Below are 70629 nucleotides of genomic sequence, written 5' to 3'. Positions count from 1 at the left end.
CGTTACGTAACACGTTTTTACTAAACAAAAAAAAAGTTCGTCGAAGAATTTGTTTAGTAATAGGGGAGGGTGGAGAGAGAAATTTGTGATAATTTGTTACATGGGGGGAGTCTATTTTGGGCAATTTTTGCGTTACTTAATTTATGAATGGTACCAAAGGGCTGCTTTTTATTTCCGAGAGTCGGTGTGTTTGGTCGGGTTAATTAATCTTAAGAACAAGTCCTGAATAATTAGCTATCTCTTAAGTGCCAGTACTGCACTCCTTTTCTGAACTAGCCTCATACCTAAGCTGACCAATTCTTACGAAAAAATTCGTACAGCATTCTGCAACGAAGCGCGATCGTTCATCACGGTCAGGCCCACAGTCCACATGGTGTACGGATTTTTTTGATAGTTGGTCAGCTTACTAATACCCACAGAATCCACATGTCCCTCACCCAAGCGAATTGATCTATCAACTTGCAAGTAGGAGCACATATCAACAACCAGCCAAGAAGACTTCCGAACCAATGAGTATGGACCTTGCCAGTCGAAGGCCACAGGCCCAGTGCCATCTCGTACAGCTCCTGAAATTAGATGTTTGTTAGTGCTACTTACAGGTTTCATTTCAATGGTAGTAAGTATCTCATAACCTCTTGTAAAACTCGCTTACCACCGCACATCTCTTCCGGCATTTCGACTCCATCGGTTGACTGTATGATAGAAGAGATCTCTTTCATCGAATCCTTAATTTCCGTCGGAAAACGTATATGAGACGCTCAAGGAGTTCTACTGGCTCAAATATCAACTATCTGAAGCGAAAAAGACCACATTAAACATATTCCCTATTTTTATAATCAACAAAGGCTGTCTGCCGATTCTAATGCAGAAACGCTAATGACCATCAAGAATACGTCAGACAACCTTAATTGACCCCCTTCGATACTAGTTTGGTCTTACCAAGCCGTAACGCGGGTGGTGGAGTAAAAATTGCCGAATAGGTGTTGAGGACAGCTTGAAGCATCATCTGATGTTGCTCCAAACATATGTGATATCCAAAACTGACTTGGATAGTTCCATCGAGCCTAGTTTGCATACCTTACATAACCAGACTCACTATTCTCCATTCATCCACACTATGCAGAAGTTCTCTGAGTAGCCCAAAACTTCTCGGAAGTATGCAGAAATTCTCTTGAAACCCACAGAACTTCCACAAAATTTGGCCCATTTTTTTGAAATTTACAAGATCAAACGGAAAAAGATGTTAATGGTATAACTACTTATAGATGTTCGTACTATCGAGTTAAAACGAACGTACTGTGGAGGTGCAATCCATCGTGAAAAATGATTACCAAAGAAAACAAAATTCGTGCATTTAAGGGGTTTTAAAAATCGGATGAAAAATATGAGAAAATCCCATTCCACTACAACATTTTAAAACGGGAAAGATCGGCAATCCAACGATACAAACGGATAAGATTAGCTTACATCTAGATAAATGCCAGCGCAAGGGCCACTGAGTAATACTGTGCAGTATTCTAAGTTGGATTACATTAAATTTTGAGTTAACCCGGTTCTTACCACATTTTGTTGTCAATTTTCGGATATAACTGTTATTTTTCGTTTCGTAGTATACACATTCACCATACCCCAAAACACGAGTAGAACATTTTCTTTCATTAGTTGTCATCATTTATTTATTAAACCATTCGTGAACCATCAATTATCCATCAAAATTGAATATTACATATTATATGTTATGTGATATACGTACTGTAAAATAGTAGTAGAATAATATTTCTTTCTTAGAGATAAAATATGTCACCACCAACGGTCGAGTGCGCGCATTCAGGGGGACTTTCTTTAGGATCGAATAAGAAGCTGTAAGTTATAAAAAAATACTTCATCGTTTTTTTCATTTGTTGTCAAGTACCTTAATAACCGTTTCTAAAATTAACAGCAAATCGGTAAAAAATTAGGAAACATAATTTTCCTTCATTTGGGTACATTTTTTTCACTGTAGAAAATCGGGAACTTAAAAAATAATAACTGCAGTACTTACTAGAACGTAGCGTAACATTATTCGTCAGTGAGTTACGTTTGGGGTTTCTTTTGTGATAAAACTGTCAAATCTCGCGCACTCACCATATTCGTTCAGACAGATTTACAGGAAATACAATTTTTTTTCGAGTAGATTACTCGGCGCCTGGTGCAGAAACTGGGCCACTAAGAAGGATAATTTATGTGCATACTGGCATACCGCCGGTACACGAGTCGTGCCGGACCAGTTATAGTACAAGTGGCACTGCTTGTACGAAAGCATTTGAAGGTGATCAATCTTCAGACCGGATGTGTCGTAGATGACGTTGTATGCTGTCGGTGAAACGGTACCCTGTCGGACCGATTGTGAAACCAGGTAGAAATCGGTTCTGTTAGTGAGTAGAAGAAAAAAAAGTTAGAGAACCATACTGTTTCATAATGGAATAGTATTACCTTTCTGGAAGGGTAACAGTGTCATCGACCACGGTACCAGGTTTTGGATTCTGTCGGTGATCAAAGAAGCGTGTATTGATACGCTTGTTCACAATGAAGAACGTGAGTAAAACGTCCTGATCGACTCCGGCCGATTTATAGATCTGATTTAGCTTGTCGACAATGGATTTGACCTCGTGTTCGTAAATATAGTGAAGCTGTCCTTCACCGACACCATCTCGGTAGAAAATGATTCGTTTGGGTAGTTCCCCAAATTCCTTACGATATTCATTCAATGCTTTAACGGTATTGATGGGCAGGTAGTTTGAGATTTCTTCACCGTGCGTGTGCTGACTTACGGTGGAGAAGAATTTGGGCGTTCCTTTGTTGTCGTGATCCAACGTAGCAACCATCGCCCCAAAAGATTTCGACTTGTCCTTAGCATCGTGACACACGTCGAAACCAATCGTCATCAGACCATTTAACGGAATCTTTACCTTCCATGGTACTCCGCCCAATTTACAGTTCATTTGGATGACTACTTTAGTGGCAACGGACATCAATGTTCGTACGTTGCCTCCCTTAGGTGTGATTGTTTTCTGAACCATGACTTGTGTTGGAATAGCACGATCAACGCAACACTTCTTCTTGATAGCGGTATATCTGTCGGCTTTGTTGTTGGACACCACGCACATAATCATCTGTGGGTCTTTGTTAAGAATATTGTCCAACGTGCGCACGTAAGTACCGGGATTATCGTCTGGAATGGGTACCAGCTCGCAGTTGCTGATCTCGAATCGCATACCTCGAGCAGCCTGAATCATGCAACCAAGGAAATCGTTTGCCTCGCGAGTTGCTCGATTCGGGACAACCAAATACCAACGGAACAAACGGACGGTAGCAAACATAGGATTGTTACGGAAATGTGCAGTCCAATCGGCCTGTTCACCCGCTTGCACACCACTGTTGAAAAATTGTGTACCTTAGTCTACGATTGTTAGAAATATAAACATAAATAGAACATACTTAGCGGTGGTTGAGAAGAAAATCATCTCCTGTGGAAGTAATCGACCGGGAAGTTCGACCAAACGTCTGTCCAGTTCCATTTGCCAGGTTTTGAACACTTCCATGCTCTCTGGAGATGTTTGCAATCGACGGTTGAATGTTTCCAGTCGTTCGATGCGTCTGTCGGGGTTCAACCGAGTGTGATCGGCCATAGCGCGCATCATTCTGAGAAAGGAAAATGATTTACACAATAGATTTAAGAGATTATCCGAAATATTACCTGAAATCAGATCGCATTTGATCAGTCAACCCAGTCATTTGACAAAGCTCAGGAACCAGGGCCATCAGCTCATTACCTCCTGCTCGAAGGTCACGTTTTTTTGCACGGGACAACAGCATAGGCTGATGTGGATCACGAATGCGAATATTGTACTTGGTCTTATAGTATTCCAAAAATGAAGTTTTACCGTTCTTGGTGTCAAATGTGCTTTCCGGAGTCGTTTCGAATGTTACGTCATTGATTGTATAGGTTTTATTGTTGTAACCGGTAAGTACAACAACACCTAGAACGGCACGCTTGAACGAATCCTTGTAGTTGCGATCGTGCTTCTGACAGTCACGAAGAATATCGTAACAAGTTTGCATTCTCATGGTCTTGTGAGCAATTTCACAACACACTAAAATATCTGTCTCGTGTTGACGAATACTGGTAATGTACCCAGGCCAAAGCTCAATTTGATACTCGCGAATGGCAATTTTGGCAGCGGCATCAAACAAATTTCGTCCCACAAGCTGCAAATTTAACCCAGCCATCGCGCGCCGAAGGATCAAGTTCAGCACCTGTATACCAGTTTCGTTGGTCATGTCAACGGTACCCGTATGTACAATTCGTAGTTGGTAGATGTCACCAGTTCGTTCGTGACGTGATTGTAAGGTCAGCTGGTCACTCCTCAGTTTGTTTACCATAAACAATTGAGTACCATCAAATAGGAAGCCGCCGAATATCTTCTTATGCTCATTGACCAATCCCTGCATCAGACGAGAGCTTGCACATTGGGGGGAAAAATCAATGCGATACTGATACAAAGTCCATTCAATGTGTTTCAGTAGTTTGAAATAGTTACTGTGCAGCTGTAAAGCTGTTCCCGTACTACCGTGCTTTGATGGGGCATCAAAAGCACGGGTTCGCAAAGTGTCGCCAATGTTTCGCCGACCACGCATCGCTCCTCGACTGGTGCTTGTGCCTCCACTGTTACTGGTTCCTGTACCGTTTCCATTTCCGTCGCCTCGCGGTGGTTCGCCACGACCTGCACTCGAGTCTCGATGAACCATCGCACGCCCTTCACCAGCTCCCGGCTGGCCCCACGCTGGACGAGGCTAGTTATAAATACGTTCATTAGAATTTTCTAGACGTAACCAAAAAAAACACTTACTCCCTGTCCAGAAATGCCTACGCCACTACCACGAACTGGAGCCTGACCTCTTCCCTCGCGTACTTCGTGCGATACGTTCACGGCTGTATACCCCCGCGCTCGGGCGCGTCCTTGCGTCTGACGATCCGCCATATTTCTGGAACATATTAACAGGTACATCAAATTAAGTTTTTATAACGTTTATAGAACTAACATATTGGTAAATTAGCAAATTTAGGAAGACTACTTTTGTCGAAGGATTATTAGCAAGAAATTCTGCTTTTTTTCGTTTTTGACTGTGCACTACACCGGTGCTACAATCATTCAAACTTGTGTGTAATCAATTTCTTTTTTGCATTAAATCGGTTGAGCATCAGGAAAAACAAAAATGAAAGAAATGCACTAAAATGTGGTGAAACTCTAGCAAAAAATAAAACGTAATAGGTTACACTATTAGTTTTTTCCTTAACCTGACATAAGGTATACAAATATAACCAACAGGGTATCGTAAGCTAGTAAATTATAATTACATTAGTGACAGCTCTTATTTTTCACAGATGTAAAATCAGTTGCTTTGATTGGTTTAAAATGCTTTACATTTATTCAAAATAAACAAAACAAAGCCCCGTTATATTCCAGTATTTGCAATAAACTAAAAAATAAAAACAATCCCAATTGGTAATGTTCTCACTGCTCACTCCTCGCAAAACCGGCTCAGCTCTCACTATTTACGAGCTCTTCTTTTTTCCCATGACAGTGAAAAGACTGTGAAGAAGCAAACGTAAAGAAACCAGCAATGGAGGCAAGAGAACTCAACGCCGGGTCTAAAGCCAAAATAACGCGACTTTTTTCCGAGTGCAATTTTCCCACGAAAAAATGCGATTTCCGCTTTGAGAATGTTATAAAAATGTAGGCACCTACCTGGATTCACTTTTTCAAAAGTTTTTTAGCAAGTTAGCACGTTTTTGACGATTAAAAACCACTTTGCAATAATTTTCACACCGGGCGAAAATGTGCTTGCGTCGTGCACACGCAGTCCGAAGCGCGGAATACGTGATACTTGTTTGAACTGAAAAACGGTAATGAGACAAGGCGATGCTGCGAGCGAGACGCCGGGACTAACGGACACCAACACACTCGCAAGCGCTGCAGAGAGAGCTGCAGCTCAGTGTTTCTGAACGTACAGAATCAGTATGCCATCTCTTTCTAACTTGCGGACGAATGATAATTGTAGGCAAAGGACAGAAGCAATTGTATACCTGCAGCAAAATACAAGTTCTGCTCGTTCTGGCCGTACAGGCTGTACACGCTTGTTCAAAATACTAATATTCTGTTTAATGTACCCATCATTGGCAGGGTTACCAACCAGTATACGAAATTGCAATTTCACTGATGTGGTTTTCGTTTGAAGCGAAACTGATGGCGATTTCGCTTGAACCTGAAACTGAGTCAGGTTCTAACCCCAACTGCTGTCAGTTCATACATTTTGACAGCAGTTGGGGTTAGGAACTGACTCAGTTTCGCTTCAAACGAAAACCACATGAGTCAGTTCCTAACCCCAACTGCTGTCAAAATGTATGAACTGACAGCAGTTGGGGTTAGAACCTGACTCAGTTTCAGGTTCAAGCGAAATCGCCATGAGAAACAAATTTTTAATACACTGAAAATAATCGACACGATAAAACCATATGCAATTAAACATCACTTTCATGTGCGTTCTCATGTTAAAAAGTAAAAGAAATGATTTCCCTTTGAATTTCACATGAAAATCCATTAAAAAGCATTTCTCGACAAACATATGATTACGGCCTAAAAGCCAACTGTCAAAATCCACTTTGAATGGAAATTCCAGACAAACCGCTACACGCCAATCACAGATGTTGGTAATAAATGCACTGTACCAAAACCGTAGCGTTAAATCGAATGATATTCTTGTTGACCTGGCCCTTTAACAATTGGCAGTTGTGTTTTGGGTGACTGCCATTTGATTTTTGTTGCAATCAACTTTTCGTCTTTGTATGCAAACATCAAATGATAGGCATACAAAAGATAAAAGCAAAAGTTGTAAAATTCGAAATAGCAATTATTCTGTTTTGAAATGTGATCATTTATTTTTCAATAACTAAAACGTCACATTCGATCAGATAGTCTCATGTTTAATTTATATAGCCAATAAGAAAATCGAACTACTCCAAATATTTTTTCGCATGCATGTCATCAAAAAATTGAATGAAAGTTGCTCGAACAGCAAGTCGATAGTTTTTTGGTTTTAGGTAGACCATCAGTTCAAAGGAATTTGTTTTTATATACTTCGTGATGAAATTGATGCAAACGAATATTATTCTAATTGGTTTATTTAAGAACTATTGGCTATTACAATAAACTTTTTAAAACATCTCTAAATAGTATCTAATAGCTGCTTTTCGGTGAGTTTGTATTTAAACAATTCCCCTTCAGTAGGACTCACATATTATCGCAGCCTAGATTTTACAAATTCGTATCCATTAACACAAATCAAATGCTTAAAACTTGCTACCGTACTATAAAAAGATGGTTTTTGCATTCCAAATTTTGCTTAGTATAGTTGCCAATCATAATGAATCGAGTCGCGACACTGCACCTTGTAGCTTTAGCATAATTTATGTTACTGAATGAAGTCAGCTGCTGACTGGCCTTTAGCTATTCATTTGAATGCGATTCTATTAAATTTATTAAAGTTAAATCCCATGCTACACTTATTTGTTGTCGGTTATTAATCAAATGTAAGATATATCTAACGCAATCAAACGAAATAAAATAGTAACAATTTTTTAAATAAGATTATAATGAATTTGAAACAAATTCAAAACTCCTTTCATAATTTCCTCTATTTTTACGTTTGACAGATGGGTTCTTTTCAAATGTTTGGCTAGATATGGTATACAAATACAACATTTTAGTTCAAATATGTTTAAATAGTAAATAGTCTGAGGTGATACCCGGTTCCGTTGCTCCCTTCAGTATAGTTCGTTTGTTCTCCTCTTAGGATATTACGGAAAGAAGTTACGGAAGTTTGCGGCATCCGATTTGCTCTATTTTATTGAGATGCGTGGTATTAGAAGAATCCTGATGGACGGCTTTGAACAAAGAGAAACAATATTGATCACAATATATACGCGAACGGAGGTCTTAGTGGAATGTACGTAATGTTTCAAAGGTTTTCTTCCACATTGAGCTATGCGGAGGCATGGGAGCTATACTTCTTAAATCCCTCTCCTCGCGACAGTGATTCGGAATATATTGGGTTAAATATATATGGCATATGGCACTTTCCGTATGTAGCGGCGGCAACAGTCCAGCCGGCGCGGTCATCGGGATAGAACCAAATCCGATCGCATATCGGTTCCTCATGTGGCATGTGGCATATCCTGCAACTCCCGAATGTGCAAAAATTCAGTGTGTTGATTGCGGGACTGAGACCGCCTTGAAAACAAGAATCGAGCAGGCCCGTGAAAATTTTCCAGACTTTTGCCACACGTAACTACTCGTTGTGGAAGCCATATACCTCCGTAATATTTCGGAACCAGTAGTTCCCAATGATATCCATTGTGCTCTTACTGGGATATCAAAACTTAATGGCCATTTCGGCGTCACAATTGATGTAGGCACCAATTAACAGAGAGTTGGCATCCGATGAACGCTGTCCTATTCTAAAATGATTAACCAGATCGTGAAACTGACCGTGTACAAACCTTTGCCAAACATTTTACCTCTTGTCTTTTTGACACCTTATCCAATACTTCGTTCGCCTCGTCTTTCACAGTTGTTTGCTTTTTGCAGTTCCAAGACCGTCGCGGATAATTTCCTGTATGCTCTCAAGACCCCCATGCCAGTGATATTGTCCGAAAATGGGCACAAATAAATCGTTTGAACTGGATGTATTTTTTCAGTAAACACTATTAACAATATTTGTTATTTTTCTTGACCTGAAAAACAGTTTTCACTACCAGGTTATCGTTAACACTAATAAAATTACAAATATTTTTTTGCTCTCGTGAACGGATGTGGTTTTAGTAAATGCTGTTACTAGTAAAGAGAAAAAAACTAAGAAAAACTTCTCCCAATCGCATTGCGCGCATCAAATGATTGTCATTTGGTTCAGCCCGAGCACTGAAAACAGATGAAATACGAATGATGAACTGCTGTGATTGGGAATGATGATTATCAGCGCCATCGTTTACTTTTTCGAGTGCAATCAATTCCTTTACAGTTATGTTTATCATTTGAAAATCGACAACCTGTTCATTCCAATTCAAATATGAAGTCATTCGATCTTGAATTCACTATTTTTTGAATGATTGCCATTCGAAATCGTCAACATCGAGTTTTTAGGCCGTTCATATGATAAATCATACGCTATATTGCAATCATTTTTGTTCAGTGTGAAAGAGAAAAGTTTTCTCTTTCATAAACGGTTGTGAACTGTTTTCGACTACACTGTACCAAAACCGTAGCGTTAAATCGAATGATATTCTTGTTGACCTGGCCCTTTAACAATTGGCAGTTGTGTTTTGGGTGACTGCCATTTGATTTTTGTTGCAATCAACTTTTCGTCTTTGTATGCAAACATCAAATGATAGGCATACAAAAGATAAAAGCAAAAGTTGTAAAATTCGAAATAGCAATTATTCTGTTTTGAAATGTGATCATTTATTTTTCAATAACTAAAACGTCACATTCGATCAGATAGTCTCATGTTTAATTTATATAGCCAATAAGAAAATCGAACTACTCCAAATATTTTTTCGCATGCATGTCATCAAAAAATTGAATGAAAGTTGCTCGAACAGCAAGTCGATAGTTTTTTGGTTTTAGGTAGACCATCAGTTCAAAGGAATTTGTTTTTATATACTTCGTGATGAAATTGATGCAAACGAATATTATTCTAATTGGTTTATTTAAGAACTATTGGCTATTACAATAAACTTTTTAAAACATCTCTAAATAGTATCTAATAGCTGCTTTTCGGTGAGTTTGTATTTAAACAATTCCCCTTCAGTAGGACTCACATATTATCGCAGCCTAGATTTTACAAATTCGTATCCATTAACACAAATCAAATGCTTAAAACTTGCTACCGTACTATAAAAAGATGGTTTTTGCATTCCAAATTTTGCTTAGTATAGTTGCCAATCATAATGAATCGAGTCGCGACACTGCACCTTGTAGCTTTAGCATAATTTATGTTACTGAATGAAGTCAGCTGCTGACTGGCCTTTAGCTATTCATTTGAATGCGATTCTATTAAATTTATTAAAGTTAAATCCCATGCTACACTTATTTGTTGTCGGTTATTAATCAAATGTAAGATATATCTAACGCAATCAAACGAAATAAAATAGTAACAATTTTTTAAATAAGATTATAATGAATTTGAAACAAATTCAAAACTCCTTTCATAATTTCCTCTATTTTTACGTTTGACAGATGGGTTCTTTTCAAATGTTTGGCTAGATATGGTATACAAATACAACATTTTAGTTCAAATATGTTTAAATAGTAAATAGTCTGAGGTGATACCCGGTTCCGTTGCTCCCTTCAGTATAGTTCGTTTGTTCTCCTCTTAGGATATTACGGAAAGAAGTTACGGAAGTTTGCGGCATCCGATTTGCTCTATTTTATTGAGATGCGTGGTATTAGAAGAATCCTGATGGACGGCTTTGAACAAAGAGAAACAATATTGATCACAATATATACGCGAACGGAGGTCTTAGTGGAATGTACGTAATGTTTCAAAGGTTTTCTTCCACATTGAGCTATGCGGAGGCATGGGAGCTATACTTCTTAAATCCCTCTCCTCGCGACAGTGATTCGGAATATATTGGGTTAAATATATATGGCATATGGCACTTTCCGTATGTAGCGGCGGCAACAGTCCAGCCGGCGCGGTCATCGGGATAGAACCAAATCCGATCGCATATCGGTTCCTCATGTGGCATGTGGCATATCCTGCAACTCCCGAATGTGCAAAAATTCAGTGTGTTGATTGCGGGACTGAGACCGCCTTGAAAACAAGAATCGAGCAGGCCCGTGAAAATTTTCCAGACTTTTGCCACACGTAACTACTCGTTGTGGAAGCCATATACCTCCGTAATATTTCGGAACCAGTAGTTCCCAATGATATCCATTGTGCTCTTACTGGGATATCAAAACTTAATGGCCATTTCGGCGTCACAATTGATGTAGGCACCAATTAACAGAGAGTTGGCATCCGATGAACGCTGTCCTATTCTAAAATGATTAACCAGATCGTGAAACTGACCGTGTACAAACCTTTGCCAAACATTTTACCTCTTGTCTTTTTGACACCTTATCCAATACTTCGTTCGCCTCGTCTTTCACAGTTGTTTGCTTTTTGCAGTTCCAAGACCGTCGCGGATAATTTCCTGTATGCTCTCAAGACCCCCATGCCAGTGATATTGTCCGAAAATGGGCACAAATAAATCGTTTGAACTGGATGTATTTTTTCAGTAAACACTATTAACAATATTTGTTATTTTTCTTGACCTGAAAAACAGTTTTCACTACCAGGTTATCGTTAACACTAATAAAATTACAAATATTTTTTTGCTCTCGTGAACGGATGTGGTTTTAGTAAATGCTGTTACTAGTAAAGAGAAAAAAACTAAGAAAAACTTCTCCCAATCGCATTGCGCGCATCAAATGATTGTCATTTGGTTCAGCCCGAGCACTGAAAACAGATGAAATACGAATGATGAACTGCTGTGATTGGGAATGATGATTATCAGCGCCATCGTTTACTTTTTCGAGTGCAATCAATTCCTTTACAGTTATGTTTATCATTTGAAAATCGACAACCTGTTCATTCCAATTCAAATATGAAGTCATTCGATCTTGAATTCACTATTTTTTGAATGATTGCCATTCGAAATCGTCAACATCGAGTTTTTAGGCCGTTCATATGATAAATCATACGCTATATTGCAATCATTTTTGTTCAGTGTAGTAACGGTTTGTCTGGAATCTCCATTCAAAGTGGATTTTGATAGTTGGCTTTTAGGCCGTAATCATATGTTTGTCGAGATTTCATGTGGTGCTCCAAATTAAATTCAAACATATTCTACGTGAATACGGCTTATTTATCCATTGAATGTTCATTACCATGCTGTTGAGTCGTAAAGTATGAAATTTCCACATGAACTTCGCATGAAAAACATGTAGTGCATTTCTACGTGTAAAACAATTGATTTCACCGATTCTTCTGCCAATGAAATCTATAAGCAAAACAAAGTGATATTCACGTGTAACTCATTTGGAAAATTTAGTCAATGGTATTTCTTATGATGTTGATGATCTTTTCACACCATGTTCGCATGAATTTCATTTGAAAACCATATTTCCCACTCTCGAATGGATAGTCAAGTGGCAACCGTGTGCATTTCAAGTGTTTGCGGATTGAAATAATTCAATAGATTTCCACATGATGTTAACGTTTTAAGTTTTTTCAGTGTATGCTTAGTTACACGCAGAATTTTATTTATGCATCGATCGATAGCATACTTTTCTATCTGTCTCTCGTTTCTTCTGCTGTAAATTTTATGCATTGGACATATTCGGTCCATCCAATTGAATGCTTACTAGATGTATTAGCTAGAAAATGCATAAAAATCACAGCAGAAGACAAGAGTTGGGAATAGTAAGTATGCTAACTATGCATATTTTTATTTCTCAGTGTAGCATACTTTCTATTCCCGTCTCTTTTATTCTGCTGTGATTTTTATGTATTTTCTAGAATATACTTCTAGTAAGCATTTAACGTGTAATTCATTCGGAAATTTTAGTCAGTGGTATTTCCTATGATGTTGATGTACTTTTCATACAATGTTCGCGTGAATTCCATTTGAAAATCATATTTCCCACACTCGCTTAGATATTAGATATCGAAAGAGAAAGTAAACACAGAAAGACTCTCATTTGCGATATACCCTTTTCACATGATTATCCATACTTACCGTTCAAGCTAGAGCCTTGTTGTCTCTTGCTGTATGCAGAAGCCGTCTCCACACCACTCGGTCCATTGCTGCTTGTTGCCAGCCTCACAGTTTTCGAAGGGTCAGCAGGTCGTCCTCTATCTGGTCGATCCACTGTGCTCGTTGTGGGCCCCGTCTTCTTGTTCCTGTAGGGTCGCCCTCAAGAATCATCATCACCGGGTCGTCGTCCGACATTCTTACGACGTGTCCAGCCCACCACAAGCGTCCTATTTCTGCGGTATGGGCGATGAATGGTTCTTCCAGCAGCTGATGCAACTCATGGTTCATTCTCCTGCGCCACGTTGCGTCTTCCATCTTTACGGCACCATAGATGGTATGCAACACCTTTCATTCGAAAACTCTAAGGGCGCGTTGGTCCTCCACGTGTGCAGGTCTCGTCTCGGGTCTCGTAGCCGTAGAGGCCCACCGGTCTAATTAGCGTCTTGTAGATAATCAACTTCGTGCGGCGGCGAATTTTGTTCGACCGGAGCGTCCTCCTAAGTCCTAAGTAGGCACGATTTCCTGCCAAGATTCGTCTCTGTACCCAGTGAGCCCAAATTCACGAACGTCGTCTATCTCGATTTTGTCACCGTCAATCCGAACTCGGGATGGGAGGTTCACATTATCGTCTCTATTCCTCTCATGTATTTTGTCTTCGAAACGTTGATGGCAAGTTCTATCCTGCGGGCTTCAGCTTTCAGTTTGATGTACGTTTCCGACATCGCCTCAAAGTTCCGTGCCGTTATGTCAATGTCGTCGGCGAAGCCAAGAAGCTGGGCGGACTTCCTGAAGATCGTGCCACTCGTGTCTATCCCCGCTGTCATTATTACACCTTCTAACGCAACGTTGAACAGCAGGTTGCCGTAACCCTCTTCGAGATGTAAAGGGACTCGAGAGTGTCCCTGATACTCGAACAACGCACATCACCCGATTCATCATCGTTTTGACTAATCGTGTTAGCTTATCCGGTAAATCGTACTCGTGCATTATCTGCCATATCTGTTCTCGAACGATTGTTTCATACGCCGATTTGAACCTGCCGAATCACGAATATTTGGCCCGTGGTGGCGCGAGAACCCATGAGTCCCGCTTGGCAGTACCTCACGAACTCCCTTGCAAATGGTGACAATCGGCGGCAAAGAATTTGGGATAGGACCTTGTAGGTGGCGCTATGTAGGCTCTAGCCAGTATTTTAAAAGCTCGCGGCGTAGTTGATCTACAACGGCAGCTTCGTTGTTTTTCAGCCGACCGATTTCCTCCTTGGCTTCTTGGAGATCAGGGGCCGGCAGCCTATCGTCTTCTGCGCGTACTCCAAGATCCGTTGCCATACCACATTCGTCCTCTGCTGCTTCACCGTTGAGGTGCTCGTCGTAGTACTGCTTCTACCTCTCAATCACCTCACACTCCTCCGTAAGAAGGTTGCCGTCTAAGGGTGCTTACAGAGTAGCCGCGAGAAGCTGAGCAGGGGCTGGCACTGACATTAAAATGCGAGATGCGAGAAACCTGCTTGCAGCATATCAAATGGAACCTGTCAGAGTAAAAGCAGGCAGTCGGTGCAGATCCGCTCAGCTTTCACTCTGACATCATCCCTTTGGTTTGCAGCAAGCAGGTTTCTCGCATTCTAATGTCAGCATCAGCGCCAGCCCAGCTTCTCGCCGCCACTCTGTAAGCACCCTAAGTCCCTGCACATATCGGCTTGAGGAACGTAGCCTTTGCGCGAACTGTTCAGTTTCTCGTAAAACTTCCGTGTGTCGTTTACGCGGCACAGTTGTTCCATCGCTTCCGATCTCGTTCCTCCTGTTGGCACTTCTTTCTCCGGAGGACCGAGGTTTGCCTGTTCCGTGATTGTTTGTATCGCTCCACACTCTGTCTCGTTCCGTGCTGCAGCATCCTCGCTTGTGCTGCATTGTTTTCCTCTATTAACATTCGTCATCGAACCAGTCGTGTCCTCGATTCGGAATCGCTGTACCTAGTGCCACAATAGCAGTACTTCCTATGGCGGAACGGATCTTCCTCCAGCCATCTTCAAGAGTGTATACGCCCAGCTGTTCTTCCGTCCGTAGTGCTGCTTCCAGCCGCTGTGCGTAGTAGGGTGGGACAAAAAATAGAATCCAGCTCCGAGCAACTTTTCAGATACCATTTGGGTCCTAGAACAACTGTGCAAATTCTTAGCTCGATCCCTGAAACTATATTTTTGCGCCCACTGTTTAAAGTTTACATGGAATTTTGCATGGAAAAACTAACTTTCACAAAATAATTCCTCCGGAAGTCGCCCATTGCTTCCTAAAAATAAATCGTTATGTGGCTTTTATAGGAAATTTAACAAAGAAACGAAGTCTCGAAAACCACGAAACGATCTGACGCTTGAGAAAAAAGTTATTAAGCAGAAGCCGATTGATGCTCTGACGATTGATAAAATGTTCATTTTTTCTAGCACCACTGCTGTTGGCTTTCCAATTCTATGCAATTTTGTTTCGATCTTCTCTTAATGTGTTTAAATTACTTATCTATGCTGTTTGGCCACTTCGCAAGGGTTTTGGGGGATAAATTGGGGCTTCTTTTGTACATAATAAGAGAAAGTTAAAAATTTTGTAAATAATTCGACCTTCAGCAGCAGTGATGCTATGAAAAGTGAAAATTTCATCGATCTTCAGGGCATCAATCGGTTTTTTCTTAATAACTTTTTCCACAAGCATCAGATCGTTTCGTGGTCTTCTAGACTTTGTTTCCTTGTCAAATTTCCTATAAAAATCAGTCATCTATTTATTTTTAGGCGATAACGGGAGACTCTTGGAAGAATTATTTTGCAAAAGTAGATTTCCCCATACGAAATCCCATGTAAACTTTAAACCATGGGCGCAAAAATATAGTTTCACCGATCGAACTAAAAATTTACAGAGTTGTTCTGGGAGCTAACTGGGACCCAAAAAGTTACTCGGAGCGAAATTTAATTTTTTTCATGTAACCATGTCCCACTCTAGTGCGTAGTCTTGGGCAACCCCGGCGTCCCGAAGTTGCGCGATGGCGTCCGATCAAGATGAGTGTTGTACACTGTCGAGAGTGTTGAGCGCATGCATACTGCAACTGGGTAATGGTCCGAATCTATATTCGCACTGCGGTTAGTACGAACGTTGATGATATCAGAGAAGAATCGCCCGTCGATTAGAACGTGATCGATTTGGTTTTCGTTGGCGTTGGATATCTTTGTGGGTGAAGAAGGTACTTCGGGCTACCATGCCACGGTAGGCTGCGAAGTTCACGCATCGTTGGCCGTTGTCATTCCATACTAGAGATGGGCTATTCGTTCGCGAACGGTTCAAGTGAACTGGTTCTTCGAAGAGAATGAGCGAACGGAAGTTCTTTTTAAAAGAACGGTAGTTCTCAATTCTCTTCAAAGCGAATGAACTGAACCTGACCCAAAGCCGTTTGACGAATTTCTCGGACCGATTTTTAGGCGAACGAATGAAAATGAACCGACTTGCCGTCCCACAAACCGCTCTCTGTGCTCTCCCAGAATGGAACCGGTGAAGAACGACTCACAAGCGAACGACTCATCACATTTTCTATTTCTCTAATTATACATCATGAAGAAATCGCTACCCTTGATGAACTTGTTAAGCATACAGGGGTATAATATTTTGGGCAGCATCTGTTTGGTTTCTCTCCAAGAATCGAATGTTTTGAGAGACATTCGCTAGATACAAGTAAAATATCAGCTGAACGGAAGAACGGTTCATCTGAACTAGTTCTTTTTACAGAACTGTTCAGTCGGGAATGGTTCTTCGAAGTGAACTGTTTCGCCCATCTCTATTCCATACGGTGTGCAAGCGTTCATATTTCCAATGACGATTTTCACGTCCCGTTGCGAACAGCCGTCGTGCGTATTTATCCAGAAATGAGATTAAAATTTAATTTAATCAGATGGAGAATCGTACACATCGCGTATACATATATGTCTATACACATTGCAACTGTGTTGGTGCCCTAGACGTCAAATAAGTCAATTGAAACACTTTGTTCTAGGCTACCCGCCGTAACTTGCCGTTTTCTGTTAAAGCAAAAGTGTGAAGGTACGCAAAGAGTGTGCAGAGAGTGGAACCAAAAAAGTCTACCTATCGAGCAAAATTAGAATCTACACTTAGAAAAAAAAATATGCATACTCTGAGAAACAAAAATATGCATAGTCAGCATACTTTCTATTCCCGTCTCTTTTCTTCTGCTGTGATTTTTATGCATTTTCATGCATATACTTCTAGTAAGCATTTAATGAGTGGATAGACCGAATATGTCCAATGTATAAAATTTACAGCAGAAGAAACAAGAGGCAAATAGAAAAGTATGCTATCGATGCATAAATAAAATTCTGCGTGCAGCTTTGCTGCAAGGTATCAGAGATGGATTCCAATTGTTCTCTATAAACTGTGTGTAACTTTTCAAAAGGGCTAATAAGATTTGAAAACAAACTCTTAATTTACTATAACTTTAACCCTTAAATGCATATTGTTGGCATTTTGCAATATACCGAATTTTGTGATATAAAGCCTCAAGAAGAGGTATAGATCGGATCCATCCAGAAAAATGAGTAACAAAGAAACATGAAATTCATGCATTTAAGGGTTAAAGTAGAAACATTTAAAATGGATTCCCACTGAGACGTCCACAAAATTGTTTCAAAATTATTCAACATGGGTCTAACAATGGACGTTTGTTGAACGGTTATTTGGACGTTGTCCAAATTGGTCCAACGAACGTCCTTCATTCGACGAGAACATTTCAAATGGGCCGATAAACAAAACGTAAACAATTCCGGTTAATACTTACTTCGAATGGACACTAACAAAGCTTTATACATACCTTGAATAAGCCGATTCTGAAGCCGAAATAATGGATTATCGAAAAGGCACATAAGCAAAATAACTTGTTTTGTTTATGTTCCCTTTCACTTCCCCTAAAAAATTAACGGTTCATATACACCAAACAATAAAACGAAAAAATTGTTTATGGCCCCCCCGGATAGAATTTTACAATAGCATTTACCCTACAAACAATCATAAAACAATAAATATTATAGTTATTACTGTTTCAACATTGTTCGATGCCAAGTTCTCACAGTATATTTACAATAAAATTTCATGTAACAATAAATTTCACTGTTCAGCAAAAAACTGATACAGTGCATTCACATTAAATTTTGTTGTTTTCGAGAAAAAAATGTATAGAGAAAAATAGATTTTTTTAATGTTAAGATACATAACCACCCTCCTTTTTCACTGTAAGTCTATTTTGCATTGAAATTTACTGTAGAAACGTTAAATTTTATTGTTTTTGTATTGTAGCATAACACTAAAACTTACTGTAAATTATTGTAAAATTACTGTACTGTCACAGTGAAAATCATGCTTTTGTTACTGTACATTTCTATTCGGGCCTTTCTTAATGAAAAGGACTATACTTGAAAAGGGAACAAAAACATCGCAACACCAAGAAACGGATCAAAATAAACGTCACATAATCATTTGCTATAAACAAAAGGGCTCACCCACACGCACTATAAGCTAACGTCTCGCCGAAAAGGGATTATGAGAGAGGGCACAAAACCAGTGCGATGTTTCAAAAGGGACCAAAACATTTATCTACAAAAATCGTTCAAAATACAATTTTTTAATAAATCTGGTATATTATTAGGAAAAAATGGTTAATTTAACACGGCATTGAGTTGTTTGGTCCTTATATCAAGCTCCTGTTCATAAACAGGAATATAAAGTACGAGGTAATTTTTCAGACGCCATTTTCTCAACATGAGCATACAGTCGTGATTCGCTGGTTGGGCCACAGCCTTGTCCAACTAACGAATTTGATTCGCTAGTTGGACCGACTGACATATGTCAAAAACTCTCCAAAGAAGATGTTGGCAGTGTAAATGCATCTGTTCACATCTCTAAATATTGTCAGATTGATTGTCAAAGTAAATTTGACACGAGATTCTGACGTTCAGATGCTTTGTAGTTGGACAATGGTCCAACTAGCGGAGGTCCAACTAAAAAGCGGTCCAGTTAAAAAATGTCCAACCAGCGAATCACGACTGTATTGTATATAATGCCTTGTGAAATGTTGACGTCGCATTGAACGATTTTGAAACCAACCGTTCTTAGAGGGTTGTATGCAGCGATGCCAGATGTGAAGACATGTCTTCATTTTGAAGACATTTGAAAGGTTGTGAAGGCGGGTTTTTCATTCAGAAGACAAATTTGTTTCGGTTGTCTGATCGATTTCTGGCAGAATTCTGGCTCAAAATCTAAAACCGATTCAGAATCGTGGTCGGTGAAGACATTTTTTCATGAAATGTGAAGAAATTTTAAAAACATGCCTGGTATCCCTGGTTGTATGAAGGACGATGATGTGGAGTAACGAGCACGATAAAGGACGATTCAGACGATACATCAGCTTCCGTCAACGTTAACGGAATGTCACCGTTCCGTCAAGCAGTTAGATGGAGGCATTCACTCACAACATCAACGGCACGGAACGTTTTGACGTACGGCACGTGTGAACGGGCACAAGAGTAAAGTATTAAGCTTATCCTGACAGAGCAGTGACGTTCCGTTGACGTTGACGGAAGCTGATGTATCGTCTGAATCGTTTTTAAACTGATTCGGAATTCTGACTAGAGTTAGTATAATATCCCAGTAAAAACCTGTTTTCATCTACCTAGTGGTGCAATTGTACCTTTCTCGTTTCTCCAAACTATGATTCCATGGCTGGTATGTATTCCGATGAGAAGAACCAACATTTGTAGTTTGTCACTTTTTAGCAGTGTATTGAAGACAAATAAATGTTACGTTATTCTGAGCACCACTCTTACACTTGCGACATTTTTCAATTAGTTGATTTAAGTATCTTATTTATGCTCGTATTGTCACAAGTATTGAGATTTGATCTACTGTAGGATAGATTTAAGTACGATTCGCACGATACATCAGGCTTCCATCACCGGTACGGAACGTCAAGCTTAGTTACATGCAGTTAAATGAAAGCTTTCACACACAACATCAACGGCACGGAACGTTTTGACGTACTGCACATGTGAACGGGCACAAGGGAATAGTATTAAACTTATCCCGACGGAACGGTTACGTTCCGTTGACGTTGACGGAAGCTGATGTATCATCTGAATCGTCCTTCAGGAATCAAAAATAAAAATGTGCTGAAAGTGTATCCACAGAGAACAGACATCCATGAACGAACAAAAATATTTAAAAAAGTGTGTAAACATTTGAATTGATATACGATAAACACTAGCGCCGCCACACCAACCTATTCCAACTATCCGTCAAATCCATTCCGGAACCGGTTCGAAATCCTGAATTTATTAAGTATGGAACCTTGCTCAAAGAAAACAACCGATTCCGACTCCATCGGTTAATGCATTTGAGTTGGAATTCATACTGGAAGTCCAAACCGGTTCCGGACTAGTTTGACTGGGTAGAGGAATAACCGCTGTCAATTCTGTCGAACTCAGCCACAAAAAACATGACGACAGTAGCGCACCTGGTTTGGATATCCTTCGAAATCGTTAGAGATTTTTACACAAGTTGAATGCTGAAGATGGACGTCTGTTCTCTGTGTTGTATCTGTGGTGCTTAGACTAACATGATATGTACTCTTTTTCTCTACAGCGCACTTCCCACCAACCTGGACTCCGCACTTTCAAAGTGCGAGTGATCAAACTGCTACTGAAAACTGCGAGCTGTCAAAACACATGTATTTCACGTGATAGAGATGGTACTTTCGTAGACAGAGCAGTCGAACTAACCAGTCTATAAGAAGAATTTAATAGAAGAGTAGTAAGTGCGCAGTGCGGTTAGAATCCAGTTTTTAGTGCCACAAAAATATCGGTCAGGATTAAGGAGCAGCTTCCCAGTGAGCAAATTTTCTGGCAGAGACCGTTCTGCTAGATTTCTGTAAGTCTTGGTTTGGCAGCCCTGTCAGATTTCTGCGCGTATCCTGTCGGGTTAGTTGAGCTAGGGCGAATTCAGTTTCGCTCGGGTTTTCTGGCAAATTTTGACAGGAAGCGAGCTAAACCCTGGCATAACTCGAACATAAATTATGCAAAGATCCTGGCAATTCCTACCTGTTAGAATTTAGCACGAATCGAGCAAAACATCTGACAAAGATGTGGCAGGAAGCGTGCAGAGATCTTGGCCGTACATTTCTGACTGGATTCTGGATAAAAGTGAGCAGCATCGGTTGGTTTAACCGCTTCTGTCAGAAACGGTTGTTGCATTTGAGCGAATTCGTTGCCAGAATTCTCGCACAAATCACGCAAAATGCTCGCAGAAACTGCCAGCATCAATTTCGCTTTGCTAACTTTCTGCTTGCCACGCTGACCGGGTCCAACCGAAAAGATCGGATGCAAAAAATCGATTATTTAAGCTGAAAAATTTGAGCGACATCGCCCATTGGCGATTTGCGGCAAAGCCAAAATTAGTCATGCGACACCTATGATTCAGCTCATGAACTGGCAAAGTGATACAGTTTGCTTTTTTTCACCCGTAAGTGAGTCGTAGCTTACAACAAAATTTTCATTATCTTCTCGGAAAAAGCTTACCACTGCCAAAATATGAATGAAACGAGTAAGAAATTTAGTTTTATTTGCAATTATTCTGAAATTACAGCCATTTGCAACTATTTCACTCATACATTTCTTCGAAATGTAATCGGGGTATTATTGTGGTTATAAAAAATCGTTCCATAAATAAAGTTCCAACTCGAAACCGAGACCCAATCAGCACCAATGTCAAACTCCTTTATATTTTGAACTACGTAGGAGATTCAGTGAAGGCTATCGGAGAGAAGGATCGGCTGTGCATGATACAAAGCTGACACTTTCCTATTAGCCGGATATATTCTTTCCTCGCGTGATCTGGAGAGTTTCATGAATTTACACCAACTCATGAAGAAGCATGAAATCATCATGCTTAACTTAGGACCAACGGGAAATGCTGTTGCGGCGGCTACGGTGCTCAACAAATTACATTTCGAAACAGCGCGCAAATAGCTCTGCGAATAATATTAGAAACCACTATGTTTTACACTCTTTTCGCAAGATGTTTACACATCATCTGATAAAATGATGATTTTCCTCCATTTTCATAAACAATTATCAACAAATTAATCGGTAATTTGGTGTTTAAAAGTCATTTTTTACCAATGTTTACAGAAAATATATGCACTATGACAGAACAGAATAAAATCAGCAACACTTTCCTTCCAGCGCTATCTGCGAGCAGTTTCAACGTAGAATCGCCAATTCCTAGCACCTGAACAAATTGGTTCAATTTGCACATTCCTCGCGTATTTCGGAGATTATGCGGACCCTACACGGAGAAGAATATTGTCAATAAAAATATTGTCAAGACTGCTTCAATACGTCAATTCCATTTGATTTATACATGATCAATATTTTCAAGATACCCTTACACCATCAATATATAATATATGATCAATATATGATTTATTGTCAATATTTCTGCTCGTGTAGGGTCCGCTTAACAGTACATATTCAATACCAGTCGAATGGATTTCGTATACCTGCTATGGCGTGGGTCAATTTTGTAATTTTATTGAGCACGATAACCTGTTAGTACAGACTTTGAATCAGGTCAAGGAAGTATATTTAGTTATTTAAAATTCATTTTTAGGCATTCTATTTATATACTGTATATTGTTGCTATAAAATGTTGAGCTCTATTGATGTTTGTAATTTCATTAAGCGCAACAAACGGACTTGAATCAGGCCAAGGAAGTATTTTTATTCTTTAAAGACAAACAGCTGCTATAGGGGATTTTTCTCCCAAATTAAAAATTGATTGATCATTAAACACATTTCACGTGTAAGCATTCACATAGGCTTCCTATTGATGTGCTTATAAAATTTAAAGTAAGAACCTCGTATGTATACATAATATAAAAATAGTCAAAGAACAAAATTCCTGATCTTGTAAATTCTGGTTAGGTTTCTCCTTATATTTTTCAAGTCTACCTAGCGGAACGAAAAGCAATCTTTTTTTTATCAAATGTTTATCGAGTTCCGTTTTATTTTGGTGTTTCTATTAGGAAAGCAAATCACCTTCGCCCGAATATCGACCAACCACCAAATAGTATTGATTCTGTGTTCCAGCTCAGCTGAATTAAAATTGTAAATGGAACTCGTTCTTTTGTAATTCAACAATGTCAACCCTTTTATGAAGATGAATTTGGTCACGGCAGGGTACAACTAAGATTTCGTGTAACGATCCGAAATGCATTAAAATTTCAAACAGTCTACAATCTACATTAATAAAAACATCGTTATTCATTTTTCAAAATTTACTTTCTTTCATTCCTCATTCATGTTACAAGAAAACAATCGATTCCTATTCTTCCTCCTGCACCACGGTAGTCTTTTCCGACACATAAAGACCGTCCAAGAACTTACGGATATCCTTGTTTCGCACGGTGGTTGACTGCTGGATAAGCGCGGCAGAAAGGGAAACGGCCTCGATATCGTTACCCTCCAGAATCAGTTCATCCTTCTGTTTTGCTGAATTTACAACAGTCACTCCGGGCTGCATTTTCACCCGACGGATGTGCTTTTCGCCCAAGAAGTTACGAATTTCCACCAAAGAGTTGTTTTCACTAATGACACAGTTAATGGGGAAATGAGCGTGCACAGCGCGCATCTTGTACTGGAAACCCTTGGTTACTCCTACATCAGAGCAAGAAAAAAAAAAAATAAACAAATTATGTTCTGTTAGTATAAAATTAAATTTTAACCTTACCCTTGATCATATTTTCAATATGCGAGCAGACTGTGCGAACCGCGGCGATTTCCTTCTTGGATCCAAACCATTTTTCGACCATTAGCTTCTTTCTCGACACCTTGTAGACATCCATAGCCAGATGCCGGAAGCTTTTGCTCAGCTTTCCGCGCGGTCCGTATACAGTAACGACACGGGCATGGACCTTTGCAGATACGCCCTTGGGGATGGTGACCGTTTGGTTAGAGTTGATCGTCCTCATTGTGTTTCAACCTGAAAGGTGTTTTGTTGTTATCGTGTGTACAATTTATGGCAAAAAATAACTGTTTTCCTTCAAGCTCATCAATCGGATAAAAGTACTAGCACAAGAAATTAAAATGAAAAGAACACAAAAATGCTCATTGATTTGGTTTTGACAGCGCAGCGGCATAGGTTGAGCCAAACAAGTATATTGGGACGTTGTTTTCTTCACTGTAACTCAGCAGATTTTTGTAATCTAATAACTGAATGGAGCATAATCGTACTTTAAATCACTTAATTTATCAGATAATCGAGCTTTTCACCAGTTTCATTACTTTTTTACGTAAATAAATGACTCTAAACATAAAAATCACGACTTACACGTTTGAGAATCAAACCGGAAAAGAATCCGTCAAAAATGAGTGGAACGAAATGTCAAGTCTCGACGCGGCGCTGCAGTTTCCGATCGCTGCGCGTGCGAGGGATAGGAAGCGAGCTGATAAAAGTACGAATTACACGATACGTCAGGTTTTCGTCAACGGTACAAAACGTCAAAATTAGTTACATGGAACCCAGTAAAGTTCAGCCGGAATTCCGGCTGGTTCCAGTTAGTACTGCGGCTCCAGTGACACAACCGATTCTAGTTAGAGTCGGCTGAACTTTACTGGGAATTTGATGGAGGCATTCACACACAACATCAACGGCACGGAACATTTTGACGTACGGCATGCGTGAGCGAGAACACGAGAAACGCATTTAACTTATTCTGACGGAACGGTGACGTTCCTTTGACGTTCTTTTCCGTTGACGGAAGTTTATGTATAATTTGAAACGGGCTAAAGGCAGCCCTCTGTCATGGAAGGCGTCTCTGTGCAGTCAGCATGAATGCCATAAAAATCAAAGCAACAATGTAATGATGATTTTGATCATTGGACATCCGCTAGTTGGACCATTGTCCAACTAAAAAGCATCTGAACTTCAAATTCTCATGTTAAATTGACTTTGACAATCTAACAATCTTTTACACTATTAATGTCTTCATTGGAGAGTTTTAGACATTTGGCAGTGAATGTAGCGAATTAAATTCGTTAGTTGGACAGAGGATGTGGCCCAACCAGCGAATCACGACTGTACATTAAATACTGAATTTGATCACAAATTGTCGATCACTCTAATAACATATCTGAATCAAATTACAAAAAATGCATTTAGTTTCCATTTTTGCATCCACTTTGCACTCCCTCACAGAAAAGTTTGTTTAACAAACGTCCTACGCTGACCCACTTCCCAGCGAGTAGATTTCTAGATTTCTGCAAGTCTTGGTTTGGCAGCCCTGTCAGATTTCTGCGCGTATCCTGTCGGGTTAGTTGAGCTAGGCTAGGACAAACTCGGTTTCGCTCGCGTTTTCTGGCAAATTTTGACAGGAACCGAGCAAAACTGTGCAAAGATCCTGGCAATTCCTACCTGGTAGAATTTAGCACGAATCGAGCAAAACATCTGACAAAGATGTGGCAGGAAGCGTGCGGAGAGCTTGGCCGTACATTTCTGGCTAGATTCTGGGTAAAAATGAGCAGCATCGGTTGGTTTAACCGCTTCTGTCAGAAACGGTTGTTGCATTTGAGCGAATTCGTTGCCAGGATTCTCGCACAAATCGCGCAAAATGCTCGCAGAAACTCTGCCAGCATCAACTTCGCTTTGCTCAACTTTGGCTAACTTTCTGCTTGCCACGCTGACCGGGTGTGTTCGACGTTTTGTTGAATATAGGACTACTTTTTTGGACGATTGTGACGTCTTACACGCAACGCAAAACATATATGATGAATTTTTATTTTGATGGAAAGAAATGCATTTAATTTCGCTGATTTTTGGAAATGCATCACAAGTAATCTGCCCCTAGTTCTAAACGGTATTTTAATATTTCTATACCGTTTATTCAAAACGTCATATCTAACAAATGTAAACAAACTGAGTTTATTACGTTAAATAAAAGCTAAGCATTGACTCTTTATCGTCCACAAATAATAGAAAAAATAATAACTCTTTACATGTTAATTTAATCAACGACACGACCTGAAACTCGATGAAATATTGTGAAGAAAAAGGGTCCGAGTCATTTACAGCCAGTTACCAGTATATTGAGTGACCCCTTGATTCGAACGAAAAAAATATTTCTTCAGCAACACTTCTTTTGTTTATTGATTTTCAGTTGCTGTATAGCAACCGTGTTATGTGCACAATACAAATCCAGTAACTAATGGCGATTTCGCTTGAATCTGAAACTGAGTCAGGTTCTAACCCCAACCGCTTCATACATTTTGACAGCAGTTGGGGTTAGGAACTGACTCAGTTTCGCCTCAAACGAAAACCACATAACTTGAAAAACAAATTTCATAAGAAACGTGCTCTGAACGGATTATCGGCATCGTACGACTTTTCGTTTTCCTCCGTACGAGGAACCTGCAACGGTTGTGGAAACGAAAAACTGTAATCCTTCAAAGTATCCATCAATCGAGGTTTAGCGCAACAAGGTAATGAAGTAAAAATTCTCTATTGTATGTAAAACTTAAACCTATGTTATTATTTTCAGAAAAAGAAACGAAGGAACGATAAAGTCCGCTCTCGTTCCGTTAGTCAGCAGCCTTGGTGCTAGATACTGTACTCCGTAAATCGGTAATAAATGCGGCTCCTTATCGCCCAAAGTATCGAACGATGCAACGTTATCAGAGTTGGAATTGAAAAGAGCGGCTTGCCTACCGAAACTGAACGAATAGTTGGACGAGTGATCCCTGTGGGTACTGACAGCCAACTTTCTCTCAGCGAGTCGCAGGAGATAGGGACACAGATGCAGCAGTAGTATACAAGTGCGAAATTGTGGGCCCTATTCTCACAGTCATGTCACTTAGTGACTAGAACAAAATTCCCTTCTATTTACTTGGTGATGTGACTATGAGAATAGGGTCCTGTATATCTTTGAACCACAGATGAAAAATATATGCGATTTATCAACAGTGGATGTACCATGCTAGCCCGATCAGGAAGCAATTTTTACTTTTATATCAGCTTCTCACCCAGCTATCTTTCTGTTGTTCCAAAATGGAAAGGAGTAATTAATATTGAATGCTCCAAGTTTGTATTTTATTAGAAGTTTGAAAATACACGAAAGAACTAATCATGCTCAAATTTATTTTTAGACCTTATAAATGCACATCGGAAAAAAAATCTTCCATCGAAAATTGGTAACGATATATTTTTTCGAAATGTATGCAGAAGGACTTTCCTTTTGCCTGCTTGAGTGGCAGCTTCTACCTCGATGGGTGCTGACTTCACGAAAGGTCTTCGCGGTATTTTTCCAGCATATACTTTTTTAATGATTCCGGAATCTGTAAAAACAAAAAACGACCAGTTTCCATTTGCCCTTACCATGGTTCTAAAACATGCTACATATTACCTTGACACCAGCTTTGGTTTGATGCGTTTCCTCTCAAGTAGTTGCACATATCGTCCCGGTCAAACCATTCGGAATTTGATTCGGTATCCTGAATGGAGTCAGAATGGATTTCAGTTCAAATGCAACTGATTCCGAAACCGATTGAGTCGGAATCGGTGATTGAATTTGAGTTAAAAACCATACTGACTCAACTCAGAATTCCGAACCGTTTCCGGAATGAGTTTAACTGGAGTTGTGTTAAGCATATGAACGTAATCGATAGAGGCGTTCATTTTCTTAGTTTGTCCGTAGCGAATCGGTATACTAGCGGGTGGCAAAACTGTTCCTCGTTGCCGCGTTATCGCCTAAGATTTATTGTCATGGGGAGAATTCAGCACAAACTTTTGAACCTTCCTTAATGTTGATAATACCGTAAGAAAACACGAAGTATTTCTGTAGGTAGGTTTGAGATAACTTTATTTGATTCTTGTTCGTCAAGTTATATAATGCTAACATAGTTCGATATCGATTGATATTTCATGCACTGTTTATCACAGTCCCTTATTGACTGCCATACCCTGTCATACCCTCTGCCTATAGTAAACAACACATCCATGCGCGGCGTCCATATGCAAAAGCTCAAGTTACCCACTTGAAGCTTTTGTCACATGACGTTCTGTCAGATGACATCTCAGAGCTTTTTATAGCACGTTCCGTATGACAGTTCTTACTGTCAACTGCCGTCCCGTGAATGGCAAATTGTTTATATACAAAGAATATTTCGTACGTATATCACTGCGAAATATTCTTTTTCAACACTTCCCCACAATTTGCACATTCAATACACCGAATAACTTTCTGTGTATATTTTTAGGTAACCCCTTAGTGAAGGCATCTGCAGGTTGATCGACGCTTGGGATGAACTGTAGTTTTACTCTACCATTTTTGATGATATCCCGGATGAAAAGGTATTTGATATCCAAGTGTTTCATCCGTTGATGTGATCTTGGCTCCTGTGCTATGTTGATACATGGGATGCTATCTTCCATTATGATGAATGGTGTTATGTTTACATCCAATTCATTGAGAAGTTGTGTTAACCACACTCCTTCTTTCGTAGCAGCGCTAAGTGCTATCAGTTCTGCTTCACTTGTTGATAAGCTTACAGTCGGTTGTCGTTTCGTTGATCACGAAATAAGATTACCGTATAGTAGAAATGCGTATCCTGAAACTGATTTCCTATCATCAGGATCATTTGCAAAATCTGCATCGGCAAATCCTACTAAAGCTGGATATTCGGTATTTGATGAATAAATTATTTTTGTGTGCTCGTTCCCCTCAAATATCGCAATATTCGTTTTAATCCTGACCAATGCCAATCGGTGGCGCAGTTAGCATATTTGCTTAGGGTGTTTACCGCAGAGCAAATATCAGGTCTAGAAGTTAGTGAAAGATATTGTAGGCATCCCAGCAGTTCTCTGTATGGCTCTTCAGTGATTTTTGCCTCAGATTTTGACCATTTCGTGTTGATATCCAATGGTGTCCCCACTGGTTTACAATCAGCCATCCCAAATCTACTAAGAAGTTTCTCCACGTATATTGTTTGAGAAATTTCAATAGTCTGGCTTTCCAAATCACGATTTATCTCCATTCCCAGGAAGTGCTTAATCTCTAACATGTCTTTCATTTGGAATAACCTTCCAAGTTTCTTTTTAATCCACGTAATTGCTTCGATGTTTTTGGCAAGTAGTAAAATGTCGTCTACATATAGTATTACTATAATGCCTCTAGATTTTGACTTATAGATGCAGTTGTCATTTTTGAGAGGGACAAAACCTAGTGTTTTCATTGCATCATCAAAATGTTTATTCCAAGATCTGCTTGCCTGTTTCAATCCATACAAACATTTGTGTAGACGAACAGTTTGTCTTTGCCCATTTACGTTTGGTGGAAGTTTCATGTATATTTCTTCTTCTAACTTCCCATGTAGAAATGCAGTTTTGACATCCATTTGATGTACTAACAATTTATGCTCGTTAGCAAGGGCTAGTGCTAACCGAACACTCTCTAGTTTGTCGACTGGTGCAAATGTTTCACAGTAATCGAATCCAGGACGCTGTGAACACCCTTTTGCCACTAATCGTGCTTTATATCTTCCATCTTCTTTCATTGAGAAAACCCATTTTGAGTTAATTGGTTTAACTCCTTTTGGCAAACAGTTAACCACTGTCCAAGTGCCATTTTGATGTAATGCATCAAACTCTTCTTGAATAGCATGCTTCCATTCTTGCCAATCAGAAACTTTCTTCAATTCCTCAATAGTTTGCGGAATCTCTTCGTTGAAAATCATTGCTGTTTTTGCTGTATAATCGGAATACCAACCCGGTATCTTTCTCTCCCTCTTGCTTCGACGCAATGATTGACCATCATCGACGTCCTCTCTTTCGTCTGTTGGATTTTCATTTGTACTTTCATAGTCAGTTTCGCCAACTGATTCTTCAAGTGAATCTAGATTATCTTGCTCTGTTTCGAGTGTGCATTCTTCATGCTGTTCTTCATCAGAAGGAAGGATAGCATCATCCTCGTCTTCGTTCTGTTCTCCTTGGTTTAAGCGTGTACATCTAATTAAATCTTGACCAGATGATTCTACGAAATCCATGTTTGTGTGGTCAATATCTTGATTGGCTCTGGTAGATTCATTGAATACTACATTTCTGCCAATTTCTATTGAACGCGTATCCTTGTTCCATAATCTAAAACCATTATTTGCGTACCCCACAAATATCAAAGGTTTTGTTTTGAAATCTAATTTCTGACGCCTCTCTTTAGGTATTTGTTTAAATGCTTTACACCCAAAAACTCTTAAATGATTCAAGTTTGGTCGCTTTTTGAACCATTTTTCATACGGAGTTTTGTCCTCTTCTATCCCACTTGTTGGAGATCTATTGATTAGATATGTTGCTGCATATAATGCTTCTCCCCACATATCTTTCGCTAATCCACTTTCGTAAAGCAAAGCTCTGACCTTTTCCATTAAAGATCTGTTCATACGTTCACTTACACCATTTTGCTGCGGTGTGTATGGAACAGTGAACGTCATTCTAACACCATTTCTTTTGCAATGAGCTTGAAATTCGTTACTTGTATATTCCCCTCCATTATCACACCTTAGCATTGAAATACGTCTTTCGAAGAATGCTGTCGCCATTGCTTCGAATTCTTTAAATTTCTCGAAAACCTCCGATTTCTGTTTCATGAGGTAAACCACGAGAAAGTGCGTATAATCATCTATAAAGGTTACAAAGTAACGATAGCCATCATAGGTTTCCTGCTCCATGCTTCCACAAACATCCGAATGTATGAGTTCCAGTGGTCGTTTTGATCTTGGCAGCTGCAAGTGTTTAAATTTGGATGCAGCCTGCTTCCCCGCCATACAACCATCACATACATTTGTTTCACTAATATTTCCAGAAGTTAGATTGATACCCTCAACCATTCCCTTCTTAATTAGTTTCTCCAAACTCGTATCACTGATATGGCCAAGTCTTTTATGCCATGTTTCCAAACTCACCTTCTTTCCGAACAATGCTAAGTTTGTTCCATCTTCCGCCGACTTTTCTTCCCGAAATAGATCAAGGTGGAATAAACCATCAACGAAGATTCCTGAAGCAATTACTTCATCTTCAAATTCAAAGATAACCTCTTCATCCGTAAAAGTAACCCTTTTACCATTTTTGCTAACCCTTCTAACCGAAAGGAGATTTTCTTCAAGACCCGGAGTAAAAAGAACGTTGTACAATTTCAATTCTTTTATTGTATTGTTACCCACAACACTCTTTAATCGCATTTTTCCAACTTTTGTTGCCCGTAAATTCTGGCCCGCTTTCGCCGTCGAAATGGTGATTGGCTTCTCTAATTCTTGGACATCTTCCAGCAGCTTCTCGTCATTAACCATATGGTCGCTTGCTCCTGAGTCAATTACGAATCTGACTCTCCTACCACGATCCGCTTTGGTCATCATTGCAAAGCTCTTTTTAGGCTCCATCTCTTGCTGCTTCTTGAACTTATCTTTCTCCTTCGCGTTAAACTTTTTCATTAGTGGGCATTTATTTTTAAAATGCCCAGTTTCGTTGCAACCGAAGCATCGGGTTACCTCTCTCCTTGGCTTGTACTTTGAAGACAGCGCAACGTTTTTCGTTTCTGTCTGCTTCTCTTCCCCAGCTTCAGCATCAATAAACATTCGTTTGATCTCCATGATCGGCTTGGCACACAGTTCTTCATTCGTCAGTACCATCAGAGCGCCTTTGACGTGTCGGTACTTGTCTGGCATGGAGATCAGTAGAGCATGAACTTTTTCCGATGCTGTCATTTTTGAACCCATACGATCTAGCTCGCGAATAATCAGATCGTACTCATCAAAAATCATGGACAATTTGTCGTGATGTCTTTGTTTGATGGTATACAACCGGTCCCGCATATTAACCATAGCGGCTGTACCGCCCTTTTGGTACGTTCTGACCAGAGTATCCATGGCTTCTTTCGCATAGTTGAGCCCAATGAGTTTATTCAAAACATCATTGTTGACCATCATGACAATCTCGTCCAATGCTTCGACGTCGTCATCAAGCCGTTTTCTGAGCTTAGCCTTCCTGGCTGTTTCTAGCTCTTCCGAGGCACCTACTTCTGGTTCGTAGAAGTCCTCTTCTTCGGGCGTTCGTAGCAACGTGTGCTGGAGTTTCATCTTTATAAGATGATGTTCCATTCGCCATTTCCAGGCTGGGAACCGCAACTCCGAACCGTCGAATATCGATTCGCGGTTGACGCTACCGAAGTATGCCGTCGTCGGCACGGTGCGCTCGAGAGTTCCCCTCTCGTAGCCACCATCTCTTCTGTCCTCGAGAGTAACCCTCTCGGCAGATCCTCCAGCTTGCTGCTGGGTTGCCATCCTCTCGGCAGATCCTCCAGCTTGCTGCTGGGTCGCCATCCTCTGCTTGCTTCCGAAACGCTGGTGCTCGCTGGATGCCGTTTCTTCCCGAAACGCTGGTCCTCGCCGGATGTCGCTTCTGTCCGAAACGATGGTTCTCGCTGGCCGTTTCTACCCGAAACGCTGGTCCTCCAAAACAACTATTTTACAATAGTCCAGGTGGCTAGTTCCAGTTAACTACTGGGCCCATAACCTGTTGATAATACCGTAAGAAAACACGAAGTATTTCTGTAGGTAGGTTTGAGATAACTTTATTTGATTCTTGTTCGTCAAGTTATATAATGCTAACATAGTTCGATATCGATTGATATTTCATGCACTGTTTATCACAGTCCCTTATTGACTGCCATACCCTGTCATACCCTCTGCCTATAGTAAACAACACATCCATGCGCGGCGTCCATATGCAAAAGCTCAAGTTACCCACTTGAAGCTTTTGTCACATGACGTTCTGTCAGATGACATCTCAGAGCTTTTTATAGCACGTTCCGTATGACAGTTCTTACTGTCAACTGCCGTCCCGTGAATGGCAAATTGTTTATATACAAAGAATATTTCGTACGTATATCACTGCGAAATATTCTTTTTCAACACTTAACTGATGTACTCGGAAAATACCCCGTGTATCGTAGCCATGTGAACCGATCTCCTGTCGGAAACAGGTTGACGACAATCCAGCAGCGATAGATTGCTCAGATGTTGCGATTAGGTAATTTTCATCAATATTGTCTTCCTCCACTTTCTCGCTACCTTTTTCGACGATTTTATTGTCGAACTATGAAAGCTGGGCTACTTCTTGCATTACTTTCTTGAGCATGAAAAATGGAGTGTAAAGCGGTCTATATTGTCCTTTGCATATAACGTATGCAAAGCATGCTGAATCAGGGCTTGTTCAAACATGACAGCAGGACCCGTCAAAACATCCCCTTATGTCTGAGATTATAGCACCTTTCCATCCGTTCATTCCGTCGATCATAGTTATCAGATCAATATGGAAATATTTCAAACTTCAGATGATGGCCCTTTTCTCTTAGTGCCATGATTCTTCTCCTTACTACCTTGCAAAGCATGTTCTCGGTAACTATTACAGCTAACCGGGTCTTTTTCTTCATTTTGTCACCAATCTCTTTGCTGCAGATTTCCCTACTTGTTGAAATTTTACGCATTAAATTAATATTTCCTGCCAGTCGCTGTCCTGTTCGATCAACGTTTCTACTACAGCAACGTCTTTAAAGCAACGCTCATGGTTTGCTCGAACTTAAGCTGGACAACCCTATTTTGGATTCCGCATAGCTATTGCAGACCACTTGATACGACGTAAGAAAGAATGATTAATTAGAAATAAGTTCCAATTTTATTCGAATAACATAAAATACTTACTTGTAAATTCGAAACCTTTTTGATTATGCTATTTGATTAGCAAATGGATGGCAAAATATTATCGCGTAACCCAAAGTCCTTATACAGTTTAGAGGGACTTTGCGCGTAACCGGGGATTGCTCAGGAAACTATATGTTGTTTAAAAAATTGCAGTATGATGACGAGTGGTAACTTCCTTGTTTAATAATGTGGCCACTGGAGAAAATAAAGGGACATAAAATCAATTTTTTTGAATAATGTTTACAACTTACAGCTAATTTATCGTGCCGAACGCAAACAGGCTAAACCAAGGTGTTTAGAGTTCTAAGGTGATTCGTCTTTGGCAGTAACTAGGTGAGGAGTGAGGTAAGCGTGCAGCAGACTGCGGGGAAGAAAAATGACTGCCAACAACTTTGTTTACCCACTGAAATCCAAGCAAGCAAATGGAGAGATCTGGTAAACAATGTTGTTAGCTGTCGTTTCTAAAACCAACATGGCTGATCGGCGTTTTTGAGGATCGTATCACCTGAGCATAAAAACTCCTTGGGCTAAACAGTAGACACGATTCACATAAGGTAGACTGATTTTTCGTGAATTTAACAGAAGAATTTCTAACGGGGCTTAATAAAGCAGCGAAATATTTTTCCTTGTTTATAAAACCCTGCGTAACCAAGAGTTGCAACAGTAACAAAACGGTTGTTAGAGAAAAATAACAAAAGATTTTTAAGTGCTGCTAGTCTTATATATTTTGCAACCAAATATCTAATTTGACAGTACCAGTTACCTCAGTCACTGAGGGGTAGTCAGATTTTCGATACAGTATTGAAATGCAAGTGTCTAGTCGTGTCGTTGATTTAATCTTACACTGAGCCAAAAAATCATATAAATTTTAAGTGAAAAAGCACGTAAATATTAAAAATTACCAATCACATTAGATTCATGTGTAGCAATTAAAATTCATACCTACATTTATGAATTTCAAATAAGATACCAATGCCTTTGAAGTATACCGTACATACATTCTATATACATGGGGTGGGCGTAGCGTAGTTGGTAAATCGATTGCCTTGTACGCAGCGCACCTGGGTTCGAGTCCCGACCCCGCACATAGGGTTAGAAATTTTTCATAGGAGATTTTTCTACCCCGAAGAGGCGAATGACCTTAAGGTTAAAACCTCTATAATCGAAATAAAAAAAAAAACATTCTATATGATTGCCACATACTTAAGTGTTATGTGTAAAGGACATGAATATTACGTGAATATACGATGTGAAAAAAGTTTACAATTTCAATATGGTTTCACGTACTAAAAAGCACAAGGCGAATTAATTACGACCGGAGATACTCGTACAGTTTATTGCAGGTATTTAAACGTAAATTCAATCGATTATATACAAGAATAAAATGAAATAATTTTTCAGAATGCGAAAATGGAAACAAACTAAGCATTACATGAACCAACGAAAACTGTAACAAAGTTTGCTGATTTTCTTAACACTATCAACTCAAAGGATGCTTGGTAGGAGAAACAGCTATATTGCGAGATAATTATGCGATTAAGCAAATCATGTAAATATAATATGCATTACAATAAAATTCAATGCCTACATCTTTATTATCCGTCTTCCACTCTTTTTAATCGCATAAGAAATGCATATGAATGCTATTTTAAATGCAGCTAATAATCACGTGAAATTCACATAAAAACTTATATGGATTAATCTAGAAAGTATGTGACATTCCGATGAAAAGTAAATGAACTTCACTTGACATATACATGTGGTGGACACTGATTTTAATTAGATTGCCACACAATTTTCTATGTGTGTAACAAGTAATATTTACGTGAAAAGTATTATGGAAAATATTTATATGTTTTTGCATGTGCACGCAGCGAAATTTCGCACAATTAAACCAACAATTTTCACTTTTGATTCCGATCGACATTCTTGGATCAATCAATTAGTTTATTGAATACATATCGTTTGATTGTTAAATTAGCAATATTATTGTTATTTAAACTACATTTGATTTTATTTTGATCTTACTTGGTAACAAATCAGCGTGTAATATATTTTTGTTTTATTCAGATTGAAGTAGCTTTAGGAGAAATGTTTGCTAGCACGAACCAGTCAACCGTAAGTTTAACACTTATTTTTTTAATATATTCAATGCAACATTTTATTTAAAACTTTCAGCGCAATCTCCTGCTACTTAAGTTCGTTAGCGAAAAATGAAGAAGCTGCCCCTTGTTTTAACCCGATTCTATGGGTTTCGGAAAATGCCGCAACATAAGTAAATAAATTTTGTACTTATTTTAAAATAAAGCTAAAATGCTAAGTAATATAAGCTTTACATATGAAAAATAAATAAGTATAAATGGGCAAAGTACATATTTTAATTTTATTATAATGTTATTTCAACAATAATGTATTGTAGAGCATATCGTGTATACGTCATTAAAACAATGTCATAATAATGATCGTTTCAATAATAATATTGTTGATTCAACCAAAAATGTGATTTTAATCAAGAAACGTCAAACGCGGATGTTATTGTAAAAATAACAATATTAGGGATTGATTCAAACAACATAGACTATTAGCTTGAGATAATAATAATTATTGTTGAACTTGAACCAGAACATTGTTGTACCTACAATACATTTTTCTGAGTGTATGTTTTTTAATGCAATACATGCACGAGTCTGCTCCAAAATTACTGTTCTTGAAAGAAAACTGTCAATGGATGTTTTATACATTGACATAAACTCGAAAATGACATTTCTTCACAGATGAATTTTTCACATTTCGGACCCTTCCACACTAATTTGGACAGTGTTCACTAAATGGGACTGAATATATTTTGGAAACAGTGAAGTTTTTTCTACTAAACTGACTCGTTCTCTTTGCAGTATATTTAATGCATGAAAGAAGAAGATAAGCAAATCAGTGACTGCCAATCAAAAATGGTACATTAATCTTTATATGGAAGGCTGACTGCATGAAGTATTTTTTTAGTTCTATCATTTTGAGAAATAGAAAAACTTTCGGTACAAGTAGTGAAACAACGCGGACGTTAAGATATTCCAAGAGCGTTAAACGACGGGACGATAAATTATTTTAACTTTACCGAGGGGGTCCTAGCTCCGTTAATCCACGACGATCTTGATCTTCCGCTGTCGTTGTTTTCACTTTTTTCACTTGAAATGAATTTTCTTTCTATAGTAAGGATTCACTGGTTACTTTTAAACTTGAAACTTAATTTATTCAAAAAATATTTACAAACGTTATCTTAAAGCTACATGTTGCCCGCGCGATTCATATATCGCTACGGGAAAATTTGTCTCTTTTAGTCCTTAAGTTTTTCCCTATTCTCCTGAGATACGGCGTAGATTTCCTATGGCCTTAAAAGGGTGCATTTCCTATTTGTTTACTTATATATTTGGCCCTGCCTCTTCAAGACTGACGTATTTAACCACAATACGGATTCTTGCTATACAATCCTAGTCCAGTCCCGCAAGGGCTCACAAAATATGCGGTTACATTTGTACCGCTTTCTAAGATTTTATTACTATCCTAACCGCAGAGTAAGTGAGAAGGAAAAACCAAAGCTAGCTAATCGGACTGCGTATGGCACGCTTATGTAAATCAGGCGCGGGAGGTCGGTAAATAGGCAGAGTGATCCTTTCGCACTGTTCTTTTCATTTCATTTTCGGGATTTTAAGATCAACATCAACCTTCCCTAACTATAATTAACTCATTTGCGCGGCAACAAGTAGCCCGAATAGAAATGCACAACAGTATTACAGCATTTTTTATTGTTACATTACAACGAAAAACAATGTTATTCTGGAAAATTTACAATGGAAATATAATCACATTTGTTGTTTCTACATCCAATTTCATTGTAAACCTGATTTTTACATTGAAAAAGGGGGGTTGTTAAGGGATGTAACAATAAAAAAAACTGATCTTTTCCCATACATTCTAAAATCAAAAACATCGATTTACATTGTTTTTCCGTTGTAGACTTTGGAGGCATGAAGGACTGCATCATAAATACATTGATGTTACAAGAAAAGTTGTTGTTAACAAATAAAACTGTTGTAAATCCAACGTTTCTACGATCAATTTCGATATTACTTTCTGTTCGGGAGGTTACTGCAGACTTAACAAAGCAGCATTAAATGTTATGCAATAGAGTTACCAATAATATATTTCGTGTAACAATTCATCTGTAGCAGTATTATGGAGTAACATCCTCAAGCGGATGATATATCAAGGTTCGAAGTTCGTCAAGAATCTTCTTGTACTAAATATTAATTTTTAATTCTTTTGTTTACGAGGTGGTTTCGTGTTATTCTTTCTAAGCTCAGTTTTTCTTTGTTTCTCTTCCTTTACTTTCTTTTTTTCTTCAGTTTTCGCCTTGTGGTATTCAACTGTTCGGCGCAATGTTAAAACAGCAGGACTACATCGCTTGAATCGTGATGTTCCTGTTTGTGTGAGTGTTTCAGGCGATTCTAGGAATTCAGCAAGCACTCTTATTATCATTATTTAGCTGTGATATGTCTCTTAGATTTGTCAACATATAGCCGAATTCAACAAATTCGAACTACAAATGTTCTTCAATATGGATTTCCGAAGTCTTCTCTTTGGTCATATTACGGTCTTCAATGAAATGTTTCTCAATCGTTTGATTTTCGACATCCATTGGTTTGAACATTTTTAAATAATTTGACCAAAAAGAGCAGGCGACCTACCGTTAAGAAATTTTTCACTTTTTGATTATTCTAACTCGATAAACAAATAGCTGTCAAGAAAGAAAATCGAGGGGTGTCCAAAATAAGTTGATATCAATTTTTTAAGACGTATTGTGAACACCATTTATTTAAGATTTTTTAGATAAAACATTACGAAGAAACCTTTTCAAACAAGTAACATGCATAAAACCAAATCAGACTAATTAAATCGATAAAAAATATTATAATTGTACATTTAAGTCCAATTTGAAAATGTATCATTTCCACCGGTTCCTCTTGGCTATCGTCGAAACATGAAACGTTTTCGGTGATATTTTTGAAAACTGTGGATACTGTTTAATTTTAAACAATTAGAGATGAACTAATGATATTGAAGCTTAATAGACAATCCAAGGAATGTAATTAAGTCATTAAATGAGAGAAAAAAACCTTTTTTATTACATAAATCGATAAAGCTGATTTTCGTGATTGCAACAATATTTTTTTCCAACTCAGGAAACGTGAAAATAACATTAAAATTTATAATAAAGAAATATGTTGACAGTTTGGATATATCATATCGAATTTCACGACAAATGATGCTCTGTCAGAAAGAATTAATGCGTTTTCTCGGTTTTCCCGCTGGGTTATTTTTATTTGACAAACACCATACAATGCACATAGTTTTTTTTTCATTTTGGGTGGCCAGATGTAAACAACCGCAGTTTTCCTATGTATGGTTGCCAAGTTTACAAGTTTTAAAAAACAAAAAAATCGTTTTTACCCAATTGCTGCATCAAACCAAACAAATGCAGAGAAATTTGGTAGTGTAGCAGGCAAATACATTAACAAGGTCCAAAATATGTAGGGGTCCAAATTAGGTTGGTTACCCTATTCTCGCCTCGTGACCTTTTCTTTGGCTGGGAATACTTCAATTATTTTGCAGTCAGTTTCTCTCTTCGCAACTCTTTTATGTCTTTAATATAGACTCTGTTTTTACTGCATTATCAGACAGATACTGTCATCTGGCTGTCGCGTCGTTCGCCAAGATTGCGGCGAATTATTTTGCCTGTTTTCCAGTGATTAGTGAGAAGTGATGAGAAAAATGTCGGCTTGCTAGTTATTCAGAGCATCGGGAAGAAAAAGTAGTTTGTCGGTCCACAAAAGAAGGATTTCGTACTTTCTAGGGTTTTCCTTTCCTGGATAAGTTGACGGTGCTGTGTAATTATTTAGATTTTCGTTCCGAGGTAGTGTCCGCTTCGTGAAGCGTAGACAAGCGGCACAAGATGAGCCATTCCGATAGCACGGACACAACCAGCAGCAGCAGTACTAGCAATGCAAAACCGGAGGAAAATCAGGACGAACTCATTATTAAGCAACAGCGAGAAATCGAGCAGGAGGTTGGTTAACTTCTATCAAAATTGGAATATTTCTAGTATTGAATAATTGGTCAAATTTTCTGCATTGTTTTCAGATTGCCTGTTCCAATCCTTTAGTAGGCGACTCTCAGGCCATCATAAGTCTCAGCTCAGAGTATCTCGATGATGCTGTTTACATTTCGAAGGTGAAAGATTTGTCTTCAAAGTATCGAGCGATTCGGCGTACGCGACCAGATGGGAACTGTTTCTTCCGCGCATTTGCTTACGCATACCTCGAGTACTTAGTGATGAACAAGGAGGAGTTCAGTAAGTTTTACGAGTATGCGGCAAAATCTAGGGAGCGACTAACAGATGCCGGATTTCCACGTTTCACGATTGAAGATTTCTACGAAACATTCATGGAAGTTATCACTAAGGTTAAACCGGAAAATGATGATACGACTAGAGCGCTAGCCGAGCTACATAAACTTTTCAACGAGCAAGGATATTCGGATTACGTTGTGGTTTATATGCGTTTGATCACCTCCAGTCATCTACAGGAGAGGGCTGATTTTTACCAGAATTTCATCGACGGAAACTATACAATCGTGGAGTTTTGTCACCAAGAGGTTGAGCCGATGTATAAGGAATCCGATCATATTCACATCATCGCGATCTGTTCGGCTTTGGATGCCGGTGTACGAGTCGAATATATGGACCGAGGCGATGGAGATAATGTGATTGCTCATGATTTTCCGGACGGTTGTAAGCCAAATGTATTTTTACTGTACCGTCCTGGGCATTACGATATTTTGTACCCCAACAAAGAGGTGCAGCAGTAAACTAGTGGGAATAAAACAACCTTTTCCGACTTTTTCAAGCACTCTATTCTAACCTAGAGATCTTAACCGCTAGTGAATCCTCTTATTCAATTACAAGTTCAAATCAAATAAAAAATGAAGAGGGAGTTTTTTGTTTTATTATTATAGTTGAAAGAATAGAGAAAGCATTAGCCATCTATTTCCCCTAAATACAATGTCTTGTCACTCGAAGCGGAGACGACGACCGGTTCAGTTGGATGAAAATCTACGTCGTTCACGCTACCATTATGACCAGGAAGTTTGTAAAGAATTCGTCGCGATGTTGTGTCCCATATATACACAAACCTATCCGCTGAACCGGAGCTTATTTTGGATCCATCGGGAGACCAGGCGCAACGCAGCAAATTCTTTTCAAAGTTATGCTGATGTCCGCTGAAAACTTTCACACACCTTTCGGCCGGAGCGTATGGTCTTACGTCCCAAATTCTTAGTGTATTGTCCATCGCGTTACTAAGCAGATATGAGCCATCTGGGGACAGGGAAAGACCTGTAATAGTGTCTGTATGACCTCTCAGCCGATAGATTATTTCCTTTTTGCGAATATCCCAAATTTTGATCTCGTTGTCGATTCCACCGGACATTATCTGCTCGGCAGTATCATTGAAACATACCGCAGTCACCTGATAGCGGTTATCGAAACTATGAATGCCACTTTTCTTCCGGGCATCCCAAATTCTGATAGTAGAGTCATCCGAGCCAGATACAATCAATGTTGGTCCACGTCTCGCTCCGCTGCAACTGTTGACAAAATGTGAATGTCCTTTCAGCTTCCGAATTCTGGTACATGTTGGAACGTCCCACACGGCAACAAATTTGTCTGTACTGCAGCTGTAAATATTGCCACCATCTGGCGAAAAATGAACCTCCATAATGGCACCCGAGTGCCCTGACATCATACCGACGTTTTCGCACTCGCCGTGAAAGTTCCACAGGAATATTTGCCGATCGAAACCGGCCGACACCAAATGCTCACCTTCCGGATGAAATTCTGTGGAGAAAATTTCACCACCGTGACCCTCGAGCAGCATGATTGGAGCCAGTAGACTAGACGTTCGTTCAACGTTCTGAAAGAGTAGATATTGGAATAGTGCAATAGAATCTTCGTGGTCTTTATCGTACCTGCTGCTCCATAAGTTGTTTATCTTTTGCGGTGTAGGTAATTAGGTCGGTTCGAGATTTCTTGTTGTGCGAGACAGGAACCAAGGCGTCCGAGGGACGCTTTTGCGCAGCAGACATCATTGTTGGAATGAGATTTTTGTTCTTCTATTGATTTTAAGGCTTAACACTACAAATTTCAAAAATAAAACGCGGCTCGTCGAGTTTCGTATTCCTCACTACACGGTAACAAACACCTCTAGCACATAACCAGACGTAGGACTATCATGAACTGTCAAGTAGCCAAAAAACATCGAATTGAATTCTATGAAATTTGTCATAGCAAAATCCCAGTGAGCAAATTTTCTGGCAGAGACCGCTGTGCTAGATTTCTGTAAGGCTTGGTTTGGCAGACCTGTCAGATTTCTGCGCGTATCCTGTTGGGTTAGTTGAGCTACACGCTCATCCATAACAACTCAAATTTGAGTAGCCAGCAACTCAATTTAATTAAAAGTGCACATAGTCAAAAATTGAGTTTTCCTCGTTTACTCAGTTTTGAGTTTGGGATAACAATGTCAAATTTGAGTACATTTTACTCAAGAGGGGAATACAGAAAATAATCATTCCGCATTTTTAATAAAAGTACAAAGACATTCATTGGCATTTCAAATATCATTTACCTGATCCTCCAGACCGTTGTCCAGGTGTTTGCGATGTTCGGGAACTTAATCCAAGGGTCGTTCTCTACACCTATTTCATGCCGATCGGCATCTTGTATAAATTGCCGAAACTACAAAAACACAACTGGAAGTAAGATTTGAAAGCAAGCAAAACTCAATGAAACTTACCTCCTAGTTTTATGAACGATCATCGGCTTTAACTTCAGGCTCTTTTTAAAATTTAAATCAACACCTAATTCCGCACACTTTTTTGAGAGTATTTTTTTCACTCAGAACTTTGAAGATTTTATGATTACTCAAGAAATGAGTTAGTTCTACTCAAATTAAAACTCATTTTTTTTATTTATTTATTAACAGATTAAGGCCGAAATGGCCTGTGCCGTATACAAAAGATTCCTCCATTCCACTCGATCCATGGCCGCGCGTCGCCAGCCACGCAGTCTGCGAAGGGTCCGCAAATCGTCTTCCACCTGGTCGATCCATCGTGCTCGCTGCGCGCCACGTCTTCTTGTACCGGTCGGATTGCAATTGAGAACCGTTTTCACCGGGCTATTGTCCGACATTCTGGCTACGTGCCCGGCCCACCGTAGTCGTCCGATTTTCGCGGTATGACAGATGGGCGGCTCCCCCAACAGCTGATGCAACTCATGGTTCATTCGCCGTCTCCATGTACCGTCTTCCATCTGCACTCCACCGTAGATGGTACGCAGCACTTTCCGTTCGAAGACACCAAGTGCGCGTTGGTCCTCCACGAGCATGGTCCAGGTCTCGTGCCCGTAGAGAACTACCGGTCTAATCAGCGTCTTGTAGATGGTCAACTTCGTACGACGGCGAAGTGTCTTGCGGAGGCCAAAGTAAGCACGATTTCCTGCCACGATGCGTCTACGAATCTCTCTGCTGGTATCATTGTCGGCGGTCACCAGTGAGCCCAAGTACACGAACTCTTCAACCACCTCGATTTCGTCGCCACCGATGCAAGCGGGCGGATCTCATTCTCTTCTCGTGAACCTCTTCCTATCATGTACTTTGTCTTCGACGTGTTGATGGCAAGTCCGACGCGCTAGGCTTCTCTTTTCAGTCTGATGTAGGCTTCCTCCATCTTCTCAAAGTTTCGTGCAATAATATCAACGTCATCGGCGAAGCCAAGTAGCTGAACGGACTTTGTGAAAATCGTACCACTCATGTCGATCCCTGCTCTTCTTATTACACCTTCCAGCGCGATGTTGAGAAACAGACACGAGAGACCATCACCTTGCCGTAACCCTCTGCGTGATTCGAAGGGACTCGAGAGCGTCCCTGAGACACGTACTACGCACATCACCCGATCCATCGTCGCCTTCACTAATCGCGTCAGTTTGTCCGGGAATCCGTACTCGTGCATGATCTGCCATAGCTGATCTCGATCGATAGTGTCGTATGCGGCTTTGAAGTCGATGAACAAATGATGTGTGGGCACATTGTACTCGCGGCATTTCTGCAGTACTTGACGAAGAGCGAACACCTGGTCCGTGGTAGATCGTTCGCTCATGAAACCCGCCTGGTACTGCCCCACGAACTCTCTTGCAATTGGTGATAGTCGACGGCATAGTATTACTCATTTTTTGACATATTGCTATTACTTTTGAAATTGAGTGCTCCGAACTCAAATTTTGAGCAGTTTTGAATGAGCGTGTAGGGCGAACTCGGTTTCGCTCGCGTTTTCTGGCAAATTTTGACAGGAACCGAGCTAAACCCTGACTTAACTCGGACATAAAGTGTGCAAAGATCCTGGCAATTCCTACCTGGTAGAATTTAGCACGAATCGAGCAAAACATCTGACAAAGATGTGGCAGGAAGCGTGCAGAGATCTTGGCCGTACATTTCTGGATCGATTCTGGATAAAAGTGAGCAGCATCGGTTGGTTTAACCGCTTCAGTCAGAAACGGTTGTTGCATTTGAGCGAATTCGTTGCCAGCATCAATTTCGCTTTGCTCAACTTTTGCTAACTTTTTGCTTGCCACGCTGACCGGGATGGTTTTCTCTTCTCAGTAAGGTTCGGCTGGAATTCTGGCTGGTTCTAATACGCATTCCGGCTGCAGTGACACAACCGATTTCAAACTATCCGGATTCCAGCTTTTTAGGTGCCATAATGGTGGTCTCAAATGTTTAGTTCGTAATACGTTTATTGCCCCTTTTTGACAATAATCGTTTACGCCAGCTTGATAGCAACGCCCAGTTGAGGATGTCGGGCGTTCATTGCATAAACATCCAACGCATTGGACTAACGTAGGATCATTTTTTCTCACTGGGCGGATGACGTAAACGATTATTGACTTATTTGATGACTAGGACACCAACACAGTTGCAATGTGTATAGACAACGTATACATATAACGCTATGTTTACAATTCGCCATCTGATTTAACCTCATTTGGAAAAAAAAACTACCTGATTTAACCTCAATCTCGCACTAACACAACTCCCCGTAGATTAGTCAATTGTCAACAAGGGGCAATAAAACGTATTAGGAGCTAAACAATTTAGACCGCCATTATGGCTCATAAAAATCTGGATACGGATTAGAGCCAGCCAGCATTCCTGCTAATTTTCCGGCTCAGCTTAACTGGGTTATAGTTCTTACCCGCATACAGTGTCAGACAAAACAATTAAGATTTCTGACAGGTGATTTACAACCACAGATGCAATGTATCGCCAAAGGATTTTGGTTTGTTTACATCACGAAATACCTAACCTCAACCGGTTTTTGCAGTGCAAAATGTTTTGTTTTCCTCGCGAAATAATTCGGCACCGTTTCTTTTTTAACGGGAATAGAAAAGCTTATAACACCATCTTACACGCAGAAAAATGTATTGTAGTTACAACAATATCCTGCACTCAAAAAAAAGTAAACGTTATGCCTATTGATTTTACACATAGATTTTTGCAATTAACGGAGGCTTATAGACACTATTTGCTGGCACATAAACCTAATGTGTGTATTTACAAGAAATATTAATCTTACATTCACATTTCATAACTATTAGCCACATAAAACCCCATTCTATAACAATATGCACATATAACTTATGTGTGTGCATACATAGTTTATACAGTTGACACATAGAAGGTATGTGTGCGCGTGATAACAATAGCATTTCTTCTTCATATGAATTTTAAGCGGTTTGAAGCAAATAGAATTAACGTTTGGATTTTTTTCAGTGTGGTTCAAGCTCAACAATAATTATTATTACCTCAGAGCTAATAGTATATATTGTTTAAATCAATCAGTAATATTGTTATTTTTACAATAAAATCAGCATTTGACGTTTCTTGGTTAAAATCACATTTTTGGTTGAATCAACAACATTATTATTGAAACGACCATCATTATGATATTGTTTTAATGACGTATACACGGTATGCTCTACAATATATTCTTGTTGAAATAACAATGTAATTAAATCAAAATATGTACTTTACGGATTTATACCTATTTATTTTTTCGTATATATAAAAACTAATAATATTTAGCATTTTAGTTTTATTTTCAAATAAACATAATTTTTTTTTATTTATGTTGCAGCATTTTCCGAAACCCATAGAATCGGGTTAAAACAAAAGGACAGCTCCTGCATTGTTCGCCAACGAGCGAGTAATAGGAAGTTGTACTATAAGTTTTAAAGAAAATGTTACATTTAATATTAAAAAATAAGTATTAAACTTACGGTTGACCGATTGGTGCCAGCAAATAGGTATTTCTAATTAATTACAACATGTCTGTCTAAAGTTACTTCAATCTGAATAAAGCAAAAAATATACTACACGCTGATTTGTTATTACGTAAGATCATCATAAATCCAAATGTGGTTGAAATCACAATAATATTGTAAAATTAACAATAAAACAATGTTTATTTAACAATCCAATTGTTTGATCCAACGATAGAATGTCGATCAGAATTAAAAGTGATAATTGTTGGTTTAATCGTACGAAATTTCGCTGCGTGTTCTATTAAATTCTTCTCATAGACTGGATAGTTCGACTGGTCTGTCTATGAAAGTACCATCTCTATCACTTGAAATACATGCGTTTTGACAGCTCGCAGTTTGATCACAGAGAACAGACATATAAGCTAGAACAAACTTTACCGAAAAACCTGTGTAAACATTTACATAATAATACGTTGAAAATCACCATCGCATACAGGTTCGCATGCGTGAGGCATCATTGTATCCAAGTTCGCACACATGTCCCGTATAGCGATTGCTGGCCAATCGAAGCGCCAGTCAGTGGCAAGTTGCTACTTGCTGTTGTCATTTCAAAGCGACAGTTTTATTTCTTACACAAGTTGAAAACTTTACTTGTATGTCAGTTCTCAGTGGTTTGATCACTCGCTTTTTGAAAGTGTGGAGTTCGGGTTAGTGGGACCCAGTTAAACTCATTCCGGAACCGGTTCGAATTTCTGAATGGAGTCAGTATGGATTCCATATCAAATGCAACAACCGATTCCGACTCAATCGGTTTCAGAATCGGTTGTTGCATTTGATTTGGAATCCATACTGACTTCATTCAGGATTCCGAATCAAATTCCGATTGGTTTGACCGGGGAAGTGCGCAATAAAAGTTTGAAATTGCTTCCGATTTTTTATAGCAGGCATGTCATCGAACCGAAAAAATCGATGTTTGGAGATAAAAGATTTTGAACAGAAAAGAACGTTCCTTATAAAACCACCTGCCAACACTGGCTTTGCTTTACACACCGTCACAAATGTCAAACGATCATTCATCGCAAGAGCTCATCCCTTCGACGGTGCACGCGTTTCCATTCCGAAGAAAATTTTCCAATTTTCGAATAGCTGCAGTTCTTTGAATTTTGTCTGATAGGAAAAGTGTTAATTTTGTACAGTAAAGATGGTCGTGAAAACAGTTGCAAAAGGCGCCCGACCTCAGGGACAGGCCTATAAGGATAAAAGTAAACCGGCTGAGATCCGCCAGAGCAACATCAATGCTGCTAAAGGTATGTCTGAGTGGGCGAGTGGGTTGAACCCTCTATAGGTTTCAATAAAACGGCAAACTTTGTGTGTTTGAGCTAAGCACGAGCCATTTTGTAGGTTATATGAATTACCATTGATTTGATGTTTGTTTTTTTTAGTAGAAATTACGTCCTGAAATCTCTGGAATGTTCTAAATTAATGTGAATTTGTAACACAACAATCTCATGTATTTTTTCCTCTTATGTATTGGATGGAACATATCTAACCTCAAAACAAAATGAGTCAGATGGTACTTTTTGTCGGCTACCATTGTATAGAGGACAAAAATTATTCATAAATGGCCATCATGTGAAATTTTGGTCAAAATGTGAAAGGGCACATTTCGTTATATTGTAATTGTAATTTTATTGCATACGGTATTCTGTTGGTTTACACCTAGTATCAGGACAAGGAAACAATCACCCTTATTCTTGTTAACGACGAATGTGAGATTCGTTCGAAAGTGGTTCGTATTCCCGTTTACGACAGCAAAATCAAATGGGTATACTATTCGTTCGAATCGCTTTCGAACGAATTTCGCATTCGTCGTAACCAAGAATAAGGGTGTATATTCCCCTTTATTACAGCGAAATTTTCTACACAATTGATAATTATTATTACACTGATTTTGTAGCCTCTGTACTTTAACCCTTGTGACGGCAAGCTAAAATCCTAACATTAAAGGGCAAGCCGGGCCTCTCAGGCCCGTCTAAATTCAAGCTCCTTTTTGCCGTTCTCATATAGAAAGGTTATGCAATCGGTCGAAATTTCGACTTTTTAACCGAGACCCGCAGGGCCAAATCTCTTATACCATTCGACTCAGTTCGTCGAGATCGTAAAATATCTGTATGTGTGTGTATGTGTGTTTGTATGTATGGATGTATGTATGTGGCAAACAATCTCACCGATTTTTCTCAGAGGTGGCTGCACCGATCTGTACAAATTTTGTCTCAAATGAAAGGTACAGCCTTCCCATCGATCGCTATTAATTTTATTATTGATCCGACTTTCGGTTCTGGAGTTACGTGTTGAAGAGTACAATCACACAGCAAATTTCCATAGAAACTGATACTACCATTATGTCCAAATGATGCAATATATATTAAAATATGTGCAACATTACTTGGCTTTGCATGTCTAGATCATTAATGACCCACCGAAGGCACTTCGACCACATTGGCCAGCTATGGCGGTTCTTGATGCCTTGGGGGAACTTACCATGTTCCTAAGATAATGTCATACCTATTTCTCAGCGAATTCTTTACCGATTTTTACAAACTTGGTTTCAAATGAAAGGTACAGCATTCCCATTGGCTGCTGTTGAATTACTAATTGATCCGACTTCCGGTTCCGGAATTACAGGATGATGAGTACAAACAATAAGCAAATCCCGATTTCAGCGTATAAGGCGATGGATGCAAAAAGATCAAATTTTTTCCAAAAGGTGAGTACTCGGAAGATCACGTTGACTGTCGATTGGTTCTGAGCTCTATTTCGTTTGAACACGACCAATAAATGCTTCTGGGTTGCTATTAATTTCTTTTGATGCATAACCGGAGTACATATTCAGATTTCTCTTCCGAGTCTGCATCAGATTCATTGTCGGAAGCAATATCATTCACATCTTCTTCCTCGCTTTGCAAATCAGTTTCGGAATCGTCTGCTGTTGAATTTGCTCGAATTTCTTCCATTATTTCAGATTCTTTGAGACGATTGAAAACATGGGCATATCATCTTATAGCCGTTTAAATATTTTGTTGCTTTTAGATCCTACAATTTGAATAATTACGACAACTATAACACAGAGAATAGACAAAAAATAGACAATAACGACAGAGTTAGGTTATGTTGCATCCAAATAATTGTCAAGTAGACCACAGTGGGTGAAATAAAAGTATTTACCCAAAAAAATATGACACACGTCATTGTCGTATGCTATTTTTACAAGAAATGTATAGAATTCGCTCAAACTTTCAAGATTTTTTTCTTATAAGAAAAGGTAAAAAGATAAAATCAATCAAAACATGAAAAAAATCCCTGCTAATATGAAGATGAACTCATCAAAATGTTTTTTTTCATATAAATATTAATGTATAAAACCCGTGGTATTCCTAATAAATATTGCATGCACACCGGGCCTGCCAGGCCCGGCTTGCCTTTTTGTGCAAGTAAAAAATTCAAACATTGCTGCCCATTACTCCATAGATGAAAATTTCACAATTCTTTATTTTTGTTATAGATTTCAAAGCTACTTATAAAAATTTCCAATCCCAAGCTTATACTACATACACATTTTTTTGTAACTAAAAAATTGTAACGTGCCGGGCCTCTGAGACCCGGTTGCCTTTTTGAGGGTTAACAAACAATTATGATTCCAAAATTTTTTTCTCCGTTGCAAAAGTTGTATTAAAATAATTTATATTTTATTATAGCTATTGCTGATGCGATTCGTACCAGCTTGGGACCTCGTGGAATGGATAAAATGGTAGGAACATCATAATCATTTACAGTTAGCATATTGATTCTTACCTTTACTCTGTGTTATAGATTCAATCGGGCAACGGAGAAGTAACCATCACCAACGACGGAGCCACAATTCTGAAGCAAATGAACGTACTCCATCCAGCTGCCAAGATGCTAGTCGAGCTGTCTCGTGCACAGGATGTCCAGGCGGGAGATGGTACCACGTCGGTAGTTGTTGTTGCCGGTGCTCTCTTGGAGGCAGTGGAAAAGTTGCTTGCTATGGGCATTCATCCGACAGCGATTTCCGATGCCTTCCAGCGCTGTACTACCAAGGCCGTTGAAATTTTGACCGAAATGTCACGGCCAATTGAGCTGACCGATCGTGAGTCTTTGATCAAGAGTGCATCCACTTCATTGAACTCGAAGGTCGTTTCGCAGCATAGTAGCCAACTAGCACCAATCGCAGTTGATGCAGTGCTGAAAGTGACCGAGCCGGGACAGGAAATCGGAGTGGATCTGAAGAACGTTAAAGTTATTCGTAGCTTGGGTGGAACCATCGAAGATACTGAACTGATCGATGGGCTAGTCTTTACTCAACGATCGAGTGGCGTGAATGGTCCGAAGCGAGTTGAAAAGGCCAAAATTGGCTTGATTCAGTTCTGTATATCTGCCCCGAAAACCGATATGGATCACAGTGTTGTAGTCTCGGATTACGCTGCGATGGATCGCGTGCTGAAGGAGGAACGTGCTTACATTCTAAACATTGTGAAACAAATCAAGAAGTCTGGCTGCAACGTTCTGCTAGTACAGAAATCAATTCTTCGAGATGCTATTTCGGATTTGGCACTGCATTTCCTGGACAAGATTAAGGTGATGGTTGTGAAGGATATTGAACGAGAGGACATTGAGTTTGTCTGCAAGACCTTAAACTGTCGTCCGATTGCATCGCTTGATCATTTCCTTCCTGAGCATTTGGTGAACGCTGATTTGGTGGAGGAAGTTTCTAGTGGATCCAGCAAATTCGTGAAATTCACCGGTATTCAGAACATGGGAAGGACAGTTTCAATCGTTATTCGTGGATCGAATAAACTCGTACTAGAGGAAGCTGACCGTTCATTGCACGATGCTTTGTGTGTTGTACGGTGTTTAGTTAAAAACCGTGCTCTCATTGCTGGTGGAGGTGCTCCAGAAATTGAAATGGCTCTTCAGCTGGCTGCTCATGCCCAAACACTCGGAGGAGTAGACTCGTATTGTTTCCGTGCTTTCGCTAATGCTCTGGAAGTGATTCCTTCGACACTGGCTGAAAATGCTGGATTGAATCCGATTGCCACTGTGACGGAACTTCGCAATCGACATGCTCATGGCGAAAAAAATGCCGGAATCAATGTTCGGAAGGGGGCGATTACCGATATCTTGGCGGAGAACGTCGTTCAGCCGTTGTTGGTGTCCACATCGTTAATCACCCTGGCAACGGAGACGGTCAGATCAATTCTTAAAATTGATGATATCGTTAATACTATGCAGTAAACTTGTATGTCATAAATTCAGTCTTTTCACCCAGCTTCTTTCCGCACATAATACTTTACTCTGTACCCATCGAAATAACTCATTTTCAACATTACACTATAAATAAAATAACTACACAGTTTAGTTTATTCAATTGATTGTGAAATAATATCCTGTAATGGGGTCCGGCGAATAAAAAAGTTACATTGAAAGTTCAATTGTGACTAAAAATTGAGGGAAGTGAGAGCCGAAAAAACTACACATTTCGGTTTTCAAACGCTAGTTTCATTAATTTGAACACCTAGTATTATGGAAATCTAGAATGTTTGCGAACTATTATTGGGTTTCAAAATTCAATACCCTGGGACGTGCTCAATTTCCAGCCAATAAAACACCCATGTATACAAAACAGAACTTTTATTTATTACTTCTTTGCCATTGGCTCGAACGCATCCGGCATTCGTTCGATCACATATCGGTTCAGGGCCACGTTCATGATAGGTACCCCGGGGATTTTCCTGATTCGTCGTTTCAAGTCTTTATCGTTGGTGGCTACAATGTAGCATTTGTGCTGGGTAACGCGCTGCACAAGACAATCGTCAGCGTACGTTCCCCTATGCATGCACTTGATTCGCTCAAAACGTGAGTCCTTGATGATGCGAAGGGCCAGCTTGTACTTGGAGCCTAGCTTTTCCAACTCACCCACAACGCAATCCGTGACGTACGGGATACACTTGGCGTACAAACAGTCCATCATCGTCTTGACGATGTCCAGTTTGTTTTTTATGCTGAAGTTAATAAAGTTGGTGTCGACCAAAATGTGGTACGGTGGCCCTAGCTGCGTGTTGTACTGGAAGAACATGGCTGAGCTGACCTGGGGCTTCTCCATTACCTTCAGCTCTGTGTCCGTGGATTTTTTCTTTTTCCGAACATCACGATCTGTTGGTTTTAGCCGACTGTCGGTTGTTTTGATCATTCTTTTTAGCTGCGCCGAACGCTGCGATTGCAGTCGCTTTAGTTGTATCTTTTTGCCCTGAAGAAAAATAAATTTTGTGTTTATGTAGTTACACTAACAGGTAGTAAATAATATGAAAAAGGTTACAAGTATTACCATTTTAAGAACAGCGAAAAAATACCAAAATTGAATAACACGCTCTAATCACTGAAGAAACCAACGTAGGATGAGCAGCACATGTTTATGTTGACAAAATTTTCTGTTACAAAATCATCGAATGCCCAATCTAACAATACATCGCATTTTTATGACAGTTGCACAGTAAAAAATATTAGCACAATGTAAGCTATTGGAAAAGACTACACTGCAAAAAAATTACCTATTTAATTAATTCAAATTCTTCATTTTCTGAAGTTATTCGAGGTGCCAACAAATAGGTACATTTTTGTTTCAGACAATGGTTACTTTTGATCCATTTCACAGCTACTCGATGAGGTAATGCCAACGGATATATTGATCCTAATTATGGGTGGAAAATCGTTTAAGAATAATTTCAAGCAAGTTAACCTACAAACTATGGATCGTAGCGGAACCTGCAAATAGAGACCATTAATAAATTACGTAACGCAAAAATTGCCCAAAATTTACTCAACCCTCCCCCTATGTAACAAATTGTCACATATTTATTTATTCTCCCCTCCTCTATTACATAACAAAATCTTTTAAAAAAAAAATCTTCAGTAAAAACGCGTTACGTAACGCTTTAGCTTGCTCCCTCCCCGAGTAGAATTTTACAATGGTATTTACCCTACAAACAATCATAAAACAATAAATATTATAGTTATTACTGTTTCACAATTGTTTGACGCAGAGTTCTCGCAATAGAATCTGAACTCAAATCAGACTTCTGGCGATTTATATGTGGTTAAATATTCAATATGCATGAAATTTACGAAAGGCTTTTGACATTTGAAGATTTCATGTGGGATCGTAGAGTTCATGCCGTGTATCCGCAGCCATATACACGATTCGTATGAACTTCACCAGATCAAAATCTGCTACTAAACCTTCCATTTAAGACTAAGCTTGTGAGAATCGAATATGCCGTTTTCCAAGGAGCCGAAGAGACTTTAATTCTGAAATATTCCAAAAGGACTTTGTCTGGTCATCAGCGATCAAGAAGGCTCCTGTAAAGCTAAATTTAGGTCTTACAAACAAAGGTACCATCAGCATTTACCTCAAGGGGAGCTATTATCCATTATGAACGTCAATTTTTGTAGCCTTGGAGTGACAGGAAAGATGGACTGAAAAGTATGCGAGGATATATCCACAGCGACCATCAAGCGATGTGGTACAGCACTGGTAACAGGACACGGTTTGAATAACGTGGGAGATATATAAACGGTTGAAGGTGGAAAACATCTATTTTTCACAAGGACGTGTCCGTCGAAGAGCTTAAATTTGAGGGCATCCTCTTCAACCTAAATGCGAACGAGTTAACGGCAGCACTAATAAGGGCGTGTAATGGTTGCATTACCGAGGAATCGGAAACCGAGAAACGCTCGCCGGGTACAATACGACGATTACCGATCTTCGTATAGGTTACCTCCGAGCTTGGAGAAGAAGTTAGAGGACACGTAATGACACCGAAAGAGGGAAGCGAGCTGCAAGAACCGCTCTCTACAAAGTTAAGCTGAACAAGAATGCCTGCATAGATTGTGATTTGCCACAAAGCCAACGCGAATTTTCGAGAAGACGCCTACCAAGCATGGGAAAAATCGCATCGTGAACTGTTCGTTCGCACTTCATAAGCAAGCTTTCTTCAGTTGTGATGTATTCTGTTAGCATCGAAAATGATACCTAGCAACCTGTAGCGACGGACACACGCGTGCCAAAACTATAACAACCAACGAAGGAGCACATCAGTTGCGTCTTTATTCTATCCTTCCCCAACGCGGATAGCTTCGTTCGCGAAGCTCTTCTCGAGCGGTTCGCGATTTGCATAGGATTTTCATTATATAGTTTTATTTCATTTTCATATTCGTACAAAATAATTAATGCTTGGAAAACCATCTACCGTTTTAAAACTAGCCGATAATCAACGTTTTTCAAAATTTGCAACAATGCACCGCTGAAAAAATGACCGCAAAAAAACTTTAGTAGATCAAATTACTTGTAGTGTACCACAAAACTACCCATAACGCACTCTGTCAGCAAAAAATCCTGTGAAAAAATATGGGGTATGTTTTATTCATGCATCAAGAAACCTTTATGAGCTTCGCGAAGCTACGTGATAAACATTCACGAGCGAACAATCAACGCTGCTCTTAAAAATTTTAAGTTTCACTGTTTATTCGCAGTTTGCTTATCTAGTGACCTACTGTGAAGCTTTTACTTTTCTCCCTTGGTGCGTTGTTCATCGTTATTTAGTGAGCACAAAATTGTGGTTACTTGGTGATCCACAGTCAGCAACAGTCGCGCGAGTGAATGAATTTTCCCATGCCTGACGCCTACAGTGTTGGCATGGCAAAGATGAATGGCCCAGCTGCACCACCTGAAAGGTACCCGGAGAAGATGGAGGTCGCAATCGAAATCTTTTCCCCGCAGGAAGCAATCTTCGCCGTACAGTGAGGAGGATGATCACGAAGAAGGAGCTCGAGTTATCGACAAACAGCTGATCGAGATGACGAAAGCCATGAAAGTGAAGAAGGACCCAGGACCAGCCCCAAACTTGCTGCAGAAAACAGCGATTCATGATATATGTCTCTTGGTACTGTTAGAGAGAGTAATCCTTAACAAGCTATCCAAGTACACGGACCGTGAGAACGGCATGTCATGCAATTCGGCTTCCTTATAGGCAGGTCTAGAGTGAATTCCATCCGAACGGTTGTGGGAGCTGTGGAGACAGCAGAGAAAATGATATCGCCATTGCGTGGTCGTAACTTTAGACGTGAAGAATGCTTCAACAGTACTAGGTGGGAAACACACACTCAATTCGGCTCGGTAATTTCTCAACAGCCGTGTAGTCAGCAAGTTTAGAAACTGATATATCAGTAAAGTGAGATTAGTTTGCTGTATTTCGATGAAATATTTTCCGAGTCTCGCGTCACTCTGACTGAGATCTCAGTAAAAAAAAATGTTTGCTGAGTCCACGCTATTGAGATTTCGGCAAAAGATGCAAAAAAGCTGAAATTCGGCAGAAAAAATTAAGTGTGCAATCCCAATGCCCATTCGCTGTACAGCATGAGTAACTCTGCAGGATATTACAGAGCTACTTTCCGTACCGAACACTGATCCACGAAACAGACAAGGGTGAATAACAACTACGACTGACGCTCCGCGGCCCGACGCTGTGGAAGTATTGAAGTTGAATCTTCCCAGAGATGTAACGATTTTCGGTTTCGTGGATGATGTGGTGTTCCAAGTAACCGTAGAATCACTAGAAGAGGTGGAGATAGTCACCACGGAGACGATTGCTCATCATAAAACAGCTGGTGTTGACTAGCAGCCAAAATACAGCAAAAGGCGAAAACAATGGTTGGCCCTTTAAGTAGGATTTATGGACTATCCGAGTAGATTGCGACATAACTGGGAGCTAAATGACTCACGCAGCAAACAATTGGTTACTAGAGAAATTCCGCCGCCGTGGAATGAATGACTCATTGGGATAGCTCGTGAAAACAGGAACTAAATGGCTGACAGAAACGGGAGCCAAATGTTTCACGGAAGTTTACCGTTGCGATCAGCCGAATAGGTGCTCGGAGCTAAACGGATCTAATGTATCATTTTGTGGCAGACATTTATCACCTTGTATTCCTCAGAAAACATGTCCTGGACAAGATATAATCATTTTCATACACACACATAAAGTGACACCATTAAATCTGAAACAGATTGTTAAAATCACGTAAATGAAACAAGCGAAATGAAAATTTCTACAAAAGAACATTGCGTTCAAACATCTTGTGATCTCGATCATGTATAGGGTTATTTTCGGAAAACCCGTTCGGAAGATCAAGAGCCAGCCTGTGGAAGACCAAACAGTTTTCAACTCTACCGCTAGGTAGTGCCAGTGATCATGCTATTTTTTGAGTTCGCTGTATCTCAAGACCGAACAATTTGAATACATAAAATGGGTAAAGTTTTTTTTACTGTGCACGTAAAAAGCTGGATGTTTCCGTTTAGGTCTACGCTATGTCGCCGAGCTGAGCAACCAAGGCGCAATAAAGCGATTTTTGACAGTATACGTCCCTAAAGTTTTTTCTCTCTAATGACTTTTGGCTCAGACCTATTGGTCCATAAAGTAAACCCCTACCCGCTCGGACGTGCCTGGCAGGATTCCCCCCAGATAGCCGGCAGCGAAATAAAAACTCTGGCAGAATTTCTGGGGGTCTGGCTGGCAGAGCGCTGCCCAGCCGGCCGGCTCAAATGCAACAACCGTTTCTGGCAGAATTTTTCGCCTTACGGTTATTAACGGTTTTTTTTTCTGCCGGATTTCTGCCAGGCACGCACCGGCAGGACCGGTTTTGTACCGCTTCAGGTTTTGCTTGTATTTTTTTTAATTTTTTCTTAATTTTATGTAAATTTATAATAAAATATGTCTGTGGACATGAAATTCATATTACTTACCTTGATTGAAACCAAAATCTTTGTTTCTTCCTATTTTTTCATCTGTCAAAACCATCCTTCTTGGAAAAATATAAATATGGCGAAAATGAAACAACGATAAACAAAACAGAACCGGTGAGGCGAATCTGCCTGCCATAACTGGAAGGAGTATAGCTGAATTCTGGCAGCGCCATTTTGATAATTTTGACAGCTGCCGGAATCCTGACGGATTTTTGCTGGCTGCCCTTTTTTCTTCCAAGCGGGTAAGAGCATGTTCAGGAGTGTTTTAGTTCTAGATTCATAATTTTGACAGTTCTATAAAATAAAACTGAAAATTTTAAAACTAGAACTCGCTGTCCCCAGCAGCAGTTTCAGCGGATGTTCTATTCAGTTTAAAATTCATGTCTCGCCATGCCTTCAGCGTTACTGCATTCAAATTCATTTTTCCCCAGTCTATCGGGTCTAAGCGTCTGTGCTGAAAACTTTGCATGTATTTGAAACACAGTTAAACGTGTTTTAAAATCAGCAACAAATAGAACGGCGTCGTATAACAGTTTTAAATTTTAAAACAAAACTGTTCGAAATTATAAAACAAAACGCACTGCTGGGGATGTGAATGTTTCAGTTCCAGTTCTACTTTGAAACTCCTATACAAAATAAAACGCTCCTGAACATGCCCTAAAGTTTTCTGCAAGTAGTAAGATGACATGCCCCGTGTATCAATCCCCTACTACCCGATCTCTACCCCAGTAATGTTCAGCCGGAAATGTGCCGGGATTCTGGCTGGTCCCTGCTAGTATTCCGGCTCCAGTGACACAACCGATTCTAGATAAAATCGGTTGTGTCACTGGAGCCGGAATACTAATTGGAACCAGCCGGAATTCCGGCTCATTTCAGACTGAACTTTACTGGGTGGTCATAAATGTTTTGACGAAAAACAACAAAATTCAGAAAATTCGGATCACACGTATTATAGTTTTTTTTTCTCAGTGTAGTTAATGTATCCTGTCCTTCCCCTCGCTGCGACGTTTTTGCTGCTTTGTTTACAAAAGTCAGAATGATGTCATTCGTTCTTTCCAGACAAAAGGAATATCTTGCAGAGTGATCACTTTTGATAAAAATTGCAACAGCTCACAAGTTTATGAGTGGTAAGGGTGTGATTCATTATAATTACTACAAACAACGGAAGTGACTCAAAACATTTCTAGATTCATTCACGAAGTAAAAGCGGTTGCCGCAAATCTACTCTCGCCAAATATTGACGATAATGGAAGATATAAACTCGCAGCACGTCCATCGGTCGCTGAGGTCACCAAATGACCACCAACAACAACAACCGCAGTATGGAACACTCCCGGACAGTGGTCCGGACGGGGTCGGTGTTCCCGGTATGGTAATGATGGGCCGGAAAGGACCCGCCGTCCCACCAAAACCGAAAAAACCTTCACCCTCGACGGTGCCCCCGCAGGTTCCAAAAAGTTCCCACGTTAAACAGTACATCGAGCCGTCTTATTCGACACTACTTCAAGGTCAAACCGGCCAATCTGGTTTGGAAGAGCATGCTTATACCAATACGTCATTTGGAGCTGGAACTACTGGGAAGATGGGTGACCGCAAGGTGACATTGGATAATGCTGTTGAGCTACAGCAACAAAAGGAAGCGTTGGAACATCACAAGCGAATGATGCATATTAAAATGCAACAACGAGGACAGGCGGATGGGGCTGTATATGAAAATACTGCTCCGCGCTACTATGAAGGAGATGTAACGTACGCTAATGTTCCAGGAGGACCGAAGAACGGAGATGGTTTAATTTACAGTAACATTGTTCATGGTGCCGGACAAAAGAAGCCGTTTATACAAAGGCAAATATCTGATGAGCTTCCGCCTCCACCGGCTCAAGATGTGCAGGCCCAATTGTCGTTAAATGAGCTGTCCTTGGAAGAAAATGATGATGAATTTCCTCCACCTCCTAGTCCAGTTAGTTCGTCGTACAGTGAGCTACGGCGAGCGACTGATCCGCCCTCGATTGGGTGCCAGCCACAACCAACTTACAACATGGTTGGACCAGGAGCTGTAGGACAGACCTACAGTAATTTGGCTCCGAATAATCAGATTTATGCTAACAACATGCATCATCAATCGCTGTATGGTACCTATGGTATGAGTTCCCAGGGTTCTACTACGTATGAATCGATCTACGAACCTATCAATCCTCGTCCCAGCAGCCAAATGTCTGGTAGATCTAATTATTCACTTTACACACCATATGTAAACTCACGTGGCATAAATAGTCCCAACGATAGCCTGATCACTAACGCTTCAAATCAGATTCCTCATCGTAATCATGCTCCGAAAGAATCCGAAGTGGACACTTTAACTGATTTGTTGGTGCAGTCTATGGACAACGTTCAGGATCCGGATTCGTTTGGAACGTGTGTAAAGTGTGGTGAACGAGTAATTGGTGAAAATAACGGTTGTACGGCGATGGATCAAGTTTACCACATTTCTTGCTTCACTTGTCACCAGTGTCAGATCAATCTGCAGGGCAAACCGTTTTATGCGTTGGATGGCCAACCGTATTGCGAAGAAGACTATCTGAACACGTTGGAGAAATGTTCGGTTTGTTTGAAACCCATTCTAGAGCGGATTCTGCGAGCCACAGGAAAACCGTATCATCCCCAATGCTTCACCTGTATCATTTGTGGCAAATCCCTGGATGGGATTCCGTTTACCGTGGATGCAACCAATCAAATCCATTGCATCGAAGATTTTCACAAAAAGTTTGCACCACGATGCTGCGTTTGCAACATGCCAATCATGCCAGAGCCGGGTCAGGACGAAACAATTCGCGTTGTTGCTTTGGATCGCAGTTTTCACATCAACTGCTACAAGTGCGAAGATTGTGGCCTGCTGTTGTCTTCGGAAGCGGAAGGACGCGGTTGCTATCCGTTAGATGATCACATCCTCTGTAAGAGCTGCAACGCCAAACGGGTCCAGGCGTTGACCAGTCACATGACGACCGAGTTGTAAATTCTGGTTTGTCCGCAAAACATTGGACGGAATGTGTCATCGCTGTCTTGTTTCTAGATGCTAGAAAGGCAGAGCTCGTAAGGATTTCCCATAATTCGATATCGTTAGTCATTGGGTAAATGTTTTTTTTTTCTCTTGGAAAGTGCAAAATACTAAAACCGAAAATTTAGCATGTAATAGCAAAAAGACGAAACTTATTTGTTACACTACTCTTGGCTGTTAAATTAGTTGTAGATGAGTCAATGCAGAAAAAAACGTATCGCTCGACCATTTTATCATGTCTATTCAAATGTTGCTGTAGGAAGACGCGGTAGCGCTTCTAAATATATACATGTTAGACTTCTATCCATACGCATTTATGAAATCTAATCATTCCACTAAATAAATACTACTGAATATTATATCGTTAGTCATCAAATCGCATGCTAAGCTCAAATTTGAACGTAATTCTAGATAAACTCGAACCATTGCCAATAGTGAGTAAAGAAATCGAAAAAAAGAATTTTATTCTTGTTAAATAAAGATTCGTAATTATACCTAAACTTTCTCGTACCATTCAGCAAGTTTTTAACTGATATATGCCAGATGTAGTAGCGTCGGAAGAATAACACTGAATTATAACATTGAAAATGATTAATAAATTGGTGTATTGGACATATAACCAACATTTACAATATTTCGAAAGAATGGTCTGGAAACTGATGTAGGAAATTATTTCCACTTGAATCTTACTGTTTGTCGTAAATGATCGGATTGTCGTTTTTTTCGAGAGTTGTCCTACTGGAGTAGCAGAATCCTTTACCGATATCTCTGTAGAAGTGACGTTGAAAAATTTTACTGACTGTTCAGCTGTGCGAAAGTTACAGAACTGAATTGAGTGTGTGGTTCCCCGTTAGAATCGCTCACTACAATTGCAGACGAAACGGAAAATGTCACCCACTAAAACATTGCTTAAAGCCAATTGCAGCGGACCATGATTCTGAATGTGCTATTCATTGTACGGTTCAGATATGTGCGAACGTAGGGACTTCGTGATCGCGTTTATCATCGCGAAGGGCTCGAGCGTCCGTACGTTAACGTGTTCGATCACGTGTGCGTTTGTATGTGGCGTATGCTAACCAAAGCCGTAGCGTGACCTTCGGGTGCCCTTGGCGGAGTTTCAGTCTCGCGCCCTTTGCGGCATTTGTCTAACCAATCTAACCGGCAAGAAATCAATATGAAGCGCAACAAATACTATAGTTCTGTGAAATTTAACCTATGAGTTCGATGCATATTTGTCTCTAATATCATTCAAAGTCAGATGTTCGAAGGTTACGGATGGAGCATTTTTTTCGGAAGACTTTGGGAAATACTTGATGGCGACGGATCGTTCCGCAAGACTGGATGTGTGGATCAGTTTATTGAGCTGACGATTTATTGCCTCCCGGATTTTTCAGACGAATGTGGTTCGATCGATTCTGACTCCCGCTTACTTTTGATATCGTTATTTATAATACAAATCTCATTCGTACGAAAAAAAAGATCCGTCGTAATGCTGAATAAGGCTGATTTACTTCCGATACTTGAAAATTGGTGAATTTCTTAAAAAGCCTATTTCCAAAACATTTGACCACCGTTTGTTCGTGTTTAACTGTCGCTCATTTCATGGAAACTCAAGAGGCTGTAAAATTTTAGCTCAATGAGACATAATTATAAACATAATACATTTTTTTTAATTCTATGCAGTTTGATGTACATTTCTAGAGCGATCTTCCCCTAGTATCAGACACTGACTTCCCGTTCAAATCATACACATTGAACTCTGATCATTTTCGATCATAGACAATCCGCTAAATATTTCGAAAGTACTGACGCAGAAATATCCATCGTGACAGTTTTCTCGAAAGTGTGCCCAGATAAGTTCGGAATTGTGTTATTCTGATTGAAGCCAGCAAACTACGTTACGGTGACAAGCCTTTTATGGGGAACTATCGTGTCTACATGCCCGCTCACAACGTTTAGATCGACGGTGCAGTTACCGATTCGAGTTTGTCATGCGTGGACCTACTGAAGCACGTAGTTGGCTATTTCTGGCGAGCAAAATTTTTGAATGGCAGTCGCACTGGACAGGACAAAATGATGTATTCTTTCAAACATGCCACGCTGTTTATAGTCCGAGGAATCTGAAGCATTCCCTTAAAAAGCGCTCTGAGTACTCTTTTGCAGAAATATTAAAAGGAGTGTGATTCTGATGATCCTTATGTGGGGACTTTTTTACTGCTACCAAAAATTATAGGAAGATGAGATTCCTTACAAAAGCTTAAATGCTCTTTAGAGGCCATCAAATATGACAGCTCGAGCAAGCACTGACAAAAAGCCAAAGTAAACAATTCTTGATCTTACAAATTTGAGACAAGTCAAGGAGTTTTCGGTGCTTCCAGGATCACCAAAAATCTCATGTGACTTTCAACCAGAGATTCCACTTAGTGCAGAGCTCGTTGTTTATGTTTATGTTTATGTTTATTACCTTCACCAACAAGCCACTTGGCCCCAATGGTGGTTGCTTAAACTAATTACATTTTAAAATTGACAACATTTTCGCTTTTATAGCATTCCGCGTCCGGTTGAAGTCGAAGGCCGTCGCCACACTGTTAAAAATTCGTTGGAGTCCGGTTACAGCGCTCTGGTAACCATAGTTGGTTCTCCTGAACGGAACTCGCAGAAGGGAGTTATTACGTAGAGCTCGAACGCGGGCTTGAAGATCCAGACGTCCGAGTATTGTAGGACAATCCACTCTGGCAGAGAGTAAGTCCGAGACGAACAGGGCTCGAGAGCAGTCCCTCCGAATGCTGAGTGTATCGAGGTGTATAAGCTGGCAACGGTTTTCATAGTTCGGCAGCTGAAATCTGTTTCGCCATGGGAGATGACGAAGGGCGAAGCGTATGAACCTGCGTTGGACAGCCTCGATTCTGTCAATCCCGTTCTGGTAGTACGGATTCCAAACAGCTGAACAATATTCTAACGTTGAGCGGACCAACGCGCAGTAAAGCGATTTAAGACAATATACGTCCCTGAAGTTTTTCGCTATTCGGAAGATGAACCCAAGCTGTCGTGATGCCTTATCCACGATGTATGACGTATGTGGTTTGAATGTTAATGCCGAATCCATGATGACTCCGAGATCTTTGATGTGAGAGTGTCTTGGAATGCTCGAGCCGAAGAAATGGTAGTTAAACTGAGTCGGTTGGCGTTTCCGCGTGAACGTAACGATTGAGCATTTGCTCGGGTTTAAAACCATTCTGTTTTGATCACACCACGTGCTAAAGCTGTCCAGATCCCTCTGAAGAAGCTCGGCATCGGTTTTATCCCGTATTTGTTGAAAATTTTTCATGTCGTCGGCGAAAGAAAGGCGGGGTCCTTGTAATGTGAAATTGACGTCATTAAAGTAGAGGAGGAATATTACTGGACCGAGATGGCTTCCTTGTGGTATGCCGGATGTAGCGAAGAATGGTGCAGATAGACAGTCCTTAATGCTGATTTGGAGTTGCCTTCCATCGAGGTAGGAACGAAACCAGCGCAGAAGTTGTCCATGAATGCCGAGTTTGTCCAGCTTCGCTATTGCGATATCATGGATGATTTTGTCGAAGGCCGCAGATAGATCCATATAAATAGCATCAGTTTGCAATCCGTCAGCGAATCCATCCATTACATATGTTGTGAACGAGAGCAGGTTTGTCGTTGTCGATCGTTTAGGCATGAAACCGTGTTGGTCATCTGCAATGTAGTGTTTGCAGTGAAAGAAAATAGGATCTAACACAACCAGCTCGAACAGTTTTGATACAGCACTTAAACACGAGATTCCCCGATAATTGTCAATGTTCGATTTGTTTCCTTTTTTATGAACTGGAAACATGTGCGCTGCTTTCCAGCAGGTAGGGAATGTACCAGTAGTGAGTGATAGCTCGAAGACTCGCCGAAGTGGTTCAAGAAGCCCGCTGATGCACTTTTTGACAAAAATCGAGGGAACGCCATCTGGACCTGGGGAACAAGATGCTTTCAGTTTGGCATTTGCTGCAAGAATGGCAGAATTATCGACACAAATTCGGTTGATGGTTCGTCCTAGAGAAGGAGTTAAATTAGCGGCGGCAGCGACTTGTTGTGGTGGCAAGCGCTCGTTGGAAAAAACGCTTGAAAATTTGTCGGAGAACAGTTGGCAAATTTCCTTAGTGTCGGTGCCTAAAACTCCATTAAACGACATACAAGATGGCAAACCGGATTCCTTTCGCTGCTCGTTAACATACTTCCAGAACGACTTGGGCTTGGATTTCAGTTGACGCTCGACGTTTCGCTGGTGTCTAAAAAAGGCGCGTCTGCTTTGTTGTTTGTATTCGTGGTTGAGTTGAAAGTAGTGATTTCGTAATGCAAGTGTCTTATGCTTCGAGAATTTTTTAAATGCAGCTCGTTTGGCAGATTTTAAACGTCTTAGGACGGTTGATTGCCAGGGAGGGTGTTCATCGGTACTAATTGTTCGTTTTGGTACATGGCGGTCGATAAGGTAGTTAAGAATACTAGAAAACGTCATCGCTGCTTCGTTCGCGTCGTCATTGTTAATATTTTCGTCCCAGTTTATATCCAACAGCGTGCTAACGATGCTGTCGTAGTCAGCGTTTTTAAAATCGTAGACGATAGAGCTTGAGACGTCTTCAAAATTCACTCCTAAGTTACCAGCGAATACAAGATGTAGTGGGGGATGATGACGCACCTGCTTGACTAAAGGAGTCGGTGCAGTGCAGCAGTACGGAGCGCAGTCCCGGGCACTTACAAAGCAGAGGTCCAATGTACGTCCATTCTCGTTGGTGACATTATTAATTTGCCGAAGAGTTGCGCTGCTGTAGTTGTCCAAAATACAACTGGCATTGTTAATAAGCGCAGATTTTTCGATATCCAATCGTAGAAAACCATTACTTGCTTGGCACCACGTCAAGCCAGGTAAGTTGAAGTCGCCCAGTATAACGATATCATCAGACGGGGCGGCGATCGAGGCGATAAAAGAAACGGAGGAAAGATGTACATCGATCAGGCTGGAATCACGAATTCTGTCAGGTGGAAAATACACAACACACAGGAACAGATTGCGATCGGCAAGTTTCACTGATATCCACACTTGCTCGGAGCTCGCCCACCGGTCATCGTTGATCACTCGGGCTTTTATACCACGCCGAACGGCGATAAGCACACCACCGCCTGATGTCTTGTGGCTGTTGAGGGCATTACGGTCACAGCGGTAGACATCGAATGTTGAACCAAAGACCTGGCGAGACAGAGTACAGTTGTCGAGCCACGTCTCGGTCAAGGCGATAACGTCGTAACAGCAACCCGTGGTCGCGAGCAAATAGCTGTCCGTTGATGAATTTAGGCCACCAACATTCTGGTAGTAAACCTCGATGTTGTTGGAGGACAGATCAGGTACAGCAGAGAGCGAAGCCATGTTGCCGTGTAGGAAGATCCTTTCGTCAATCTCACGAACAGTATCGGAACGGTTCACGGTTGCCTGGTCGACTGTGGTGAGGGATTCGAGGCATCCCGAATCAACTGCGTCGCGCCTCAAAATACGACTATCGTCGTCGTCGAGAGAAATGGTTGGCATCTGATAACAAGATGTCGGAGCAAAAGGCAAAAAACTGGAAGCGAAGAATACATCAGCGCTTGAAGTGTTCGGAACAGATGTATACTTGCCATTTGCGGCAGGTTGGAAGACCCTTTCACCCATCCCACACACAGGACCGGGACGACTGATGATCGCTGGCTGCAAGTGCTCGACTGTGGCGGGGGGATCGAGGGCTTCCATAGTGCCAACTGCGGTGCCTCCCAGTATGCGTTGGAACCCGATGGCGGAATGCGGAGAGCAGGAACGGGGTGGTAGCAGCTTGCGGCGAGATTCGTACGATGAGCTAGAAGCGTGAATCGGTTCAACCGTTGTATCGTTACAATTTCTATTATACTTGCCGAGAAAGGCGGCTTGGAAGACCCTTTCCCCACCCACACATACAGGACCGGGACGACTGATGAACGCTGGCGGCAAGGGCTCGACTGTAGCGGGGGGATCGAGGGCTTCCATAGTACCAACTGCGTTGCATCCCAGTATGCGATCGGCATCGATACTCCTTCACAAGGGCGGTGTGGCTTGGTATAGTGGCATGGCCAATCGTTGCGGAGTCCTCTGCAGGACCATTGATGGGCCGGGTTGCATTAGAGAGGTACATGCTTCTTCTGGAGGCGGTGGAAAATCAGTCGGCGGACTCCAAATGTTCTGGGTACGGCTGTCTTCAAATTCCCTGAACAGTATGCCTTGCGGCCATGTGTCAGGATTAAGAGCTGCATCACGGTACTTTGGGTGAACTCCAACTTTGAAGGATATGAAGTTCAAAGTACTGACGTCTATGCCTTTTTTAACAAGCGGAATAACCTTTATCTCCTCGTTACAATTTAGTCCTTCTTTAGACATTTTTTCGACAGTCTCTTTGCTAACGCTAGGATGAAAGCGCGAAAGATACATCCAGAGCAACGGCGCGGGAGGTGGAACCGTAAAAATGTTGCTATTATCGACTAGCTTTCGACTACCAACAAGAATATTGCTCGGATCAGGGCCATCCTCGCGACGACGTTTCTGAGGTGGTCGAGAGGTACCGGAGTTTGGCCGGACTGGAGTAGCTGTTGAAACCTTTCTAGCAAGGCGCGAAATTTGCTGGTTATTTTTGGATAACTCGGCCTTTAGCTCATCCGTTTTCCCAGCGATAGCAGCGATAACACATCCAAGTGAAGAAACGGTGTCGCGAAAGCGAGCAAACTTCATCAGCTTGACACATTCATTGCACATCCAAAATAAGTTTGGGTTTTCCGCAAGTTTTTTTCAAAAACGGCTTGTTAAGTTGTTTCCCACATTGCATATGTACCACATTTTTGCAAAAACCCATGCATTCAATAAAGTCGTCATCCGATTTGACGGTTTTCGCGCAGTGATCACATGCACTTGCCATAATGCGTGCCGATCTGAGAAAGCGAACAATGAAATACAGATGGCGCTGCGGTCGGTGGAAAGTTTGGTGGTTAAGTCACAGAAGTTCACTCAATTACGTTCTTCGCTGATTTTTTCGCAACACAAAAGCAAACAGGAGACACTTTCACACTGCACAATAACAATGTTAAAAACAAAATACTGAGTCGATTAACACGTCAAACAACGATAAAAACTTCACAAATCTCGTCAAAAAGTAAAAATAGTTGGAGCGATTTATGTAAACAACTAATCGGTAGGAATACACTGAACCAAAAAAAACCGACAACCTGCGATATTGCGAAACTCTTCCCGGCATCGAGTAGACTTTAATTTTCGCGGAACGCCGTAGGCTTGTCTTCTCGATTACAATTGATCCAGCTTACATCACGATCTTTGCTACAGCTTTATGGAGGGGGCTCCTTCATTTCCCATGACCGCAAACCCACCAAACAACGAAAGCTGAACAAGCCTATGAACCGAGGGAATAAGCAGAACAAGAACTGTTCAAGCCAATATCCAGCTGATTTATCCCATTGTATTTCTATGATACTGAGAAGTGAAATTCTCAAACAAAATAAGTAAAATGAAAATCCCGTTTCACGTTTTCCAGTTTTCCCCAGAATTAAACCATCAACAGAAACTTATATCAGTATTCAACAAACCAACATAATCGTCATCGCAGCCACACTACCGTTTGCTAGAAAAAAAAACTAATAAAAGAGCACACTCCTTCGCAGTGCACTCTGGAGCGCGCGCCGTAGTGAATTTATTTGAGAACGCCACACATAATTGAAAGAGCAAGAAAACGGGGTCTTTCTCACCCAACTACCCCACCACCAGCGAACACATGAAATTCGTTTATTATTATTATTATGTTTATTAAGGCTTTAACTACTGAGAGTCATTCGCCTAGAAAGAAACAGGAGTCATTACATTGCATTTTACAAAGTCCTTGAGTACTTCGATTAGATATTGCACTCGGTGGCGATAATACGCTGGTAGGGCCGCGTGACAACCTCCCCAGCACCCGGTCCGGGTGTGGCGGAGGGCCCGCTGATTGATGGTGGTAGATGGGTTGGCAGATTGAAGTCGCAGGTGCCGCGGAAGAACTTCCCCAGCGCCCGGTCCGGGCTTGGCGGAGGGCCCGCTGAGCAATGTTGGTACATGTGTTGGCAAGCTGTGGTTGAAAGGGCTGCGGAAGAACCTCCCCATCACACAGTCCGGGTGTGGCGGAGGGCCCGTTGAACGATGGTAGACAGCCTGGTATGCTGTGGTTGATAGAGGGCCACGGGCGAAGCTCCCCAGCACCCGGTCCGAGTGTGGCGGAGGGCCCGCTGAGCAGTATTGGTACATGTGTTGGCAGGTTGTGGTTGAAAGGGCCGCGAAAGAACCTCTCCATCACCCAGTCTGGGTGTGGCAGAGGGCCCGCTGAAAGATGGTAGATAACCTAGTTTGTTGTGGCTGATAGAGGGCCACGGGAGATCCTCCTCAGCGCCTGTTCGAGGTGAGGCGGACAGCCCGCTATGTGATGGTGGTAGGTAGGGTGTTTGAGGCCGGTATGCTCTCGGTCCACTTTAGATAGCTTCAAAAATATTGGCATCTTTCAAGACTGCGAGTAGTGTCTCTTCCTGTGCTGAGTTGTTCGATAGTGTGTCTTGAATCGAGGAGGGCAGATTATGGAGTCGCCGCAGGTCTTCGAGTTCCCGGCAGTTAAGGAGTAGCTGCTCTACCGTGATTCTTGTATTGCAGGTCGGGCACATTGGGGGATCGACGCGGGTGATGGTGTGGGTGTGGGTGATCTTCGTGTGTCCTACCCGTAGGCGCGACAGTGCTCTTTGTTCCCTCCGGTTTTAGCGGTCTGTCCACTTCGCGAGATCTTTTTTAACCTTCTGTGGGTAGCCTCGTAGATTCCTCCAGTGGGCGATAAAGTGCTCGGAGACTTTTGCCTTTAATTCCCTAATAACATCAGACGATGGGACCTTTTTGGAAAACCGAGCGCGTGAATGGCGGCCGAGAGCGGCCAAACGGTCAGCCTCTTCGTTACCGCGAATTCCACTGTGGCCGGGAACCCAGCATATGGTAGTAAACGGGTCGCAGGATTGCTCTATGGCTTGAACGTAGGTGTGCTTGGACTCCCCCGATTCCAGTGCTTTGATGACAGAGAGGGAATCGGAGAAAATCACAGCCGGAGTATCTTCAGGTTTCTTGGTTATGGCTATGTCGATGGCGGCTGCTTCTGCGGAGAATACTGAGCAAACAGAGGGTAGACGAAGGATGAGGCCCTCTCCAATTCCGCTCACACCCGCCCCCACGCCCTCGCTAAGTTTCGAGCTGTCAGTGTAAATGTGCAGATGATTAGGGTATTTGCGTTCAACCATTTGGAGGAATTTAGCTTTGACAGTACTGGGAGGATCGCCTGCTCTGGCGGATACATCCAGGCTGCAGTCTAAGTTTGGGCCACGCTCATGCCAGGCGCGGTTGCGAACACGATGCAGCTGTGCGATTGTAGGGAGAGGGGTATTGGTAAATGTGATATAGATGTCCTTGGCTGTCTGTAGAAGGTGACATCCATCACCAGATGTTTTCTCTAGGAATCCAACGGCTCGTTTCAGGACAGCTACCGCCAGTGCCCATCGGCAGGGAAGTACTCCGGTTTCGACGCAGGCGGCTTCGGCAGGGGTGCTGGGCAGTAGATTCGAAGCTAGTCTGACTACTCCGTGATACAACGGTGACAAGATATCTACTAATCCCTCCCAATTGAGACTGGTTATCTCGAGGCCGTAGAACAGTCGACTATGGATGAGGGCTTGGCTGATATTTAGTGCGGTTCGCCTATTCCACTTTGGGTGACGCGAGCTGATGGTGCGAATTAGTCGTTTTCTACTTTCGCAGTCCTTTTTCACCTGCCGGAAGTGCGGGAGAAATGTCATCTTCCGGTCGATAGTCACACCAAGAATTTTAGGTTCCTTCCGGAAAGGAATTACGGTTCCGGCAAGTTTGACTGGCCTGCCGGTGGCTACATGATGGGAATTGCAGCAGTGCGCAATAGCGCATTTTGTGGCTGAGATACTGAAACCGACTGAGTCAGCCCACCGGCCGACAGCATTCACGGCTGCCTGTAGCTTCAGTCTTGTGCGACCAATTGTTTTTCCGATAGCAATAAGTATTATATCATCGGCGTAGACACACACGTATATACCTTTCGGAAGCGTGGCAAATAGGGAATTCATGCTGACCAAGAATAGTGTGACTGCCAAGGGCGACCCTTGGGGGACGCCGTTAGCTTCCCGAAACAGGTTCGATTGCTTACCTCCAATGCCCACCCTGAAACTTCGGTCACTGAGGTACTGTTTGAGGAAGCAGCCAAGGTTTCCGCTAACACCCCATTGGTGCAGCTGGCGAAGTACTCCTTCACGCCATACCGTGTTGTATGCCTTGGCGAGATCAAGGATGGCAATGTCCGCATGCAGGTCGTTGGCTATGGCGTCACTTACTGTTTCACCGAGGCAGCCTAGATGAATTCCTGTGCCGAGTCCCTTACGGAATGCGAAC

The 70629-nt window shown here is 40.8% G+C and overlaps 8 protein-coding genes and 1 long non-coding RNA gene across 11 annotated transcripts in view; 4 read left to right on the top strand and 5 right to left on the bottom strand.

The window, feature by feature from the left end:
- Positions 1-1872: 1872 nt before the first annotated feature.
- Positions 1873-5956, bottom strand: LOC131679086 (protein aubergine). Of its 3 annotated transcripts, none has more exons than XM_058959642.1 (6): positions 5790-5956; positions 4890-5025; positions 3737-4833; positions 3478-3681; positions 2473-3414; positions 1873-2408 (listed from the first exon to the last, which is right to left on the bottom strand). In XM_058959642.1, exons 2-6 carry the CDS (start codon positions 5019-5021, stop codon positions 2144-2146), a joined length of 2640 nt encoding a protein of 879 aa, XP_058815625.1. In that variant the 5' UTR covers positions 5022-5025; positions 5790-5956; the 3' UTR covers positions 1873-2143. The 3 variants fall into 3 exon arrangements, with proteins under 3 accessions (XP_058815625.1, XP_058815626.1, XP_058815627.1); XM_058959643.1 differs by lacking the exon at positions 5790-5956 and adding an exon at positions 5399-5535; XM_058959644.1 differs by lacking the exon at positions 5790-5956 and adding an exon at positions 5083-5200.
- Positions 5957-23248: 17292 nt separating this feature from the next.
- LOC131681889 (large ribosomal subunit protein uL6-like) lies at positions 23249-24416 on the bottom strand. The gene is made up of 3 exons (XM_058962984.1): positions 24319-24416; positions 23719-23970; positions 23249-23645 (listed from the first exon to the last, which is right to left on the bottom strand). Exons 2-3 carry the CDS (start codon positions 23957-23959, stop codon positions 23314-23316), a joined length of 573 nt encoding a protein of 190 aa, XP_058818967.1. The 5' UTR covers positions 23960-23970; positions 24319-24416; the 3' UTR covers positions 23249-23313.
- Positions 24417-26124: 1708 nt separating this feature from the next.
- On the top strand, positions 26125-27107 carry LOC131684197 (uncharacterized). Its single transcript, XR_009304629.1, has 3 exons — positions 26125-26184; positions 26333-26465; positions 26525-27107. It is a non-coding gene; the product is annotated as an uncharacterized LOC131684197 (long non-coding RNA).
- A 12381-nt stretch (positions 27108-39488) lies between these two features.
- Positions 39489-40774, top strand: LOC131681479 (ubiquitin thioesterase otubain-like). Its single transcript, XM_058962290.1, has 2 exons — positions 39489-39849; positions 39924-40774. The coding sequence occupies exons 1-2, from the start codon at positions 39736-39738 to the stop codon at positions 40647-40649; spliced, it is 840 nt and encodes a 279-aa protein (XP_058818273.1). The 5' UTR covers positions 39489-39735; the 3' UTR covers positions 40650-40774.
- LOC131681478 (U5 small nuclear ribonucleoprotein 40 kDa protein) lies at positions 40671-42050 on the bottom strand. Its single transcript, XM_058962289.1, has 2 exons — positions 41808-42050; positions 40671-41752 (listed from the first exon to the last, which is right to left on the bottom strand). Exons 1-2 carry the CDS (start codon positions 41925-41927, stop codon positions 40817-40819), a joined length of 1056 nt encoding a protein of 351 aa, XP_058818272.1. The 5' UTR covers positions 41928-42050; the 3' UTR covers positions 40671-40816.
- Positions 42051-47239: 5189 nt separating this feature from the next.
- Positions 47240-51579, top strand: LOC131681397 (T-complex protein 1 subunit delta). Its single transcript, XM_058962153.1, has 3 exons — positions 47240-47459; positions 49908-49960; positions 50023-51579. The coding sequence occupies exons 1-3, from the start codon at positions 47354-47356 to the stop codon at positions 51463-51465; spliced, it is 1602 nt and encodes a 533-aa protein (XP_058818136.1). The 5' UTR covers positions 47240-47353; the 3' UTR covers positions 51466-51579.
- A 283-nt stretch (positions 51580-51862) lies between these two features.
- Positions 51863-52665, bottom strand: LOC131681360 (rRNA-processing protein FCF1 homolog). The gene is made up of 2 exons (XM_058962117.1): positions 52556-52665; positions 51863-52477 (listed from the first exon to the last, which is right to left on the bottom strand). The coding sequence occupies exons 1-2, from the start codon at positions 52556-52558 to the stop codon at positions 51869-51871; spliced, it is 612 nt and encodes a 203-aa protein (XP_058818100.1). The 5' UTR covers positions 52559-52665; the 3' UTR covers positions 51863-51868.
- A 5404-nt stretch (positions 52666-58069) lies between these two features.
- LOC131681450 (lipoma-preferred partner homolog) lies at positions 58070-60572 on the top strand. Its single transcript, XM_058962242.1, has 2 exons — positions 58070-58155; positions 58216-60572. The coding sequence occupies exon 2, from the start codon at positions 58275-58277 to the stop codon at positions 60039-60041; it is 1767 nt and encodes a 588-aa protein (XP_058818225.1). The 5' UTR covers positions 58070-58155; positions 58216-58274; the 3' UTR covers positions 60042-60572.
- Positions 60573-68927: 8355 nt separating this feature from the next.
- The window catches only part of LOC131678244 (uncharacterized), a 1761-nt gene continuing 59 nt past the window's right edge, over positions 68928-70629 (bottom strand). Inside the window, exon 1 of the mRNA XM_058958242.1 lies at positions 68928-70629. This exon is cut by the window's right edge and continues 59 nt beyond it. Coding sequence (XP_058814225.1) covers positions 68928-70629 — 1702 coding nt within the window.

This window comes from Topomyia yanbarensis, chromosome 2 (assembly GCF_030247195.1).
Source record: "Topomyia yanbarensis strain Yona2022 chromosome 2, ASM3024719v1, whole genome shotgun sequence".
Lineage (NCBI taxonomy): Eukaryota > Metazoa > Arthropoda > Insecta > Diptera > Culicidae > Topomyia > Topomyia yanbarensis.
The sequence above is the reverse complement of the archived record's forward strand: the minus strand, read 5'-3'. Positions and strand labels throughout refer to the sequence as shown.

What these genes read in the sequence shown, in the direction of transcription:
- LOC131679086 (XM_058959642.1), bottom strand. Translation starts at nt 5,021, where the DNA reads ATGGCGGATCGTCAGACGCAAGGACGCGCCCGAGCGCGGGGGTATACA. An exon ending in CAAATGCGATCTGATTTCAG is followed by an intron (nt 3,682 to 3,736) that starts GTAATATTTCGG and finishes TTCCTTTCTCAG; the next exon opens with AATGATGCGCGCTATGGCCG. An exon ending in TTCTTCTCAACCACCGCTAA is followed by an intron (nt 3,415 to 3,477) that starts GTATGTTCTATT and finishes ATTTTTCAACAG; the next exon opens with TGGTGTGCAAGCGGGTGAAC.
- LOC131681450 (XM_058962242.1), top strand. Translation starts at nt 58,275, where the DNA reads ATGGAAGATATAAACTCGCAGCACGTCCATCGGTCGCTGAGGTCACCA.
- LOC131681479 (XM_058962290.1), top strand. Translation starts at nt 39,736, where the DNA reads ATGAGCCATTCCGATAGCACGGACACAACCAGCAGCAGCAGTACTAGC. An exon ending in AGCGAGAAATCGAGCAGGAG is followed by an intron (nt 39,850 to 39,923) that starts GTTGGTTAACTT and finishes CATTGTTTTCAG; the next exon opens with ATTGCCTGTTCCAATCCTTT.
- LOC131681889 (XM_058962984.1), bottom strand. Translation starts at nt 23,959, where the DNA reads ATGAGGACGATCAACTCTAACCAAACGGTCACCATCCCCAAGGGCGTA. An exon ending in TATTGAAAATATGATCAAGG is followed by an intron (nt 23,646 to 23,718) that starts GTAAGGTTAAAA and finishes GCTCTGATGTAG; the next exon opens with GAGTAACCAAGGGTTTCCAG.
- LOC131681478 (XM_058962289.1), bottom strand. Translation starts at nt 41,927, where the DNA reads ATGATGTCTGCTGCGCAAAAGCGTCCCTCGGACGCCTTGGTTCCTGTC. An exon ending in AACAACTTATGGAGCAGCAG is followed by an intron (nt 41,753 to 41,807) that starts GTACGATAAAGA and finishes CTACTCTTTCAG; the next exon opens with AACGTTGAACGAACGTCTAG.
- LOC131681397 (XM_058962153.1), top strand. Translation starts at nt 47,354, where the DNA reads ATGGTCGTGAAAACAGTTGCAAAAGGCGCCCGACCTCAGGGACAGGCC. An exon ending in CAACATCAATGCTGCTAAAG is followed by an intron (nt 47,460 to 49,907) that starts GTATGTCTGAGT and finishes ATTTTATTATAG; the next exon opens with CTATTGCTGATGCGATTCGT. An exon ending in CTCGTGGAATGGATAAAATG is followed by an intron (nt 49,961 to 50,022) that starts GTAGGAACATCA and finishes TCTGTGTTATAG; the next exon opens with ATTCAATCGGGCAACGGAGA.